This window comes from Gossypium hirsutum, chromosome A01 (genome assembly GCF_007990345.1).
Source record: "Gossypium hirsutum isolate 1008001.06 chromosome A01, Gossypium_hirsutum_v2.1, whole genome shotgun sequence".
Classification (NCBI taxonomy): Eukaryota; Viridiplantae; Streptophyta; class Magnoliopsida; order Malvales; family Malvaceae; genus Gossypium; species Gossypium hirsutum.
This window is the reverse complement of record NC_053424.1, coordinates 115,874,721-115,946,809: the sequence shown is the minus strand read 5'-3', so window position 1 is coordinate 115,946,809 and position 72,089 is coordinate 115,874,721. Positions and strand designations below refer to the sequence as shown.

Sequence of the window (72,089 nt, the reverse complement as noted above, 5' to 3'; positions counted from 1 at the left end):
ACCCAAATAGACTAGGATGAGCATTCAATTAGCAGATAAAACTATAAGATTGCCTAGAGGTATTATTGAAGATGTGCTAGTTAAAATCGATAAATTTATATTTCCCATTGACTTTATTGTTCTAGACATAGAAGAGGATAGCAACACTCCCTTAATTCTAGGAAGGTTCTTTTTAGCAGCTGCTAAAACCATCATTGATGTTGGCATAGGTGAACTCATACTCCAGGTGGGAGACGAAACAGTCACCATTCAAGCTCGCAATTCTAGCAACACATCAAGAATTGAAAGTGATCATTTAAACCATTCTGCTAAAACTAACAATATGGTGCAACCTACTTTTTAGAAAATGAGTTCGAAGGAAGCACACGAGTCGTTCTCAAGCACCAGTAGAGGACCTATTCATGAAAATCAAAGATTACAAATCGAGGAACTCTATCAATGACGGACGCACAAACCAAGAACACCCACCAAACCAAAACTACGCCAAAACGAGCCCGATACCTCTCCAAATCAACTTAAGGTTGGTGATAAGGTCTTATTAGATGCCGCAAATCCCCACATTGTCACTACCACACCGAATGAGGAAATCCCTCTTACGGTACTCAGTATTTTTCCATTCGATACGGTGGAGGTGAGTCATCTCAAGTTCGATACTTTTAAGGTAAACAACACCCGATTAAAACCTTATTTTGATGAGATTGATAGCAGGAATGAGGAGTATAAACTCCTCAAACCACCATGACCATTCACTGGAGAGGTAAGTCGAGCTTAGACTATAAATAAGTACTTCTCGGGAGGCAACCCGCACACTAACAATATTAATTTCTTTAAATTTTGGTATTTAACTCCTAACTTACTAATAGAAATCTTGAATACAGGTGTTTCCACAGAGACGCAGCCAGACACACGGGCGTGCTTAAGGCCGTGTGAAAATAGGGCAAAAGATTTCCCCAACACGGGCTATGATTAAACGCCACGGTCGTGCGATATGGCCGTGGTCGAGCCTGCCAAAACAACAGGGGCGTACGACATGCCTGTGTGGAAGAACCATGGGTGAACCTATTAAAACAACAAGGGCATTCGACATGCCCGTTTGGAAGAACCGTGGTCGAACCTATTAAATTGACACGGGCGTGGGGCTTGCACACACGGGCGTGGGAGAAGTGAACGAAGCTAGACACGGCCGTGTGACACGACCGTGTGAACCCACATGCCCGAGGAACATGGGCATGTACTAAATGTAAGACGCGCCCAAATTTGAAATTCGTGAATCACACGGGCTGAAATTGGGGAACACAGGCGTGCGCCCTGGCCGTATGACCCAAAATCTATAAATGCCCTGCACTATTCACTTTTTTCCCCATTCAAAAACCCTAACCCTAGCCGCTGCAACTCCACATGGCCTCCCTGCCACACTCGTGCGCCGTTTCCAACTTCGGTTTTAACTCTCAATCCCTCTCCCTTAGCGTTTGTTTACTCCTTCCACTTCTATTTTACTTATTACTAATGCTTATTGTTATCATAATCTTCATTGCTTTCGAACTATTTGTCATTTTGCTCATTTGTTATCATTTAGTTTGCATTCTTAGGTTAGTTATTATACATTGTGTGTTAAATCAAGTTATTAGGGAAACCTCATACCTATGACTTTACCATGCTCATTCTCATGATATTTCCATGCCAATGTCTATCATTCAATTTGTATTTTTCAATTATGTTGTTAGAAAAGCCTCATTCTTTTGTCTTACACATGTCATTACTACACATATTTTCATACAATGATAAGGTCACGAAATTATTTGATTAGTTATGATTGGTTGTGGCTAAAATTCTGCTTTTTATTTGAAAATTGTATTCCTTTTACTTTAACCACTCATCAAGATGACTTGATGGTTCTAAACGCAGGTACCATGTCATCTTTACGTGGTAAAAAGGCCACCGTACCTGCCTCGAAGAAGAGGAAGGGAGCGTCATCTTCTGCAGGTCCAACCACGAAAATTTGTCACCCCCTCCTGCAGTTCCCCCGAGGGCCCCAAGAAGAGCTTTTCCAAATACTTCGGGCCTGATCCTTAATTGCGGGTCGCTGAATCGACTAGGCCACCGTAGAACAAGTTCAAATGGCTGATGCAATTCGGGCCCTCTTAACCACCGACCCTTGGGAGCTATTCTTTGGTATTATCGAGCCAACAAACCTTGAGCTCACGATGGAACTATGCTCAACGTTCCATCTTCAGACCGTAATGAAGAACTACGATGATCCCGGCACGGTTCAATTTTTCCTAGGCAGATTAATCTGCCAGCTAAGCGTCCCAGAGTTTGGTGTTGCACTAGGCTTATATACAGAGGAGTTCAAGGAGGAGAATGAACTACATGCTCTCAGCCGCCACATACATTTCTCTCCCTCGAAGTGCTGGCACACTTTGGCCCCTAGCACGGCCTCCTACAATCCTAGCCGCTCCAAGGCATCAGTTCTCCCACCATCTCTGAGGTACTTACACGCTATTTTAGCTCACACGATTACAAGGAGACAAGAGAGCACTGGCGTCGTCAACACCCACGACGTTTACTTCTTATGGTGCATATAGTAAAGGTATGTCATCAATCTTGCCTATTTCACCGCCCTTGCGATTCAGCACCAGACGGAGCGGCATCGGAAAGGGATTATCTCCATCGACCCCTACGTGACTCGACTGGCGAGACACTTCGGGCTCCTCAACACCGAATCATCCCTCACCCTCATCTGCCAGATGTCTCCATAAGGTATCTCGAGCATGCTTAGCATGAGGATGATCGAGAGGCGCCGAGGAACCTACCCTCCCCAGTATCGTCTCGCCCAATCTACCTAGGAGGAGGCCTACGAGGACATTCCTGATGATGTCTCCCCACAGAATGAGGACCCACCGACTCAGCCACCATCACCCTCTCGTCCAGTTCATGCGGCGGCTTCATACGCTGACATCTCTAAGCGCCTCACTCGATTCGAGCAACAGTATTTTTAATGATTTGACAACATTGATGCTACTCTACAGTAATTTGTCAGCACCTCCACATCTCATCGCCAGCCCCACCTCACGAACCATCCAGCGATGAAGATGTTTAAACACATTTATTTATAATTCTATGTTTTTATGTTAATTTTTATTAAAACTACTTTTTATTTTTTTAGCATTTTATTTTTAATTATTAATTTCAGTTTTTTTTTATGAGTAATTATTCTTCCTAATATCCTCTAAATAGTTTCTGATTTTATCACAGATATATCGAGCTCTTAAGCTCATCATCACATAGGAACTAAAACTCCATCGGAAAAGGTTCTCCATGACTGCCATGTCCTGCTCGACCATGACCATAGCTACCACTAGATATAATATTCTTGTGGGGCAGGACTTATGGCCTAACGAACCTCTACAACTGCCGAAGTATCCTACTCCACTCTTGAACCGATTACTCTCCAAAACTCTAGTTCGAGGAATTCATCATACAAGAAGTTTCACTTCTCTCCCTATCTTATTTTTATACTCTAATATCTATCTTCGTATATTAAGGGCAATGTACATATTAAATGTGGGGGGTATTTATTTCATTATTAGAAAAATCCCTGAATGATTGCCTTGTTCTCTTGAAAAGCTTTCATATCATATTTAGGATAAATTTTATTTGATTTATGATTTTGATTGATATATCTTGAATTAAAACTTAGGCATTTATGCATTGATTGTTTAAACTTTAAGACATTAGAGAATCGAGCATGATGAGTTGATGTTTAAGAATTTAAAATTATAGGTTGTTTCCCCAAGTCTAGGTATTACTTTGAATTGGAATTCACGAGTCTAAACATCAAAAAACCATAATTTTTGTGAGATTTTTGAGCCTTTTGAGCATCTATTAATCCTTTCATGCTCACTTTTATTATTGCTTTGAGTGCGTCAGTATTAAACTGTTATTCTAGAACTTGCTTGATTATGCTTATCGAGACCACACCATTTGATTTGACATGTCAAAATGATTAAGGCACTTAGGATTAACCCACTCATGCCATGAAAAGCCTGCCTCCACGATTAACCCCTAGTAAACCCCCTTGAGCCTAACAAGCCATTCATTATATTAACCTCAATATTAACCTTTAACCCATTATTGTTGAAATCCTCTAAATTAATTTGATTCCTATTTTTGACGAGATTTGAGTTGAAGAAATTTCTTAGCTATGTCTTGTTTGTAATAAGTTAGTCTATGATTATTTTAAAAAAAAACTATGTATACATATCTGTAATTTCATATTCTGAGAAGAAGCTTTGTTGCACACAAGTGAAGATTAACTCTTTTTCTAGTTAGGCAATTTTTCAATTCAATCTCGATTCTAACCCTTTCTTTCAGCTTGTGACCACACCCCCTTAACCAACCCTCACTACAACCCTCTAAAGACCTTTTGATTGATGTATCATCTTAAATCATAGTGGTAGAGATTTGATTTTCATGCAAGCCTATGGTAATAACTTTTCATTATTGACTATTGAGTGCTTTATTTATTGTCTTTAAACACCTCGAGTGATTTGAGTGAAACTTTAGTAAGGGTGTGAAACTCTGTGATATTCTGAATCAAAGGTAATTACTTAGATGCGAAGAGACACCTATGTTTGCATGATTAAATACTCCACTTGGACTGTTTGAAAATTTTATGTTCTTTTAGTTGAATTCTCAATGTATCATTACCTATGGATTATTCTGAGATATTATCGATAGAAATTATAAGTTAAGAAGAATTTATTTTGATTAGGAGTTGAGAATTTTGCTTGAGGACAAGCAAATGCTTAAGTGTGGGGGTATTTGATAAACCATAAATTATACATATTTTAATGCTTAAGTGTGGGGGTATTTGATAAACCGTAAATTATATATATTTTTACCCCATGTTTAATGCATTTTATAGATGATTTCTCATTAGAATTGGTGAATTCGATGCTTCTAATGCTTTAAATTCATGTTTTATACTTAGGAGAGCATAGGAGAGTGAAAGGAACGAGAAACAAGCCAAAAACGGAGAAAATGGGCCAAAGTATGAAATCAACACGGCCTGGACCTCCTTACACGGGTAGACACACGGCCGTGTCAATTTGGCAGGCTCGAGCACGGCCTGAAGTAATCAAACACGGGCGTGTGCCACGGGCGTGTCCCTACCGAGCCCAAGTTGAGTCCAATTCGGAAAAGGCCAATTTTGAGGGCTTCTAAGCATTCCAAAGCCTATAAATACACCCTAGAGGAGGAAGAAAAGAGAAACGGAGAATAGGGAGTAAGAAATTACTCCGAGGAAGCCAATTGATCCATCTTAGAAGCCGGATTCATCAACAAGACTAAAGATCTCTCCTCAATTTCCCTTCAAGAGTTTTGGGTTTTTTTTATGTTTTGTATTCTTTATTCTTCTGAGATGTTTTCTTATTTAGTTATGAACTAAAACCCCTAAATACCTAAGGAGAATGAAACCTAAGACGAATCTTGTTATTATTTTCTGAATCGTATGATAAATATTTAACTTGTTCTTAATTATGTGTTCTTAATTCTTGTTTTGATATCCCAGGATACTGATTCAAGATAAGCTCTTACTCAGAAGAGGAATAGACCCTGTTTAAGACTACATTTGTCATAATTAAGCGGAGTTGATTGCGCGCCTAGACATAGGGTGACAAGATTTTGCCGGATTAGGGTGAAACCTAATAGGGGGATCCATAGATCGAGTTAGTGCAACCCTAGAGTGTTAATTAGAGAAAAGTCTCAGTTATTCAATCTAGGGATTAGACGTTATTAGTCTTGAATAGGGATAATAACATAACTTAGGGATCTCTACGGAACAAGTTGAATGAATAAATCGTCCGATTCGGAGCCAGATTAACAAGTAAAGTCTAGGTGGATTTTTCCTTAGGTATTGTCTTAAGTCAATTGATTTTCCCCAAAAGCTATTCCCCAATTCTTTTCTTTATGAGTTTAAATAATTAGTTAATTAAAACAAAACCTCTTTATTATTAGGCTAGATAATAAAAAGACAGTCATTACTAGTACTTTTAGTTCTTTTGGGTTTGACAATCTGGTCTTGCTAAAACTATACTACTGTTCGATAGGTACACTTGCCTACATCGCGATAATAGTTAGTTCAAGAACGATTAATCATAAATATTTAAAACCTATCACGAAATCACACGATCAGGTACCATGTCATCTTCACGTGGTAAAAAGGCTGCTGTCCTTGTTTCCAAGAAATGGAAGGGAGAGTCATCTTCTGCGGGTCCAACCGCGAAAATTCGTCACCCCCTCCTACAGTTTCCCCGTGGGCCTAAGGAAGAACTTGTCCAAATACTTCGGGCCCGACCTTTAATTGCAGGCCGCTGCAGTGACTGGGCTACCGTAGAACAACTTCAAATAGCTGATGCGATTCGGGCCCTCCTAACCACCGACCCTTGGGAGCTGTTCTTTGGGATCATCGAGCCAACATACCTCTAACTCACGATGGAACTATGCTCAACGTTCCATCTTCAGACCGTAATGACGAACTACGATGATCCCGACACAGTGCAATTTCGCCTAGGCGGATTAGTCTGCCAGCTCAGCGTCTCAGAATTCGGTACAGCATTTGGTTTATATACGGAGGAGTTCAAGGAAGAGAATGACTTAGATGCTCTCACTCGCCACATACATTTCCCTCCCTCAAAGTACAGGCACACTCTGGCCCCTGGCGCAGCTTCCTACAATCCTAGCCGCTCCAAGGCATCAGTTCTCCCACCATCCCTGAGGTACCTACATACCATTTTGGCTCACACGATTACAGGGAGGCGAGAGAGCACTAGCGTCGTCAACACTCACGACGCCTACTTTTTATGGTGTATGTCGCACGGACATGTCGTCGACCTTGCCTATTTCATCGATCTTGTGATTCAGCACCAGACGGAGCGGCATCGGAAGGGGGTCATCTCCATTGGCCTCTATGTGACTCGACTGACACGACACTTCATGCTCCTCAACACCGTGGCCCAAGAATCATACTTCACCCTCATCGGCCAAATATCTCCACAAGGCATCTCGAGCATGCTTAGCATGAGGATGATTGAGAGGCACTGAGGAACCTACCCTCCCCAGTATCATCTCGCCCAATCTACCGAGGAGGAGGCCTACGAGGACATTCCTGATGATGTCCCCCCACAACACGAGGACCCACCAACTCAGCCACCACCACCCTTTCGTCCAGTTCATGCGACGGCTTCATATGCTGACATCTCTGAGCGCCTCATTCGATTCGAGCAGCAGTGTTTTCAATGATTTGACAACATTGATGGTACTCTACAGCAGATTTGTCAACACCTCCACATCTTATCGCCAGTCCTACTTTGCGAACCATCCAGCGATGAAGATGTTTAAAAACATATATTTATTACTTTATGTTTTTAATTTTTATTAGAACTACTTTTTATTTTTATTAGATTTTAGAAATTTTATTTTTAATTATTAATTTCGGTTATTTCTTTTTGAGTAATTATTCTCCCTAATATCCCCTAAAAAGTTCTAGATTTTATCACAGTTATATAGAGCTCTCAAGCTCATCATCACATAGGAACTAAAACTCCACCGGGAAAGGTTCTCCACAACTGCCATGTCTTGCTCGCCCACGACCATAGCTACCATTAGAGATAATATCCTTTTGGCGCAGGACTTATGACTTAATGAACCTCTACGACCGCTGGAGTATCCTCCTCCACTCTCGAACCGATTACTCTCCAAAACTCCAGTTCGAGGAATTCATCATACAAGAAGTTTCACTTCTCTCCCTATCTTATTTTTATACTCTAATATCTATCTTTGTACATTGACGGCAATGTATTTTAAGTGTGGGGGGATATTTATTTCATTATCAGAAAAATCCATGAATAACTACCTTGTTCTCTTGAAAAGCTCTCATATCATATTTAGGATAAATTTTGATTGATTTATGATTTTGATTGATATATCTTAAATTAAGACATAGGCATTTATGCATTGATTGTTTAAACCTAAAGACATTAGAGAATCAGGCATGATAAGTTGATTTTTAAGAATTTAAATCTTAGGTTGTTTCCCCAAAGTTTAGGTATTACTTTGAGTTGGATTCACAAGTTTTAAACATCAAAAAGCCATAATTTTTGTGAGATTTTTGAGCCTTTTGAGCATCTATTAATTCTTTCATGCTCACTTTTATTATTGCTTTGAGTGCGCCAGTATTGAACTGTTATTCTAAAACTTGCTTGGTTATGCATGTCGAGACCACACCATTTGATTTGATTTGTCAAAATGATTAAGGCACTTAGCATTAACCCACTCATACCATGAAAAGTCTACCTCCATAATTGACCCCTAGTGAACCCCCTTGAGCCTAACAAGCCATTTCTTGTATTACCCTTAATATTAACCTTCAACCCAATATTGTTGAAATCCCCTAAATTAATTTAAGCCTTATTTTTGTCGAGATTTGAATTGAAATAGTTGCTTAGCTATGTTTTATTCTACTTTGTAATTTAACTTGTTCTTAAAAAAAACATGTATACATATTAGTAGTGATCTTCTGTTTGTAAGCTTCAAAAGTAAAATTCCATAGTCTGAGAAGAAGCTCTGTTGTATGCAAGTGATGATTAAGTCTTTTTCTAGTTAGGTAATTCTTCAATTCAATCTCGATTCTAACCCTTTCTTTCAGCTTGTGACCACACCCCCTAACCAAGCCTCATTACAACCCTTTAAAGACTTTTTGATTGATGTATCATCTTAAATTTAGTGGTGGAGATTTGATTTTCATGCAAGCCTATGGTAATGAATTTTCATTATTGGCTATTAAGTGCTTTATTTATTGTCCTTAAACACTTCGAGTGATTTGAGTGAATCTTTAGTGAGGGTGTGAAACTCTATGATATTCTGAATCAAGGTAATTACTTAAATGAGGGGAGGCACCTATGTTTACATGACTAAATATTCAACCTGGAATGTTTGAAACTTTTATGTGCTTTTAGTTGAATTCTCAATGTATGATTATCTATGGATTATTCTGAGATATTATCGATAGAAATTATAAGTTGAGAAGAATTTATTTTGATTATGAGTTGAGAATTTTGCTTGAGGACAAGAAAATGCTTAAGTATGGGGGTATTTGATAAACCGTAATTTATACATATTTTTACCCTATGTTTAACGCATGTTATGGATGATTTTCCATTAGAATTAGTGAATTCGATGCTCCTAATGCTTTAATTTCATGTTTTACACTTAGGAGAGCGAAAGAAACGAGAAACGGGCCAAAAACAGAGAAAATAGGCCAAAGTACGAAATCTACATGGCCTGGACCTCCTCACACGGGCAGACCACACGGTCGTGTCAATTCGGCAAGCTCGAGCACGGCCTGAATCATCGAACATGGGCGTGTCCCTACCGAGCCCAAGTTGAGTCCAATTCGGAAAAGGCTAATTTTGAGGACTTTTAGGCATTCCAAAGCCTATAAATACACCCTAGAAGAGGAAGAAAAACACACATGGAGTAGGGGTAAGGAATTACTCCAAGAAAGCTGATTGATTCATCTCAGAAGCTGGATTCATCATCAAGACTGAAGATCTCTCCTCAATTCCCCTTTAGGAGTTTTGGGTTTTCTTTATGTTTTGTATTCTTTACTATTCTGAGATGTTTTATTATTTAGTTATGAACTAAATCCCCTAAATACCTAAGGGGAATGAAAACTAAGACGAATCTTGTTATTATTTTCTGAATCGTATGATAAATATTTAACTTGTTCTTAATTATTTGTTCTTAAATCTTGTTTTGATATCCCAGGATACTGATTCAAGATAAGCTATTATTCAGAGGAGGAATAGAGCCTGTCTAAGAGTACATTTGTCATAATTAAGCGGAGTTGATTGCGCACCTAGACATAGGGTGACAAGATTTTTCCGGATTAGGGTGAAATCTAATAAGGGGATCCATAGATCGAGTTAATGCAACCCTAGAGTGTTAATTAGAGAAAATTCTCAGTTATTCAATCTAGGGATTAGACGTTATTAGTCTTGAATAAGGATAATAACATAACTTAGGGATCTCTATGGAACAAGTTAAATGAATAAATCGTCCGATTCGGAGCCAGAATAACAAGTACAGTCTAGGTGGATTTTTCCTTAGATGTTGTCTTCATTCAATCGATTTTGCCAAAAGTAATTCCCCAATTCTATTCTTTGTACGTTCTTAGTTTAGATAATTAGTTAATTAAAACAAAACCTCTTTATTATTAGGCTAGATAATAAAAAGACAGCCATTACTAGTACTTTTAGTTCCTTTGGGTTCGACAATCCACACTTGCTAAAACTATTCTACTATTCGATAGGTACACTTTCCTACATCGTGATAATAGTTAGTTCAAGAACGAATAATTAGAAATATTTAAAACCTATCATGAAATCACGCGATCAATAACCCCAAATATTAAGAATGGATCATCCTTATGGCATTTTCCATTAATGCAAATATCATTCATATACATCTAATTATGAGCATTTGATTTATTCTGATCATATCATCCTAATCATTTGGCATAAGCATAAGCCCATAAAATCGATTCTACAAGTCGTGTTCCCTAGAGAGCGGCATAACAGACCAGTGAAATCACAAATCCTATACCTTTGAAGTTGCAATAAAGCAGATCACAGCAAACTTTATATCCCTAAAGTAGCAGTGGAGCAGGTTGAAGTTAAAGTTTTATCTCCCTGAAGTTGCAGTGGAGCATACTAAATATAGTAGATCTTATCTCTCTGAAGTTGCAATGGAGCAGATCGAAGTCATTATCCTTATCTCTCTGAAGTTGCAGAAGAGCAAGATAAAACTATACAAGTCTTATCTCCTTGAAGTTGCAATAGAGCAGACTGAAGATAACAGATCTTATCTCCTTAAAGTTACAGTGGAATAGATCGAAACTATAAATAAACAGATCTTATCTCCCTGAAGTTACAGTGGAATAGATCGAAGCTATGTTTAAACAGATATTATCTTCCTGAAGTTGCAGTGAAGCAGATTGAAGCCACCAGTCTTATCTCCTTGAAATTACAGTGGAGCAGACTGAAGATAGCGAGTCTTATTTCCCTGAAGTTGCAGTGGAACAGATCGAAACAATAAATAAATAAATCTTATCTTTCTGAAGTTGCAGTAGAGCAGATCATAACAAACCTTATCTCTCTAAAGTTGCAGTGGAGCAGACTGAAGATAGCATATCTTATCTCCCTGAAGTTGCAGTGGAGCAAATCGAAGCCACCATCCTTATCTCACTGAAGTTGCAGTAGAGCAGGATAAAAATACACAAACCTTATCTCCCTGAAGTTGGAGTGAAGTAGGTTGAAATTACCAATTCTTACCTCCTTGAAGTTTCAGCGGAGTAGATCAAAACTACTAATTTTTTCTCTCTGAAATTACATTGGAGTAAAGCGAAGCTACAAGTCTAGTCTCTTTGAAGTTACAGTGGAGTAGATTGAAGCAAAAATTCCTATACCCCTGAAGTTGCAAAGGATTAGAACAAGGCTACTTGGAAAAGAGGAGCACCAAAGAAGTCGAGATTCAGAGACCAGGCAAAATTGGCCCTTTCTGGAGTCTTTGCTCTATTCTCATTACATGATAATGAGCAAAGAGGGATAGCTGTAAGGCCCAATTTTGACCCGGGGCCCAACAACTAAAAATAAAGCAAAATAAAACCCAAAAAAAAGTTCTACAGTCCAAATTACAGCCCAAATCACTTGGCCCAATTTTACAAATGACCCAACAATAGAAATAGGCCCAAAGGGCCCAAAACTGAAAAATTCTCAGCCGATAGGTGAAAACCCTAGCTGCTAGGCACCGTAACCCCTTGTCCTCACCTCTAACGCAGCACCGTACAACCACCAAGCTCCGTACCTTCGTACATGTACACAGATGCAAAAAGGACAACACGACAAAGAGAAAAACAACAGCAAATACATAGAAAAATAGGAAAAATTATATTCTTATTTTAGATTTTTCTATTCGGCTATAAAGCTGTGAATGATGTATTAATTTTTTTTACACAATTATTGAATACGCGCACACATAGCAATCAAAAAACAGAAAAGAAATTGAAAGAGGTGAATTTCGTTTCATATTTGGCTATTGATTTTACTTTCAAGTTTTCATATTTCCCTACTATACGAAAAAGAGAAAAGTTTACCTAAATAAGCCCGTTGGTTTCATCGTCAGAGGATCTCTCTTTGGCACGAAAACCGAATAAAAAGAGGGTCTTGGGCCACGGCGAAGGAGGAGGCGCATCTAGCGCCGATGAAACTCATGAGCCGGCCAAAGAAAGAGGGGGAGTTGAGAGCTTTTGAAGGTTTTTTTTTAAGAGAGTAACAAAACGAATTTTTTTAAAAAAATTTCGTTTTTATAGGATGGTTATACGACGTCGTTTAGGGATGATTGTAATAGTTCCAAAACGGCGTCGTTTTGATCTGGGTCGAGTTGACCCGATTTGGACCCTCAGGATCTGCGTGTTTCTGCAGTGAAGGGCATATTTACGCAAAAGGTCCCTCTACTTTGGCAGCGTATTGCAATGTGGCTTCTTTTCCCTTTTAATTTGGCCTCGTATTATTCCCACTGTTTCAATTTAGTCCTCAAAAGCTTAAGCAGATCCATATTCGGACGACGCCGTTTTGCAGTCCTGGGATAATTTCCCGATGGGTTCCTATTAATCTGCGCGATTTTTTTGGACCCCGATTCATTTTATTCTTATAGTTTCGCACCTTTAATTTTATCTCGACTCTAATTTGGTCCTGATTATTTTTAACTTCAAACATTTTCTTAAAAAAAACTATTTTGTTAGCATTTATATTTACTAACTTAGTTTTTAAGGAAAAAATCAAATGTTTTATTTGCTTATTTTATTTATTTGATATTTCCTCTACTCTGTTTTTGCATTTTATTTATTATTTTATTCTTTAATTATTTTTATTATGCCGCTCTTTATTTATTCACTATTTTCAATATACTTCAAAATTTAGATTTTATTATTATTATTGTTGTTGTTGTTGTTGTGAGTGTTTTATTTTTTTCTATTTTTATATGTTTCATTTCCTTTTTTATTTTTTATTTTTTTATTTTATATTTAAACTATTATTAATTTTTTTTATTACTAATTTACTGTTGTATTGATAAGTAGCTCATCTTTTGTTTATTCATCATATTGTTGGTTGTTGTTCGTGTTGTTATTCCTTATATCATCATTTGCATTGTTAGGCTCATTGTTGTTTATGCATGTTAATTATAATTCGTTAGTATTAAATATGAACAACTATTTTACATTTTAAATGATTTCTTTTAAGTCCAATCAATTATCTTTTAATTAAATCATTAATTTTTTATTCCAAACTCGTAATAAAAGCAAACTTTCGAAAAATAATGTGATATTTCGCGTTTTGAGAACTCGAGAAATTGTATCCTAACTTAAGAGGTCTCGATTTTCTCATTAAACTTAAAATAGCTAAATAACCCTCCAAACATTTTAAACGCATGAATTTTAAACAAAAATTGAGGCAATATTCGGCATTTAGAAACTCGAGAAAGTCATGCCCTAACTTACGGGGTTTTGGTTTTCTTCTTGGGTCTAAATAATCGAATATCCTCTTGGAAACCCAAATACATTTTTTAAAATAAAACGTCTAAAGGCAAGCTTACTTTCGGGGGGGTTTAAATGTCGTGTCCTAACTTACAGGATGTGACATTTTGGTACCTCGAGACGAGAAGGCTTTCAATACTCGTTTTAATTCGCTCAAGTTTTTTAATTGACATTAATAAAAAGGAGAGGATCGTAGTTTAAATTTTTTCGGGTTCAACTTTCGACGTTAAGACATTAATTAATCAATTAGGTACCAATTTTGGGCGTTACGAGGGTGTTAATACTTTCTCGTACGTAACTAACTCCCGAACCCGTTTTCTTGAATTTCGTAGACCAAAATTATTGTTTTAATAAACCATGATGTTTTATTAGAACGATTAATCATAAGGTGACCTGATCACACCTTATAAAAAAGGATTGGTGGCGACTCCCATTTTTTCGTTTCCGTTTTTAAAATAAAATGTCGACCCATTTTCAAAATGAAAAAATGGTTTCGACACCTATAACCAAGTTCGAGCATTGTTTAGACTTGGTTGATGTTCATTGTTGAATAATACCCTTAAGAGGTTTTGTGGAAGAGGTGAAGAACTTGTAACATCCCAAAAGTCTTAAATTTTGATTCCTTATTTTTCTTCAGGATGAGGAGCTTGTTTATGTGGTTTAGTATGTTGATGGGGGGTTGGAGGTCATGTGTTCGAGTCTTGGTTGGAGCAGTTTGGGTTATTTTATTTTATTTTTTTAATAGCCTTGTGAACTGTGTTGTAGTGGAAGTTGGGTTTGAATTAAACTCTCGAAGGTGGTTGGATAAAGAACGGAGATATTTGGTTAGGATTAGATTTTTGTTTTTATTGTTATTTTGTTATTTCTTTTATTTGAAAAAAAAAGATGATATACCCAAAAATCCCTCATCTTTCCTCAAGTTTTCTTTTTGTTTCCCCATAATAATATTTTCCTTTTTCTTTTCTTTACGTGAGTTATTGAAAAGAAGGTAACAAACTGTTCCTTTTTTTATTTCTTGGTTTTTAGTGCCTTACTTTCATTGTTCTTGCTATTTCAATTCGGTAAAGGTGGTCAATTGTATAGTTTGCAACTTGATTGGTGTAAGTTTCATCTCTTTCTCCTGTGTTATGGAATTTTCTTTTTTGGTTTTCGATTATGTTGAGGTGTGGTGGGTAATTAACTTGTATAGATGTTAACCAATTGATTGGTTTTAAGTGAAGTTTACGAAACAAACAATCTACCGGTGAATTAGAAGTTGTATGGGTGTTGTTTACATTCAAAGGTAAGTGTTTCATATCATTTTGGGGTTGTTAATGGTTGAGTAGAGTTTCGGTTAGTGTTGCTCTAATGAATTTTTTGTTTGGGTTGATAAATTTTGGTTAATAACCTGTATGAATTGTCAATCTAGGTACCAGAATACTCAATTGTTGATCCTACATCAGATTTTGCCCAGGTGTGTAACGAGAAACCTAAAAAATAGCGAATGACGAAAGCCAAAATTAGGGTCTGTCGACACTACACGGCCATGTGCCAGGCCATGTGCGATACACGACCGTGTGACAGGCTGTGTGCGACACACGACTGTGATAGGCCATGTGTGACACACGACCATGTGATAGGCTGTGTGTGAAGCCGTGTGTGACACACTGTCTAGGCCATTTTAGGCTGTGTGGGCCACACGGGCGTGTGGGCCCAAAATTCAAAAATTTTCCCTATGGTCGTACATGTCGTCTCAATCGACTGTAAGACTTCTATGGGGTCGATATGTGATTATATATGCTATAGACCATGAAATCTGTTATTCTGTTAGTATGAACTTGACATAATTATGTATATAATATGTATGATCTGTTATATATAAAGCATGTCTATGTCTATTAAACGAGCACGTATGAGATGTAAGTTCTGGTATCTGTTAACTCTGTTTGTACCTGATATGGGGTGGGACATAAATTATGTGGAAGAAGTGTTTTGTGTGATGCGATATCTCGCTATTATACTGGCAACACCGCTGCGATTATTCTGAAAAGTGTCGTAAGGACACTAAGTAGTGTGTAGGGCTAGGTGGGTGTTTTATACCCCCCACATGGTGTGTTGGGATGGTCGGAGCTGGTGTGTAAAGGATGGGGGTAGTATTATATATGTCTGCATTTGTACTACTTTGACATGATTCTGATTTTGTATAAGATGTATGTCTGTATCTGTTCTGTCATGTGATTAAATCTGAAACTCTATTTCCTTACAGGTTACACACTGAGTTATAAAAACTCACTCTCTATTTGTCTGATAATTTCAATTAACCCTCAAACTTAGGCGGGTCAGTGCGACGGGAGCTTGGTTGTGTTAATTCCACCTTAAACTTAATTTTACTTAAATTAAACTTATTTAAAATTTTTTTGTTTGAGAGTTTTGAAAATTTTGGACTCTCTGGACATTTGGGGTTATTTTTTTATTTGGGCTTTATTTTGGGTTTTGGCATCACATTCGATAAAACGATTTTTTGAAAAACAGCTATGTTTCTAAGATCAATGGTTTTTAAGAAAACAAACTCGGTTTTCCAAAATATAATGTCTTAAGAACTTCCGCTGCAAATTATTCGATTTATTTAGAAAATGTAAACAATTAATAGTTTTAACTATTAAGTATGACAAAGCATTTTCAAATAAAATTGGCTTTTAAATAGCAAAGGTTCACAACGTTTTTCAAAAAGCAAAAGTCAAATTTATAACTATTTTACGTAACATTTCCAGATTCGGTCATAACGTCTAAGCTGGGTTTTGGGTGTTACAAAACTTGTTTGTTGAGAGTTCGTGGTGAAGAACTTGTTTGTTAAGAAATCGTGTCAATGTGGAGATTGTTAGAGTTTTATGACCCAAATTCTAAGAGATTGCTTGCAAGTCAAGTTAAACAAAATATATTTTCTTTCTAGAAGATTTAGCTTTTATTAGTATAATATATTTGACATTGATTAGAATTAGGTTTTTTGAACTTATAAATAGATGTAGTCAAAACTCCTCTTGTATCATTCGAATTCGACAATATTAGTAAATTTTTTTCTCCTCTGCCCGTGGTTTTTTCTCAAAAGAGTCTCCACGTAAAATCTGTGTGTTCTATTTTTTTCTTTTTCTTTGCAATCTTTCTACATTATCATTATCGACTTTCAGCTTTTAACACAGAATATTTCTATTAATATCTTATCCCACATTGCTTTGACCTTTTCACCACTAACTTCAACTATCGACTTACTTTTCATCTATTATATAAGTATATATAATCACATATAGAAAATTGGAAATTAGTATTACAAAAAATTCTTAAAATATAAATAATTCATCTTTAAATGTAGTTTGTATATATAAATCATCCCCTACATACTACAATATTATTTACGTCTGCTCATGAATTTCACAAAATATTAAAAAAAATATTTTACAAGTTAAACATTATGTATATGGACATATTCGTTTCAACCAGTGAAGCAAACAAGCAAATTATAAAACTTCGTTTTAGCCCATTTTTAGATGGAGACCAAAGCCATTTACCTCTCACCGAAAAAGTAGAAAAGGAAAAAAAATGCATATCTTGAAGGAACAAAGATAATCAAAATATGTATCTTTGAAGAAGAATGGCAAGTCTCATTGCTACTTCACAAATCAAATTCTATTCAAAGAAAATGAAAGAAGGGAAAGTAGGAACTGCTGCAAAAGTTGAAAGAACCAGAGAAAAGGTGATTTTGGTCGGTGTGTAGTAGTAATATCTTACCGTTTGTGTGTTTTAATAAGGGTGAAAAGATAATTCAACATTCAAAAGTGTTTTTGGTTGTAGAAAAGCTAAAAATTTCTACTTTTACATTTGGCAAAAAAAAAGTGAATTTAAAAAGCTCAAATTCTCTCAAAAAGCATCTTGTTTAACAATATTTTTATCTCAAAAGTGTTTGTTTTCTCCAAAATACTTTTTAAAAACAATGTTAAACTAACACTTAAGCTTTAATAAATTTAAAGATAGTAGTTTAAAGTAATTACTCAAATGTTTTTTACTTGAATTATTTATCTATAAAAAGTGTTTCTTAATATCTCATTAGTCTTTTAAAAAATTAAATATAAGTAAATAATCATTTTAATAGTTAGTTAAATTATTTATATTATTAAATTCACATCACATAATTCACTATAATGCAATTGAACAAATTTGTATGTCAATTGATAAACTAGTTTAATTTTTTTTATTTTAGGGTTTATGTAACATTTGATACTTGAGTTTGGTTTTAATGTTAAATTTGACATTTAAAGTTTTTTTTGTCCCAATTTAAAACTAAAGTTTGGCTCTAATATTCAATTTGATACCCAAACCAAATGGCGTCATGTGGTTCAATGAATGTTTCACCCTTGTGCTTTAGTAGAAAAGCATACATACATAATTGGAAAAAAATAAAATCTTAGAACCAAATTAAATATTGTAGCCAAACTCATGTGCATAATCAAGACAAAATAAAAACTAAGTATCAATTTGGAAAAATTCATGTACCAAATTGAACATTAAAATCAAAATCAAATATCAATTAAGACAAAAAATTTAAACACTAAATTACACATTAAGAAAAACTTAAATACCAAATAAAATATTAACCTTTTATTTCAATAAAAGGGGACAAAAAGTGGGGTAGGGTGACGAAGAGTAGGTAGCGGTCAAGCCTTTACATTTTATCGTCATTTGATAAAATAGAGTAGGCCAACTTTGAATTCAATTATTATTGAAGTTATATTTTAGAATTTAAAATTCAATATTTAATTCAGATTTAGCTGTTCTTTTGACGTTTTTCAATAAGAAAACCATATATTTTAAAAGAGAATTATATAATGTGCACATTTAATTGGTTATCAATTTTAAAATTATTATTTAAATATCATCTCGGTGGAAATATAATTAAGCTTAAATTATAAAAGAGATCAAGAATAATTATGATTGTAAAAAAAAATGAAAGCATTGATTTATCCCTAAAAAAAATTATGTATATTATATTATGATTAAGTAGTTCCCTTTTAGATAAAAGAAAACCTCATCATAATCATATAATTAAAAAAGACTACCTATTATCAAGGAAAAAAATATTTATGCATTTGTGAAATAAAAATAAAACTATTATTTGATGAAGTGAGTTGCTTAAGTACATGTAAAATAAAAATATTTATTTAGTTTCTTTATGAAATGAATATATATCATTTGATTTTGATCTTATACTATTTGTTGTTGAATTTGTGTCCATTATAAAATCTGGCTTATTCAAGTACTTGAATACTTGTAATTTTTTTGTTAATAATAATAAGAAAGACGTATTATATATATTATATACGGATTTGAAATTATATATATGGATAGTAATAGAAATGGTATAAAATGTACTAGGTTGAATTCTTTACTGCCTGTGGTGTTACGTCCAGATCTATTATATGTCAAAGCAAAAGTGATGAATATTGCTGTTTTTGTTGACGATTATTTTAAATGTTAAAAATGGGGAGTAGAATGTTTTGGACGCAACATAATTGTTTATACTGCATATTCTATAAGATATATTATTTTATAATAATGAAAGCATCCAAAGAAGGACAACGCCATTGTTGAATTTTCAAAACATTGTTACACTCCCTAAAGTTTATATAAAGACCAGAAGAACAACCAAGTAGAGCCACAGCAGCGTCCCAAGCATTGCAATCAAAAGAGAAAGCGAAGAGGCGAGGGTCTATTTTCTTGACAACTATAATGAGTTCCGAGTCTTCAATGATCAAGAGGTAACTAAATTCTACGATTCCACAAATTCATATTTTTAGATATTTCAATCCCGGGTTAATTTTGGATTATGTCAATGATTTAACTTTTAAATTTTTGGGTTATTTCGGGTTTGTTAATATAATCATCACGGGTTTAAATCATATCAGGTTAATTATTTATACCATTTTAATTTTGAGTCTTTTCATGTTTGAATAATTTTCATTCAGGGTAATTTTTGTTCTAGATGTTGTTGACATTTTATGAGCAAATTTGATTTGGTCGAGTTATTCAAAAAAAACTTTTAGGTTTGGGTCAAAATTTTGACGGATTTAATTGAATTCAGTAGAAAACATTAAAATTAATATTGTATGAACTTTATGTGATGGTCTGATAGTCAAGAGTGTCCACCGCCCCAAGTGTTGCTTGAGTTCAAGTCATGCTAATCATTGTTCGGACGTTGCCCTATTATTATAATTCACCCGAAAAAAAAACAATAGTGTATTTTTGTCAAGATAAAATAAAATAAAAACCTTGATATGTAAGTCCTATTATAGAAAGTGGATCAAATTAATCCAACTATATTAAATGAATCAAATTAGCCTCTTTATTATAAAAAAGAATCAAATAATAACACATAGATTAAATTGATTTATTTAATAATAGAAGTACTAATTTGATATAGTCGTTTAATAAAGTAACTTACAAGTACTTTCACCTATAGAATAGAATCTAAACCTTGTTTCTGCTTTATTTGATACAGGCTAGATGCTAAGGTGGCACTGATAACTGGTGGTGCCAGTGGCCTAGGAGAGTGTTCAGCTAGGCTATTTGTTAAACAAGGAGCCAAGGTTCTCATTGCTGATATTCAAGACGAATTGGGCCACTCCCTTTGCCAAGAGCTTGGAACTGAAACATCAGCTATGTCCACTGTGATGTAACATGTGAATCCGATGTCGAAAATGCCGTAAACTTAGCGGTATCCAAGTATGGAAAACTCGATATCATGTTCAACAATGCAGGCCTCATTGGTGACGGTGAAGTCAGAGTGACAGACGCCAGCACTGACAACTTCAAGAGAGTGTTCGATATAAATGTCTTGGGTGGTTTCTTGGGAGCCAAGTATGCAGCCAAGGTCATGGTTCCGGCCAAGAAAGGTTGCATTCTCTTCTCATCGAGTATTTCTTCAAAAATCAGCATCGGTCTGCCCCATGCATACAAGGCATCGAAGCATGGCGTCGTAGGGTTGACGAAGAGCTTGGCCGTGGAGTTAGGTGAGCATGGAATTAGAGTTAATTGCATTTCACCTCACGCAACTGTGACCCCATTGTTCCAAACAACATTGGGGCTGTTCGATAAGAAGAAGGGAGAGGAGATGATTGCGACTTCAGCAGTGTTGAAAGGCAACGTTTTGGAGCCTGAAGATTTTGCACATGCAGCGCTGTATTTGGCAAGCGATGAGGCTAAATTTATCAGTGGTGTCAACTTGCCAGTCGATGGAGGGTATAGTCTCAGCAACCAGTCATGGAAGATGGGATTCGCAGCACTTTTTGGGTAAACCAACAAGTCCTCTGCTTTACTCCTTGGACAAAATTTCCTTGAATAAGGAAATAAAAGTTACCCAAAACTACGCTACTTGTAATAAGATTGTATTGTCGATCATCTCATTTAATGCTTTTGATGTGTACTTTCTTTACCAGTACCACTTATATCGTTTTGAAAGATTAAACGATGTCAATTTCATTCCAAAACAGAGAAATTGTTTTAAAAGAGGAAGTGACTAATGTCTTAAACAAATTGGACATAAGCAATAATTAAGCAATCATACCATAGTTGGAAATAATCTGTGGAGGAAAAGAAGGCATGTGCTAATGTGGTTTTTCAAACTCTAGTAGCCTTAAACAAAATCATATGAATTACTTCATCTTCGTCCATCTTTATAACACTCGTGAAGAATTTATAAATATATATATTTTACTAAAATTATTTAAGAATAAAAGCAAATAAAAAACACGTTTTCATACGAATCACTAAAAGGTATTTAGGTCAACAAATCAAATAACCTCAAATTATATTGGCCCAAATTTCAATAAAATACAATTATATAGGCTCAAAAAATCAATTTTCCTTTTAATTTCAATTACATTAGAAATCCTATGAGTGTAAAACCCTAAATTTAAAATAAAAATGTGTATTTAAAAAAATAATATATAATAAATAAAGAAACTTATAATTTATATACAACTGATGGAGGTAATAAAGCGTGCATAATAAAATTTAAAATGTATCAAAATATTAAAACTAAGATTTAGTTGGGTGGTAAATTAAAATTTTTACTAATGCAATTGACATGGGTCTCATGATATGCATATTTTTATTGGTTTTTTTTAAAGTGAAAAGAATAAAATATCATCAAATAATATTACTTATTTTAATTACAAAAGAGCATTCCCATAATTTCCTAACCGAGTTAGATCTAGTTGAAGGTGATACCAACTCAATCAGGGTTTTATTACTAGTACAGATATATATCTGATGGACGTAAGAAAGTGTAATAACCTTTTTTTAGTAGTATTGGAAATGACGGTTTCAGAATCCCATTTCTTATGTTCGAGTCTATAAATATTATTATTTAATACTTATGAGGTTAGTATAAAGTTAATTAAAATTTGGTCCTTTAATTTTGTCAAATGGATAGTTAATTAATGTACAAGGACTAAATTATAAAAATTATAAAAATTTATCACTATAGATTTTTAATTATCCAAAAGACTAATTAAGCAATTGGACCACTATTATATGACCAAACGGTGGTGTATTTTAAGTGTAACCCACTAGGAAACATTAGTTATGTTTAAGGTTAATTAATTAAGTTAATTTTAATTAATTAATAAGCTAATCAAACTATATAAGACAAAGTTAAAAGAAAAAAAATAAAACATTTTAGTTCATCTTCTCCCTTACCAAGCAAAGAAAAGAAAAAGTTAGGGTTTTAAGCTTCCAAACTTTAGGCCCTTGATAAGTATGTTCAATTAAGTCATTTTTTGTAATTTTTATGTTTTTGAGGTCGTGAGAGCTTGATTTTGCTAGCCCATGTACCAATTTGTAAAAATTTAAAATTTCTAAAATTTTCAATTGATGAATGCTTGAAGAAATTTTGACTAAATTGTTAGGTTTTAAGCTTAGGAGTGAAAAAGGACTAGTTTGTAATATTTAATTATTAGTTTTTGAACATAGGGACTAATGTGCATAAATTTCAAAATTGGTGTAAAATTTTTATAATTATGGACAATAGAGAGTCTTAAATGGATGAAATTGAGATCAATTTCAAAATCAAAGCTCAAATTTGAAAGATATTGTAATTTATATTTTAAAGACTAAATTAAATAAAATGCAAAACTTTAGGGGACTCAAATAATGAAATTGAACTGGTACATGCATATAATAGGATGATATAAGGTGTTTGGAATTGATAAATTGAATTGAATTATTGTATAGATTGAGAATTGAACCAAACCAAATGAAATCGGGAAAAAGGCAAAATTGTTGAATAGTTCTTAAAGATTCCATTATTTGTTATTTTGTCAGGTAAGTTTGGTATGATTGTATTTAAATTATTATGTATTTAAATTAAGAAGATATGTTTGTTCGGCTGAAATTTAGATTATTTGTGATTTGGTATAAAAGTTGAGAATTGGACTAATAGTAAATATATATTTGTATATATATGTTGAAAATACTCGAATGAACTTAGTAAAGGTCTTGTGCACACTGATACAAATTGATTATTGATGATTATCGAGATTTAGCATTTTTTGTGGACTCGAAGATACATGTGACACAGGTTTAATTTGGACTGGTACCGCCCGAAAGGGTAACCTGACATGCATATTTTGAACTTGGCCAAGAAAAATGTCTCTACGGAGACTACTTTTAATGTGTGTGTAATGACCAATTTTGGCCCGGGCCAGTGCAAACACAAAACCAAAAAAAATATTATAATAAAAATATTATAACAGTCCATTAAATGTACTTTTACAGGCTTTAACCCAATTACATGACCCGATATCCATTACAAGCCCAAACTAATATTAAAACCCAAAGCAAAGCAAACCCAATAGGCCCATCTCCCCAACAGTTTCAGAAACCCTAGCTCACCCTCTTTCCTTTTGCGCCCCAACAGCAGCCTCCATGCGCCTTCAGCCCCGTACGACCGCCATGCACGCCTCCGTACGCCTCATGCCAAGCGCCAGCACGACCCCCGTACACGCGCCATGCACCCGTACCTGCAAAAAAAAAAACAAACGAGCAACAGCAGCATATATCCAATACGAAAGTAAAGAAAGAATTTGGTATTTTTATTTATTTTTCTATTATTTTCGGCTATAAAGTAAAAGGATTCGCTCATTGTAATTTCTTAGGAATACAGACACTATTCGTATATTGAATACAAAGAAAAAGCAGCCAATATTCAAAGTTGATACCCGTTTTCGACTCATTTTCTTATTTCCTCCGATTTTCCCTCATTTATATTCAAAAAAAGAGAAAAGAAAAAAGGATAATACCTTGCGTTCGGCCATCGTTCCCCTTTCACTTCGCTAAAATCGAAGTTCGAATGGGATCTCCAAGCTAAAAGCCACCCTTTTAGAATCCGAAAGCGCTGGTCGCCATTCGTGGTGGTGCATCGGTGCCTAGGGAAGCCTTTGGGGTTTGGCTGAGCAATAAGAGGGGCTAGGGTTACATTGAGGTTGGCTGAGGAAAAGGAAGCTAGGGTATTGCTGTTAAGTGGCCTGATTTTAGCCCTTTTATAAGACCAAAATACGGTGTCATTTTGAGCCCGTATCAATGGCACTGAGACGATATCGTATAGCAACCATCCGACCCGACCCGATTCTCTACCCTAGGATCCGCGCATTTGTTGTGGGGAGGGAATATTTGCGCGATGCGTCCTTCTCTTTTACATGGGCATTTAATCGCATACTATTTATTTTACTTCATTTTTGAATTTTGGCCCTGTAATTTGAGATTAGGGGTATTTCCCCATTTGGTCCCTGCGAATTTGCGTGTATGACGCGCTAGCCCCTTTATTTTTATGCCCTACTTTCTTTGTAAATTATCCTTTTTATTTTAATGTGATTTCAATTAGGCCCTTTTCTTTATGTGATTTCAATTAGGTTTTTTAGATTCACTTCATGTTTTATTTTATTTTATTTTATTTGTGTTTATTTAGTTGTATTTATCGTCTTATTTGTATCATTTACTTATTGTAATTTGGGTAACTGTACTTTCACATTTTGTATACTACTTCATGTAAATGTTTTTTTTACACTATTATACATATATATTTATACTTTATATTAAAGTTAATTTTATTTCATATATATTGTTAACCTTATATTATTTTATACATATGTTTTCTTTTAAATTTATTATTGTGTTTTATTATATAGTCCTACATAATATATCTTTTAAATTATTATTATATAAATATTTTTATTGACACCTATGTTTGATCTATATATATATATATATATATATATTATTAAATTTATGTATTTTATACACATAGTTTTCTTTATATGTGTATATATCTATATATAAGCACGTTCTTAAAACTATTATATAATTTATTATAAAATTAACTTAATGTCGTATGTATTTCTATATTTTTTACAAATGATTATTTTCAAAGTTATCTATGTACATATATTTTGTAAATCTATTTTGTGTATTATATCTCATCATGTATTTTATTATACTTTCATATTATATATTATTTAAGTTATATTGTACTTTATCAATTTTCAAATGAATTTGTTTTTTAAAAATATCTTACATGTAGCTTGATTCAATTTTTTATTCTATAATATATGTTTCAAAATTATATATCCCAAGTTTCGATATAAGTTTGTCAACCTATATATTATGGGTCCATTTATTCGTTATTATTTTAAAATCGTTATGGCACATTAGCTTCTAATTGCTATGTTCTTCTTTTTTACGTCTTGCATTGACCATTTTATATCATGCTATGTATTATGTGTATTGTTTTGGTTGTATTGGATTGTTATATTGTCATTTTCGTCATTGCATTATTATATCAATTATTTCCTATGCATGATCGTAGTCGGGTTATGTTTTTTGTTAGTTATACTTAATTTTTAGTTCGTTAATTGATTGTATCTCATGTGCATATAATCCCATATCGTAGTTTTCCACTTGGTTTACGAAATGTGGTTTTATGAGGTCCAAATCTTCAAAATTAGTTTTGTTTTATCTCAAGTAAAATTAACACGTTTTAAGCTAATTTTATACCTATTCATTTAAAAATTCTTTAAAACAAAGGCGATATTCGATGTTTGGCAATTCGAGAATCGTGCCCTATCGTGATGGGTTGCGATTTCTCGTTTGTTCAAAACAATCGAATATTCCTTTAGAATTTCGCTCATGTCTTTAAAAATTCTTTAAAACGAATGCGATATCCGATGTTTGACAATTTGAGAATCGTGCCCTATCGTGCTGGGTTGCGATTTCCCGTTTGTTCAAAACAATCGAATATTCCTTTAGAATTTCACTCATATCTTTAAAAACTCTTTGAAACGAAGGTAATACTCGATGTTTGGAAATTCGGGGAATCGTGCCCTATCGTGCTGGGTTGTGATTTTTTGTTTGTTCAAAATAATCGAATATTCCTTTAGAATTTCACTCATGATTCTCTAAATTCAAAAATAAGGCACTGTCCAATATCTGGAAATTCGAGGAGTCATGCCCTACTGTGCTGGGTTTCGATTTTCTCGTTGGACTAAATATTTGGACATCCTTTTGCGGTATTCAACTTATAAACTTTTGGAAGTCAGAATTTATCGTGTTTTCGAGGGTATAAAGGATCGTGTCCTATCGTGCTGGATGTGATGCTATATTCCTTTGAAACAAGAAGATTTTAACGACCAACTCGGGTTATTCAAATGTTATTAAAAGGAACCACATTTCAAAGACATTTTTAAATTTTAGACATAAGGACAGTATCTAATTGATTTAGTACCAATTTTGGGCGTAATGAGGGTGCTAATCCTTCCTCATACGTAACTCACTCCCGAACCCGTTTTCTCATATTTTCGTAAGACCAAAATTGTTGTTTTAGTAAAAAGAAATATTTTATTAAAATAACCAAATTTCTAGGTGATCCGATCACACCTAAACAAAAAGGATTGGTGGTGACTCCACGTTTTATTTTTAAAAAAAAGTCGATTCCCCATTTTTTTTAAATCTAAAATTTTTGAAAAAAATGGTTTCGACAGCTTGGCGACTCCACTGGGGATGAAATCAAGAGAGTCTAGCCATGAAATTGATTTTTTGTTGTCCTTTTGTTGAAAACCGAAAATTTGTTTTGAAAATCATAATTGCATTGGTCTGTGTGGTTGTTATGGTTCGAGCTTTTAGAATAATACTACATTTCATTGCATGACCTCTGTGGTCACACCTTCTAAGTGGAAGTAAGAAACTATGCTTTCGTGAGGTTTTCACCTCCGCATGGGCAAATGGATTGCTTCCGGGGTACATCTGTACCTATGATTTCGTAAGATTTTCATCTCCGCATGGTCATAGGGAGATGTATCCCCCCGAACCGAACTCAATCTATATAAACCTATAATAGGTGAGGATTGAGGAATTTACTAGTTCGGGTACCTTATCTCTAGAACCGAACCACATATAGTGAACCTTAGGAGCTATCATTTGGTGGAGCCGCGTCAATCTTTGGGTGAGGATTGAGGAATCTGCGAGATTTGGTTTTAACGCATCCAGATGAAAGAAAGAGGGTTGATATCTTCACCTTAAGTATCTACGGCTTGGTAATTCTTCCTAAGGCTTTGAGGCACGTGGACGAGGCAGTCATTGACTTATTCGATCGTCTTGAGAAGGGAATCACACCTGTACCGACAATATTGGCTGAGACGTTCAGATCCCTGAGCACATGCCGGAAGACGGGTGAGGGGCAGTTTATTGGATGTGCAAAATTATTGATGGCATGGTTTCGTGGGCACTTTTGGAAGGTGGACAAGGTTTCTTATCGGGTCTTTTCCGAAGGTTATTCCCCGTTAAAAAAGGAGGCAGCCATACAAAGGAGAGAGGATGTCTCAGAGGAGAAGTGGATGGAAACTTTTCAAAACCTCAAGGAGGGGGATATAAAGTGGAGAGTTTATTGGATGGTTCATGGTGAGATCATGTATCGATGTGGTAACTTTGATTGGGTGCCATTGTTAGGAATTTGGGGAGCTACCGGGTATACTCCATTGCTTGCGTTGAGGCAATATAAATCGAGGCAGTTTGTACTCATGACCTACGGACTTGCTCAGTGTGAATTCTCCTTTAAAGGCACCCACTATAAGAAGAAAGTTCGGGAGCTATCGGATGCTTGGAAGCAAACTCGTTGAATGAAGAGGTTGGCCGTCGGCTCCATGGTGACGCCTGAGTATGACGTATGGTTTAGGAATAGGGTTAATGATAATGTTCCTAGGCCAAGCTTGGAAGATACCTGACCTATGGCAGAACAATTACAAGTCGCCCAGTCAGAGCTGGAAATTATAAAGCAAGATTTTGAGAAGAAGAGTTCAGAGCTTGGAAAAAAGATCGAAATTGGAGGAAGAAAAGATGCACCTGAGTTTAGACACTGATGTCCAGAGGTCAGAGGCTGAGAAGTGGAGAAAAGGGAAAACTAAGGCTGAAGAAGATCTAGACAGCTTGAAGACTGATTATAAAAAGCTACGTCTGTCTATGAAGACTACGGGGTTAGGTAAGACTTTCAAAAAATGGCGCCACGAAATTTGAGAAGAAAAGACCAAAGCCGACTGATGGGAAAGGACATTCCGAGAAGCTTAGGCACGAAATGAAGATTTAAAGAAGAGTCTGTCAGAAAACAGAAATGAGCGAGATGAATTAAAGACTAGAGTGGCAGAACTCGAGAAGTCTCTTCATCAGTACCGAAATTGCAACACCGCAATGGAATTGAGGGTAAGCTTGAGCAAGATAGAGGAAATAAAAGGAAAAATAAAGGAATTAGAAGCGTCACTGCAAAACTGTGAGATACGGATTAGTTTTTCGAGGCAAATGAGGACCGTTGGAAAGAGCAACTTCACCATGCGCAAGACCAAGTTAGAAACAGAGATTACCTTATGGGGGAAGCCATAACCTAGATTCGGGAGGTAGCTGACTACTTACAAGTTTTAGCGGTACAGGCAGACACACTGAGCGTAAAGTACGAGTTGGAGTCAGATCGCGGGCAGGAGCTGGCCTCGTTGCTTAGGAAAATTAAGATTTTGAGCATTAGAGCGAAATTTTATCTGTAACTCAACTTTATGTAAAAGAATTTTATTTTCTAATGAATTTTTCTAAAGGGAATTGAATCAAAATTGATGCCTCCTTTGCATTCATGCATTTGCATTGCATTACATCATTATGCATTAAAGGCCATAAAAAGTTTCTAATTAATTAAAAATCATTTTAGTAACCTGGAAACCAACGAAAACCTACCAACTACTCACCCCTACGGTACAAGGAAAAAGTCAATAGATAAAAAACTTGAGAAATTGGAGCAAATGCAAAAGGACATGCAGGAACAAATGCAGTCTCAGATGCAATAGCAGCTAGCCAATATTCAGCGAGAGATAAAGGAGCAAATGATGGAATCCCAAAGAGAGATGATAAGTCAGTTATCCCAATTGCTGATGGGAAGAACTGATAAAGGAAAATGCCCCATGGACAAGGTTGAGGAAACTAATGAAGATCTTCAATACCCCCCGGCTTCACTTCGACACATGCACCGATGAAGTCCGAGATTAATCTACAAAGTCCATCTGCTACGATCATGCCTCAGCAGATTCAGTCTGGAGCTTCAATACCAATGAATTTCCAAGCCGGCTTAGGCTCTAACCTTGTTAATAACCAGAATTATCTGCCTGTCCCCGATTTAAATGAAGTGGCAGAAGAAGAAAAGTTGAGAATGGAATCACAGAAGCAATTAGAGGAACGTTGTAAATGGCTAAATGAAAAATTCAGAGCTATGGAAAGTACAGATAATCATTAAGGGATTGATGCTAAGGACCTGAGTTTGGTCCCAGATTTGGTATTCCCCCCTCCCCCTAAATTCAAAATGCTTGAATTCAAGAAATACAATGGAACGAGCTGCCCTGAAGCTCACATCACTATATTTTGTAGGCGAATGACAGGATACGTTAACAATGACCAGTTATTAATTCACTGTTTTCAAGATAGTCTGGTTGGGGTGGCATCTAAGTGGTATAACCAATTGACCTGGCTCAGGCCTTTATGAAACAATATAATCACGTGACAGACATGACTCCTGACAGGATCACTCTCCAGAATATGGAAAAGAAATCAAATGAAAGTTTCAGGCAGTATGTGCAAAGATGGAGAGAAGTTACAATACAAGTTCAGCCGCCGCTTCTAGAAAAGTAAACCACGATGCTCTTTATCAACACCTTGAAGGCCCCTTTTATCACTCATATGTTGGGAAGCGCTACCAAAAGCTTCTCAGACATAGTGATGACGGGGGAAATGATTGAAAATGCTGTGAGGAGTGGTAAAATAGAAGCAGGAGAAAGTACAAGAAAGTCGACCCCGAGGAAAAAAGATAATGAAGTGAACAACACGAGCACATTCAGTAAGGGTCAGTCCAAGTCACTCACCATAAATCAACCAAAGATGGTGACCACTAATCAATATAGCACTGTGAGACAAGAATCCAACGCGAGGGAGAACACAAAAAGGCCACTGTTCACCCTTATACCCATGACGTATAGGGAGCTGTACCAGAACCTATTCAATGCTCATGTAGTGTCCCCTTTTTACCTGAAGCCACTGCAGCCTCCGTATTCCAAATGGTATGACACAAACACCCAATGTGAATACCACGCGGGAATCACCGGGCACTCGATTGAAAAATGCACTGCATTCAAGAAAGTAGTCAAAAGATTCATTAAAATGGGGATTGTGAGGTTTGACGACCCAGTCGTACCCAATGTAGCAGGAAACCTGCTCCCCAAACATACCGACCAAGGAGTGAACGGGATAAGTGAAGGCAGGAACAAGAAGATCAAATGTGAGGTTACAGAAGTCAGGACCCCATTGAGACGAGTGTGGAAGGAGATGGTTAAGAGAGGGTTGATCGTGTTGGATTCAAGAGAAGAATCTGAAGAAGGGAGGAACTATTACGAGTATCACAATGAGGTGGGGCATGAAATCCAAGAGTGTGTGGAGTTCAGGGACCTAGTACAAAACATGATAAATAATAAAGAAATGGAATTTTATGAAAAAACCAAAAACCTCGGAGATGGAGATATATGTGCATCGGAGGGAGAATCGATGGCACAGAACCAAACAGTTAACTATCCCGTGGTCATCATATCGAGACCCAAAAATAATAAAGCTGGAGTGCAAATACCACCGAGGGTCATAATCTAGAGACCTGTAGTCTTTCCCTACAAAGACAGCAAAAGGGTCCCATAGAATTATAATTGTAACGTGACGATTCTAGGAAAGGAAAACCTGGTTGTCGCTTCAAAAGAGGACCAAGATAGGGGCTCCTATACACGTAGTGGGAGACATTACGATACAGCAAGCGAAAAGGCACAACCCGCAAAAGGAAAAGCCCCAATGGTCGAAGAGATGAAGGAAAAAGTGACCAAATCTGAACTTTCTGTTAATGAGCCAGTTAACGAGGTGGAGGCTAAAGAGTTTTTAAAATTCCTAAAGCACAGCGAATACAATGTGGTGGAACAGCTACGTAAACAACCAGCTCGTATCTCGGTGCTGGTCTTACTCCTGAGTTCGGAGGTCCACCGCAGCACGCTGATGAAGGTCCTGAATGAAACATATGTTGCCAATGATATCTCCGTCAACAAGTTGGACCGCTTGGTTAGCAACATAAGTTCCGACAACTATATCTTCTTCAATGACGACGAGATACCACCTGGTGGCATGGGGTCGACCAAAGCTTTTCACATTACCACGCGCTGTAAGGGGTATACGGTGCCAGACGTACTGATTGACAATGGGTTAGCCTTGAACGTCCTGCCATTGACTATGTTAAACAGATTACCTATAGACAGCTCTCACATGAAGGAGTGCCAGAACATAGTGAAAGCATTCGATGGCACGGAAAGAAGGGTGATGGACAGAATCGAGGTATCTCTTCAGATCGGGCCAAACACATATGAGGTGGATTTCCTAGTGATGGATATGAAGCCCTCATACAATTGCTTATTAGGGAGGCCCTGGATACATTCAGCTGGGCAGTGCCTTCATCATTGCATCAAAAGTTGAACCTGGTATCAAAGGGGCGATTGATAACGATTAATGCTAAAGAGGATATCATTGCAACTGTAAGCAGTAATGCGCCCTATTTGGAGACAGATGACGAAGCAATCGAATGCTCATTTCGGTCTTTGGAATTTGTTAATGTGACATTCATCGCTGATAGAAGTAAAATTATGATACCAAAATTGTCCAAACCTACGAGGATAAGTCTACAGTTGATGGTTGGAAAAGGGGCCCTACCCGGAAGAGGACTTAGAAGACATCTTCAAGGAAGGATTGAAACTTCAGTATTGAAGGACAAGAGAGATCGCTTCGGTTTAAGATTTAAGCCAGATGCAAGACAAAGGAGAAAGGAACTTGAAAAGAAGCAAGAAAGAAGAAGAGCACGGTTGAAGGGGGAGGAAATCAAATGGGAGCCAATAATATTCCCCCACATATCAAAAACTTTCGTGTCCGGAGGGATCATTCATTTCGAGAAAGGCACGCCAAGAAAAGAACCCACAGAAGAAAGGTTGGAAAGCTTGGACATCAACGCCACATACGAAAAAGAGACTGGAGGGGAAAATTTTTCGAGCATTTGCCCCTACATACCTGGAAGTGTTCTGGATAACTGGACTGTGGAAGAGATTCTTGTAGTTTCTAGAACTGACTCAGAGTAATGTCCAAAACACACTTATTACTCTAGGCCTAGGAGTAATAAGAATCTTTTGTGAAATAGGCTTATGTTTAAAAACGTTACTTAAATGAAATGCACAGTTGTTATCATTTTGAGCAGATGTTCTTTCATTCTTTCAATTTCATTCATAATCATATTATACAAACGATTACTTTCGGATTCTTTTGTTCTTCGAACATTCTTCTAAATATTCTTTCATTCTTCATTCATAATCATACCATACAGATAAGTGTTCTTGAATTCTTTTAATTCTTTGTATCTTCCTCCATCCTCATAACAGGTCCCTAGATATCAATGATATGAGTGACACTGCTAGTGGCTCAGAGTCTCCTTTTGAGCGAGATATATGTATGGAGGATTCTCAAGATTTTGAAGATGACCAAGGTTGTAACCTATCTCCTGATTTGTTGAGGATGGTAGAACAAGACAAGAAACAAATCCTACCTTACAAAGAATCAGTAGAAATTGTGAGCTTAGGAGAGGTACAAGAGGTGAAGATCAGAACTTGTATCACCATGGAGATGAAGCGAGACCTTTTTAAATTACTTCAAGAATTTAAAGATGTCTTCGCATGGTCATACCAAGATATGCCTGGGTTGGACACTAATATCGTGGTGCACCGACTCCCCATAAAGGAAGAATGTAAGCCAGTTCAGGAAGAATGAGGTCCGACATCTTGCTAAAAATAAAAGAAGAGGTTCAAAAGTAGTTTGACGCTGGATTTCTAAAGGTGGTAAAATACTCAGAATAGGTAGCCAACATCATCCCCGTCCCTAAGAAATATGGAAAGGTGCGAATGTGTGTGGACTACAGAGATTTGAACAAAGCCAGCCCGAAAGATAATTTCCCACTGCCTCATATTGACACCCTAGTGGACAACACGGCAGGACATTCACTGTTTTCATTCATGGACGGTTTCTCCGAATATAACTAGATCAAGATGCATCCTGAAGACATGGAGAATACCACATTTGTGCACATTCTGCTACAAAGTGATGCCGTTTGGATTGAAGAATGCGGGGGCAACATATCAAAGGGCCATGAAAACCCTTTTTCACGACATGATGCATAAAGAAATCGATGTTTATGTTGATGATATGATCACAAAGTCCCGAACAGAGAAGGAACACATACAAGTCCTGAGAAAGTTGCTCTTAAGGTTGAAGAAGTTTTATCTAAAACTCAATCCAGCCAAATGTACCTTCGGAGCCAAGTCTAGAAAGCTTCTCAGATTCGTGGTCAGTGAGAAAGGGATTTAGATCGATCCAGACAAAGTCAAAGCCAAACAAGAGCTATCTCCGCCGCGTACCGAGAAAGAGGTTCAAGGCTTTCTAGGAAGATTAAATTAATCGGTTCATTTCACAACTAACCGAGAAATGTGACCCTGTCTTTCACCTTCTCAAGAAACACAACCCAGATGTATGGAATAAAGAATGCCAAAAGGCTTTCGACAAGGTCAAACAATACTTATCCAACGCTCCGGTGCTGATGCCATTTAATCCCGATAGGCCATTGATACTGTATTTGGCAGTATTTGAGAATTCCATGGGATGCGTACTGGGTCAGCATGATGAGTCAGGAAGGAAAGAAAAAGCCATTTACTACCTTAGTAAAAAGTTCACTGAATGTGAGACAAGATATCCACCGATAGAAAAGTTATGTTGTGCCCTGGTTTGGACAACCCGAAGGTTAAGACAATATATGTTGTATCACACTACTTGGCTCATCTCAAAACTGGACCTTTTGAAGTACATGATGAAGTCAACAGCTTTGAATGGAAGGATGGTCCGATGGTAAATTCTGCTCTCCGAATTAGTCTATGTGAACCAAAAAATAGTAAAAGGGAGTGCAATAGCTGATTTTCTAGCCAGTAGAGCTTTGGAAGACTACGAGCCTTTAAACTTTGATTTCCCGAATGAAGACCTAATGTGTATTGCGACCACTGAAAAAGGTACTTCGGAAGAACTTCCCTGGAAACTAAACTTCGATGGGGCATCAAATGCCGTGGGTAATAGAATCGAAGCAATTTTGGTATCCCAAACGGAGATCATTATCCATTCACTAGTAAATTGGATTTTGATTGTACGAATAACATGGCAGAATACGAAGCGTGCATCATGGGAATCCATGCAGCCATAGAACGCAAGATTAAAGTACCAGAGGTGTATGAAGATTCTGCGCTAGTGATTTATCAACTCAAGGGAGAATGGGAGACCAGAGATCCCAAGTTGGTCGATTATCGAAAATTGGTCCTTGAATTGGTTAAAGAGTTCGATGACATTACCTTCTGCTACCTTCTACAGGATGAAAATTAGATGGCCGATGTTTTGGCCACCTTAGCCTCCATGATCAAGGTGAACACACAAGAAGATGTAAAACTCATCCGGATGAGCATTTATGAAACTCCGGCCCACTGTTATAATATCGAAGAAAAAGAAGAAAAAGATGATCACCCTTTGTATCACAATATATTGCAATACGTGAAGAATCGTGAGTACCCAGACCAGGCAAGCGAGAATGACAAAAGGACGCTAAGAAGATTGGCCATCGACTACGTCTTAGATGGGGAGATCCTAAACAAAAGAAGAAAGGATCAAGTGCTATTAAGATGTGTAGACGCTGTAGAGGCTAAGAAAATCTTGGAAGAAGTCCATGAAGGCGTCTGTAGGACACACGCTAATGGCTTTATAATGGCCAGGCAAATTATGAGCTTCGGGTGTTATTGGTCCACTATGGAAGGAGATTGTGTCAATTACGCCAAGAGATGTCACAAATGCCAAATCTATGGAGACTAAATTCATGTGCCTCCTTTGCCGCTGTATATCATGACTTCTCCGTTGCCTTTTTCTATGTGGGGTATGGATGTGATTAGACCAATATCATCGAAAGCTTCCAATGGGCATCAGTTTATTTTTGTGGTTATCGACTATTTCACCAAATGGGTAAAAGCTGCTTCATATGCCAATGTTACAAAGTCAGTAGTGAGCAAATTCCTGAAAAAAGAAATCATATGTCGATATAGAATGCCGGAGAGGATCATATCTGACAATGCATTAAACTTGTACAATAGTACGATAGCAGAAGTCTGCAGCCAATTCAAGATCAGACACTACAACTCGTCACCGTACACCCGAAAATGAATGGGGCAGTGGAAGCAGCCAATAAAAACATTAAGAAGATTGTGGGGAAGATGACTGAGACCTACAAAGATTGGCATGAGAAATTACCATTTGCCCTCTTTGCTTATCGAACATCAATCAGAACCCCAACTGGGGCAACGCCTTTCTCTTTGGTCTACGGAATGGAAGTGGTTTTGCCAATCGAAGTCGAGATCCCGTCCCTTCGAGTATTGTTGGAACTAAAGTTGGATGAAGCAGAGTGGATCCAGTCTTGATATGATCAATTGAACTTGATTGAGGAAAAGAGGCTAAGAGCTATCCGTCATGGTCAGATGTACCAAAAACGAATGATGGGGGCTTATGACAAAAAAGTTCACCCTAGGGAATTCCATGAAGGAGACTTGGTTTTGAAAAAGATTCTTCCATACAGAAGGATTTTAGAGAAAAATGGATGCCTAATTGGGAGGGGCCCTACGTGGTGAAGAAAGCTTTCTCCAGAGGAGCATTGATTCTAGCCGAGATGGATGGTAAAAACTTACCCAATCCTATAAATTCGGGTTCCGTCAAGAAGTATTTTACCTAAAGAGGGAGAGGCCAAGGTGAAAACCTGCAAAGGGCACTTGAGACCCCCCCAAAAAAGGGAGAGGCCAAAGCGAAAACCTGCAAAGGGCGCTTTGAGACCAAAGTGGTTTTTGAGTTGAAAACCCGAAAACGGGCAACTCACATTTTGAACATAGGGCATGTGGTAGTCTTCTCCTCCCAAAATTAACAAGAGGGAAGAACACCTTGAAGCATCAACAAAATACGCAGGATCTCCTGAACACACATTTAGTTCGAATGAGCCTTTGAGAAATTGGAATAGTGAAGCTCGTGCTGCGATATCTGGGGCACCTTTTTTTTTCTCATTTTATTTTGTGCCTTAGCAGACTTGCTATCCTGTTTAATGTATTCACTTCGAGTTTTACTCAATAAAATTCCATCTTGTCCATTACGATAATCTTTTTCGAGCATTTTTGTTGAAATCACGATTTTTGGACTTATAATATTCATACAAAAGAAGTTATGCATATTACTCTAGAAGGTTTCTAAATAGTACAAGGACCTGAAACAAGGCCAGTAGTCAGAACTAACCAGGCTCAAAAGTGGGAAACATTGAAAAAATAGTCCAAATTGTGACTATTTCTTCAAATTTTCTGTCAAATATAATGGCTAAGCAGGAAGACGCGATAGCGCATCAATGATAGAACTATGAGCAATGATACCTTAAGCGTTTAAAAAGGAATTACTCTCATAACATTTCTACATTCATGATCATTCATTTAGTTAGAAGCACTTGATTCATTTCGATCATAGCATTTTAATTATTTGACATAAGCACCACATTTAGTTAGAAGCACTTGATTCATTTCGATCATAGCATTCTAATTATTTGACATAAGCACCACATCTAGTTAAGAACACTTGATTCATTTCAATCATAGCATCCTAATTATTTGACATACGCATAGGCCTATGAAACCGATTCTACAGATCTTGTCTCCCTGAAGTTGCAGCGGAGCAGATCGAAGATAGCGAATCTAGTCTTCCTGAAGCTGCAGTGAAGTAGATTTAAGTCACAATCCTAGCTCCCTAAAGTTGTAGTGGAGTAGGCTGAAGATTGTAGATCTTGTTTCCCTGAAGTTGCAGTAGAGCAGATCAAAGACGGCGAATCTTGTCTTCCTGAAGTTACAGTGAAGCAGATTTAAGCCACCATCCTATCTCCCTAAAGTTGTAATGGAGTAGGCTGAAGATTGTAGATCTTGTTCCCCTGAAGCTGTAGTGGAGCAGATCGAAAACGGCGAATCTTGTATTCTTGAAGTTGCAGTGAAGCAGATTTAAGCCACCATCCTATCTCCCTAAAGTTGTAGTAGAGTAGGCTAAAAATTGCGGATCTCGTCTCCAATAGAGTAGATCGAAGTCACAATCCTTAACTCTCTGAAGCTGCAGTAAAGCAGGATGAAAATACACGAACCATACCTCTCTGATGTTGCGGTGAAGCACATTGAAGATACTTGAAGGAAAGAAGCATCAAGAAGAGCCGAAACTCAGCCAGCCCAGACCAAAATTGGCCTTTTTTATAGTCTTTGCTCCATTCTCATTACACAACAATGAGCAAAGAGGGGCAGCTGTAATGACCAATTTTGGCCCGGGCCCGTGCAAACACAAAACCAAAAAAATTATTATAATAAAATTATTATAACAGTCCATTAAATGTACTTTTACAGGCTTTGACCCAATTACATGACGCAATATCCATTACAAGCCCAAACTAATATTAAAACCTAAATCAGAACAAACCCAATAGGCCCATCTCCCCAACAGTTCCAGAAACCCTAGCTCAACCCCTTCCTTTTGCGCCGCAACAGCAGCCTCCATGCGCCTTCAGCCCCGTACGACCACCACGTACGCCTCCGTACGCCTCACGCCAAGCCTCAGCACCACCCCCGTACACGCGCCATGCACTCGTACCTGCAAAAAAAAAACAAACGAGCAACAGCATCATATATCCAATACGAAAGAAAAGAAAGAATTTGGTATTTTTATTTATTTTTCTATCATTTTCGGCTATAAAACAAAAGGATTTGTTCATTGTAATTTTTTAGGCAATACAGACACTATTCACATATTGAATACAAAGAAAAAGCAGCCAAAATTCAAAGGTGATCCCCGTTTCCGACTCATTTTCTTATTTCCTCCGATTTTCCCTTATTTATATTCAAAAAAAGAAAATAAAAAAGGATAATGCCTTGTGTTTGGCCATCGTTCCCCTTTCACTTCGCTGAAATCGAAGTTCGAATAGGATCTCTAGGCTAAAAGCCACCCTTTTAGAATCCGAAAGTGTTGGTCGTCGTTCGTTGTGGCGCATCGGTGCCTAGGGAAGCCTTTGGGGTTTGGCTGAGCAATAAGATGGGCTAGGGTTACATTGAAGTCGGCTGAGGAAAAGGAAGCTAGGGTATTGCTGTTAAGTGGCCTAATTTTAGCCCTTTTATAGGACCAAAATACGGTGCCGTTCTGAGCCCGTATCAATGGCACCGAAATGGTGTCGTACAGTAACCATCCGACTCGACCCGATCCTCTACCCTAGGATGTTGTGGGGAGGGAATATTTGCGCGATGCGTCCTTCTCTTTTACATGGGCATTTAATCTCATACTATTTATTTTACTTCATTTTTGAATTTTGGCCCTGTAATTTGAGTATGTTTGCATTCTAGTTTGTGCTTAAGTGTGACATTTTGAGATTAGGGCTATTCCCCTATTTGGTCCCTACGAATTTGCGTGTATGACGCGCTAGCCCCTTTATTTTTATGCTCTACTTTCTTTGTAAATTATCCTTTTTATTTTAATGTGATTTCAATTAGGCCCTTTTCTTTATGTGATTTCAATTAGGTTTTTTAGATTCACTTCATGTTTTATTTTATTTTATTTGTGTTTATTTAGTTGTATTTATCGTCTTATTTGTATCATTTACTTATTGTAATTTGGGTAACTATACTTTCACATTTTGTATACTACTTCATGTAAATGTTTTTTTTTTACACTATTATACATATATATTTATACTTTATATTAAAAATTTTATTTCATATATATTGTTAACCTTATATTATTTTATACATATGTTTTCTTTTAAATTTATTATTGTGTTTTATTATATAGTCCTACATAATATATCTTTTAAATTATTATTATATATATTTTTATTGACACCTATGTTTGATCTATATATATTATTAAATTTATGTATTTTATACACATAGTTTTCTTTATATATATATATAAAAGTACGTTCTTAAAACTATTATATAATTTATTATAAAATTAACTTAATGTCTTATGTATTTCTATATTTTTTACAAATGATTATTTTCAAAGTTATCTATGTATATATATTTTGTAAATCTATTTTGTGTATTATATCTCATCATGTATTTTATTATCCTTTCATATTATATATTATTTAAGTTATCTTGTACTTTATCAATTTTCAAATGAATTTGTTTTTTAAAAATATCTTACATGTAGCTTGATTCAATTTTTTATTCTATAATATATGTTTCAAAATTATATATCCCAAGTTTCGATACAAATTTTCAACCTATATATTATGGGTCCATTTATTCGTTATTATTTTAAAATTGTTATGGCACATTAGCTTCTAATTGCTATGTTCTTCTTTTTTACGTCTTGCATTGACCATTTTATATCATGCTATGTACTATGTGTATTGTTTTGGTTCATGCTATGTATTATGTGTATTGTTTTGGTTGTATTGAATTGTTATATTGTCATTTTCGTCATTGCATTATTATATCAATTATTTCCTATGCATGATCGTAGTCGGGTTATGTTTTTTTGTTAGTTATACTTAATTTTTAGTTCGTTAATTGATTGTATCTCATGTGCATATAATCCCATATTGTAGTTTTCCACTTGGTTTACGAAATGTGGTTTTATGAGGTCCCAATCTTTAAAATTAGTTTCGTTTTATCTCAAGTAAAATTGACACGTTTTAAGCTAATTTTATACCTATTCATTTAAAAATTCTTTAAAACAAAGGCGATATTCAATGTTTGGCAATTCGGGAATCGTGCCTTATCGTGCTGGGTTGCGATTTCTCGTTTGTTCAAAACAATCGAATATTCCTTTGGAATTTCGCTCATGTCTTTAAAAATTCTTTAAAACGAAGGCCATATCTGATGTTTGGCAATTCGGGAATCGTGCCCTATCGTGCTAGGTTGCGATTTCTCGTTTGTTCAAAACAATCGAATATTCCTTTAGAATTTTACTCGTCTTTAAAAATTCTTTAAAATGAAGGCGATATCCGATGTTTGGCAATTCGGGAATCGTGCGCTATCGTGCTGGGTTGCGATTTCTCGTTTGTTCAAAACAATCGAATATTCCTTTAGAATTTCGCTCATGTCTTTAAAAATTCTTTAAAACGAAGGCAGTACCCGATGTTTGTCAATTCGGGAATCGTGCCCTATCGTGCTGGGTTGCGATTTCCCGTTTGTTCAAAACAATCGAATATTCCTTTGGAATTTCACTCATATCTTTAAAAACTCTTCGAAACGAAGGTAATACTCGATGTTTGGCAATTCAGGGAATCGTGCCTTATCGTGCTGGGTTGCGATTTTCTGTTTTTTCAAAATAATCAAATATTCCTTTAGAATTTCACTCATGATTCTCTAAATTCAAAAATAAGGCAATGTCCGATATCTGGAAATTCGAGGAGTCATGCCCTACTGTGCTGGGTTTCGATTTTCTCGTTAGACTAAATATTTGGACATCCTTTTGCGGTTTCCAACTTATAAACTTTTGAAAGTCAGAATTTATCGTGTTTTCGAGGGTATAAAGGACCGTGTCCTATCGTGCTGGATGTGATGCTATATTCCTTTGAAACAAGAAGATTTTGACGACCAACTCGGGTTATTCAAATGTTATTAAAAGGAACCACATTTCAAAGACATTTTTAAATTTTAGACATAAGGACAGTATCTAATCGATTTGGTACCAATTTTGGGCGTAATGAGGGTGCTAATCCTTCCTCATACGTAACTGACTCCCAAACCCGTTTTCTCATATTTTCATAAAACCAAAATCGTTGTCTTGGTAAAAAGAAATATTTTATTAAAATAACCAAATTTCTAGGTGATCCGATCACACCTAAACAAAAAAGGATTGGTGACGACTCCACGTTTTATTTTCAAAAAAAAAATCGATCCCCTGTTTTTTTTAAATCTAAAATTTTTGAAAAAATGGTTTCGACAGTGTGTCTCACACATTCGTGTGTTATTTACATTTTAGGTGCATGTGTAATACCCTAAACCCGGTCTAGACGTCCAGAACAAGTTCAGAGAGTTATATCACCAATACTAAAGTTACTACTATCATAACGCAGTCAAAACGAACCATTCATCACATAATATCCTTCACAACAATTAATTAAACACATAATCTTCACAAATACCATAACATCATAGAATACTGAAATGCCAAATAGTAATGCTTAAAAGAAAAATAAAAGCTTGACCGAGCTCTCGCGGCACCGACCCAATCAAGACTGGGAACTATAACGGCCTAATTTTCAGTGGTGTCGGAAATGGTGATTTGAGATCACTAAATCTGACAAGTGAGATTTAACAAAATAGTAATTAAATATTTATGAGTCAAGTAAGAATTTAGAAGAATTTGTGAATTGGTGAATTTGGTGAATTAAAAGAATTTATTAGGTCAAACGGGTCAAAAATGAGGTATCGAGACCTCATATTTGAAAATTGAGCTATAGATATTTTTATAAATATTTATGAAGTGTCATTTAGCTGTATTAAAGTTTGGTTGAGAAATTTTAACGTTTGGATAGTCAATTAAATAAAAAGGACTAAATTGTAACAAATGCAAAATTTGCTAGAAGAATTAAATAGCTCAAGTGTTAAAATAAAGAGGATTTAAAGGGAAATTAAGCCTAAAAGTGAATAGTCTGGACAGAAAGGGCAAGAAAATCAGCAGAAAAATAAGGGAAATAAGGGCAAAATTGGAAATTTCACAATTTTAACATATAAAATAAGGACAAAATTGAAAAATCTAGAGATCTCTTCATATTTTCTCAGCCAAAACGCCATAGAAGGTCTGGAGGAAGCTGGTTTTTCATATTTTTACATAATGTGAGTTTAATTCATGCTTTTTCTTGATATTTTTATGTTTTTATGACTTTTACAATTAGGTCAACTTATAGAATTCATTAGTTTTTGATTTTATGGGTGGAATTGGAAGTTACCTGGATGGGTAAGGGAATTTTATGATGACTTATTATGAAATTTAAGTTCTAATTTCATATTAAGGTGGTTTTATTAAGTGATTTTGATAGAAAATTGTATTTAGGACCTAATTGTGAAAAAGTTGTGAATTGAAGGTTAGTGTTGAAATTCAGAATGTCAAAGGTTTTGAAATAGTTTATAATGATAAAATAAAGTGTTAATTGAGAAAAATTGGTTCAATTGATGGGTGAATTGAGTAAGGACTAAATTGTAAAAACTAAAAATTTTGGGGTAAAAGTGAAATTTTGAAAGTTGAAGAGTATAAATTGTGAAGAGAAATAGAAATCAAATAAATGCTAATGAGTGGAAATATTTTATATTATAGATCAAGAATCCAAAGGAGAACGAGGAAAAGAAAAAGTTGCGGAATAGTCCCTAAATTTTAATATCTCCTACAAATTAGCCGGGTAAGTTCATATGGTTGAATTTAGATGTTTATTTGTGAATGATTGAATGATATAATGTGCTATTATATATGAATTTGTTGTGGGATTGTGAAAATTTTGTTAATGAAAGAATAAATATGGAAAATGCAAATTAGGAAAAACGGAGGAATTGAGTACGTTCGTAACGAGACATGTGATGAATTGATGGATAAGACTATGATTTTTCCATGGAAAAGTGTGAAATGTACGTATGGTATCATCCATACTGAGTTGTGAAATGTAGGTATGGTATTATCAAATCCATACTGAGTTAAGAAATGTAGGTATGGCATTTCCCATACCGAGTTGTAAAATGTAGGTATGGTATTTCAATGAGGAAAACCATACTGAGTTTATGAATCGTGACACTGAACAACGACATACTCAATTTCATAAGCCGTTTCCTAATTTGATAATAAGAAATACAAGAGAAGTGAACCAAATGAAAGAGATTGAGTAGTTGTTAATGTTGAGCTCAACTATGTGAAGTATTATAACAGTGGTTGTGAACGGTAGGAAACTTTAGTAAATGTTTTGGTATTGTTTGGAAATATTATGTTTGATAAGCATTACTTTTAAACCTATGAACTTACTAAGCTTCAATAAGCTTACTTGTGTGTGTTTGATATTTTTATGTAGATTGAATTGAAGAGAAGTTGGTAGATCGGATCAACACAACAAAGCACACTATCCAGATCAATTCTGGTAGTTTTTGTTTTATGTTTAAAGATTTATATGGCATGTATAGAGTTTAAATGAATTGAAGTAAAGATGTTATAAACTAGTTAACAATATTTTGTACTAAAATAGTTTTTGGTTAGTAGCAGTAGTTTGACTTTGAAAATTCACCATAAATTATGAAAATCTAATTAGAGGTTGAATAAAATATGAAATTAAATCTTATTGAATCTAGTTTCACATAGAAGAAACGGTGTAAGCAAAAGACTTTCATATCAGGAGATATTTGAATTTTTGTGAGATAAGGTCAGAGTGATTTTGAGCTCCCCTTTTCTGATTTGTAAAAATAATTAGGAGTCATAATATATATGTATGGATTCCTTATTGAGTCTATTTTTAAGAGAAACAAACGGCATGATTATTTGAATTCTGTACAGGGAGAAATTTGATTTGTAGTGCACAGGGGTCAGAGTAGCCGAACCCTAAAGCAGGGGAGACTTTAACTAATAAACTGTACTAATTGGCCCAACCAAAAATTCTAGAAAAAAAATTAGTAAGTAGATATATGAGTATAGATTCGGGGAAAATTTACGTATTTGGATTTCGAGTTTTGTAACTCAAGATATGATTTTTTTAGCGACCGTGATGCAGTTGGACAACTTGTCTAGAAAGTATGATATAAATTGTCTGAATTTGTTTAAGTGCTCAAATAAGTTTAGTAATGCCTCGTGCTCGACTCGGTGACGGTCTCGGTAAGGGGGCGTTACAGGAACCACCTAAAATTCAATCAATAATAAAATGAGTTGTGAACTCAGTTGCGACGATTCGACATCATCTTTAGCTACATTTTATAATTCAATAATAAGAACAATATCGGATTACATCCAAAACACATTAAAATACATAGCTAACATATTTTCCATTTTACTCAATTTAATCTCTATATTCGAGCTACTCATATTTTTCAATATCTAACATTGAATCAAAATCCAATTTCACATTCTTTCATTAGGGACCTTATACTTTTCATCTATATCATAATTTCATGACAATTTTCAATTTATTAAATTTAGTTCCTAATCTTACAAAGTTATCTAAAAAGTTTAATTTAGTTTCTAATTTAGTTCTTATCAAAATCTAAGCTTATTAACCATCAATTTCTTCAAATTAAGCTCAAAACCATCAATTTCACTATAATGGTAACTTGCTAAATATCAATTAATTGAATAAATTGATACATGGACTAGCTAATTGAAGCTGTCATGATCAAGAATCTATAAAAATTTCAAGAAAATAGTTTTGTTACCTTTCAAAATTAATAGCTCAACGTATGTGAAAGTTTGAAGCTTTCTTTCTTTCAATGGTAGACGGTGGAGGAAGATGATGCTTTCATTTTTTATTCCACTTAGTTTAATATATATAGTATAATTAGTAGCTTAATTAGTTTAATTAAGTATGACTAATTAATTACTAAGGCATATTTATATTTAATTTAATTATAATTCATTCTAATCAGAATTCATCTTCATATTCCACTATCAATATGAAAAACAATGGTATAATAATCATTTCTGTCTTTGGATAATTGCTATCTAGGTCCTCAAGCATTTTATAAATTAAAACTCAATAGTGATTGGTACTTTACAATTTAGTCCTTAAACTTTAATTAATTATTTTCTCGGTTAAATTACTTAACTGTTCTTTAATATATTTTTATACTAACTTTGTAATTGTTCCTATTTTACCTTTACAGACTCGATTTACAGAAATGAGGTCCCGAAATAGCATTTTTTGACATTGCATAAAATCAGGTCGTTACAATTCCACCATATGATATTTTTATTGGTTTTTTTTAAATGAAAAAACTAAAATACCCTCAAATAATATTACTTATTTTAATTATAAAATGGCAGTCTCATAATTTCTTAATTGAGTTAGTGACCTGGTTGAGGGTGACACCAACTCAATCATGGTTTTATTAATAGCATAGATACATAACTGATGGAGGTAATAAAACATGCATAATAAAATTAAAATGTATAAAAATATTAAAATAAAACTTTAGTTGAATGATAAATTAAATATTTTATTAATGCAATTTACATGAGTTCAAATTCCACATATGCATAATTTTATTAATTTTTTAAATGAAAAGACTAAAATATTCTCAAATAATATTACTTATTTTAATTACGAAAGGACATTCTTATAGTTTCCGAACCGAGTTGGTGGGTTGTATTAATAGTTAGATACCTTTTACATATGTAATTTTTAAGCCCGATACAACATGTCTTAAGCCCAAAGCTTAAGCCTTGCAGGATGGTCCATTGGCAACATACTAGTAGATTTCTCCATGGGTCGAGTAGTCTACTCGATTTGAAATCAATTTAAATAGTAAAAAATATTTAAAAAATTTAAATTTAATTATAAAAATATAGAATAGTAATATAAAAATATTTTTATATTTTATTAAATTTTAAATAGTGAAATGAGTTTTTTAGACAAGTTAAGTTGGCTAAAAATGAGTCTAGGCTTGAATTTTATTTTTGGAACAGGACCGTATCCCAGCTCAACCCATGGACAAGTCTACATACAAGCAATGAGTAATCATCATTTTAACAATAATACCCTTCAACAAATGGCATGAAAATACAATCCTTCTAAAATAAGAAGTTAAAAAGGTATACAATAAAGTGTACAAATAAAACTATTATTTTCATCAAACTCTTTAGACATCAAATCTTTTTACCTTAATTTTTATTAAAGTTGCGAGTAGCATTAATAGTTGTAGCTCGCACTAATATGATTTTTAAATTTATATCCATAATATATTTAGAAAAATAGGATGTCAAAGTTCAGCTTAAAAAATCAAAACGTAACAACTTGTATGGAGAAAAAAATTTCTGTGCCATTCTCCTTAGTATTTTTTTTTTTTAAAAATACCTAACAGGGAAGATAGGAATTTAAACATTAATATCTACATGAAAAAGAAGAAATAAAGGGTATAAAATCTAAGCATTAAGGGAATTCATCCTTTTATATAGAGGGAATTGATGGAATATAAATATTGGGTTCCAAATATTTAACTATCAACATAACATTATTTATTGATTTTATTCATATGACCCACTAATTTATAATTTCAAACTACACTTCAGAGAAATAAAAGAGAGTTGGTGACCTTACCATAATGTGCAAATCCATTTGTTACACCTTTATATTTAATCTCTACCACTTTCAGCATTGGCTTGAAAGCCCTAATATTTAAATTTTGAAAAAATAATAATAATCTTTACGAATTAAATGGATCTTTGCCAAAAGAAAGAAAAATCGTAAAACATTATGATTTTTAAATGATGATACTAAAATTATATGGTTTAGATTTATAAAAAATTTCTCCACAAAATATCAGTATATTTATATTGCCATAATATAATTATATTATAGTTTGGGTTTTCGTCCTTTTTACAAATTTATAATCGACAAAATAAAAGAATATATATAATTATTCATAGTCTTACTCCAACCCTTAAATAGGAGGATAATGCGCTTCAACACACTCGAACTAATATTCTACGGCACTGACAATAATACCGATGTGAATCGAGTTAAAATTCAACGGGGTAATAATGAGTTCGACAAACTTATTGTTGCAACTTTTAATAAACAATTTTATTAAGATTGTACTTTTAGATGGTTGAATTTATAGTTTCAGCGTGATTTTCTTCAAATCCATTAATGCCTGAGTATTTATTTTTATTTTACCCAAAATTAAATGCGTGATGAATACCAACACCTTATCCAATATTTAGAATATCATACAACTAACAATTCTGTTGATTTTAACCTTAAATTTACCTCAAAAAGCTTTTGAAGTTGTAAGGAATAAATATCCAACAAATCTTTGTATAGGTGAATTAATTCAGTTATTCTGGATTGGTAAGGAAAGTTAATAAATTATTGAAGTTTTTAAAATACCAGAGAATAATAAATTCACAGACAAAATCATTAAAACCGTACGAGATAAAAAAATAAATTTACCGTTGATTGAAGATCCCCTTTAATGTTTAACATTTGAGTTGTATTTACTTTTTCACCAAAAAAATAATTAATATTAATATTAACTGAATAATTATTGTTAATAATTTCCATTGTTTCAAATTAAATAAGATGATTTAATTTTTATAATATTCAAAAGTGAGTAAATAAAAATAATTGAAAACACCATTAATATTTATAAAAGTTGATGTAATGAGAAAAAGTAAATAAATGTAATTGTGAAAACATCTATACACGTGCCATTCTCGATTGGGTGAATTTTAAAAATTCAAAAAAAAAAAACAAATTATACAATGTTCTAAAAATTATAAAACTTCGGGTATGTGTTTTAAAGTTCATTAGTATTTCCAGATTTTTTTTAAAAAATTTAAAATGTTTAAAAAATTCTCTAAAGAAAGCTTTTTGAAATATTTTTAATATTTTTAATAGAATGTTTTTAGATTTATTTTCGAAATTTTGGTAATAATTATATTTTATATTTTTTGCATTTTATAATATTTAATAATTTTATTAATAATATATGATTTTTTTTTACAATTTTTAATTTTTGAGGTTTTTTAGAAAAATCCAATCAATTGTGCACTTACTCGTGGCTATGTTTTTCACCAGCTACATTTATCCTTTCTTGCCATATTATCGTTTATTAACAAAAAGACAACGTTGCTTTAGTTTTCCTCATTTGCTGAATGTTATATGGAATAAATAAACATGGATTGAATTGTTTCTCACTCTATAGTTTATTAACGAAAATAATTATTTTTTTGTCATCAATTATGTTTATTTACTCACTTTTTCTACAAAACAAGTATTATACTCTTACCCTGATTAGGGTGTGTGGCAGCACAAGAGCTAACCAAAGAGATCCAAGAACAATGCTATGCCTTATATCATCCGATGTCTAACCACCCGTGTAATTCATTCCCTTATCGGAGGGACTATCCATCCTTAACTACTCGATTGAACTCTCTATTAGACTACTTGATATTAATGGATGCATTCTGAGGGATTTTCTCTAATTTCCTCTCAATAAATCCAAAGAGGCTAATCCATCATCCCTCTCATCTTCTCTCCATTCACCTCAACACTCTTCAACCTTTTCAACTCTCGGCCCCAACGTGGATGAACTGATCATCCTTGCACCAGTCCTCTTCTCCCTTGTAGATATCGTGCATCAACAATAGGAACTAAATTATCAATTTATTTTGAGAGATCCTTACGCTATAAGGTTAGAAACAATTAAATTCCTCTTAAAATAAATGAAGTAGTTTAATCCATGTACTATTATAACTTAAGAAAACAAGGGTGATTAATGATGGCTTTACATATTTTTGCGAATAAATTATTATGCTAATAGTAATTTGATCCCTTTCAAATTAAACGAAATAATTTAAATCTTTATATTATTAAAACATGATCAGATAAGAACAATTGAATATGACAACTAATATTTACATTTGTAAACACTGATGCGGTGGAAAGAGCAAAAGATAAATACAAAGTCTATTCTCAATTGGTTGACTTAAAAATTTTAAATATTGTTCTAAAAATTATTTTTAGAATTTTTAAAATTTGGAATTAATTATAAATACTTATTGAGTTTTTAAAATATCTTATAATTTTATCAACATTATATATTTTATATATTTTATAATTCAACCAATGGTCTACTAAGACATGGCCATATTTTTCGTAGCTTTGTTTTCCCTTTTCACCACATTATTGTTTATTCACGAAAATTATAGTTGCTTAAGTTGATTTTATGTGTTCAATTTCAAATACTATAAATTAAATTGCTTATTTTATTTCGATAGGTATTAAATGTATTTGATAATTATAGTAATTTTTTATTTAATACAAAATTTTCAGCAAAAAGAAATATTGAATAATATAAGTATGTTATTATATATATATATATATTTAAAATAAATTATATATTTTTAAAATGAGATATTCAAATTATTATATTCAATTAAGAACTCTTCGCTTTCCTTGGTTTTGTGCAATTTTTCATTTCATTTCTTTTAATTATATTTATTCAAATATAAGCTTAACTTTTCTCTAAAACTATCTATTTATTTAAAAAAATTATTTTTAAAAATTAAGATTTATTTGTATGAAATAATATAATTATATTTAATATACTAAATAATTTTCTAATAAATTTAATACTAAAATTCAACATATTTTTAATTTGCCAACCAACAACAAAGTCACATTGGAATAGTTGGAAAATATAATGAAAAGGTAGCTTAAAATAGAAAGCAAAAGAATGAAGAAGTTGGATTTGTATTTTATTGACCTTTGGTGACCCTCATAAAAGCCCTTTGTTAATACACCATTATTACTATTAATTGGATTAACCAAAGTTCTTGAGAAATTTAAAATATCCATATTTAGCCAAAGTATTTGTTTGGTTAATAGTAAAAGGAATTTATTCCTTAGGAGGATTATCCCTTCTAGAACACAAAATTTCATATTATTCCTATTCATGGAAGCAAAAGACAATTAAGCAACCAATTTCTTGTTTTAACTTCAAATTCAAACCTTCTGAATTAATACAATATCTAAACAAACTATATATTCAAACTCGTGTAAAAAATACTAATTATTTAATATACAAACATATAAAAAGTTTTATTCAATAAGTAAATTGAAATTTTATCACATATTTTATTTACTTTTTAACCTTTTAAGTATAATTTAAGAATATATGTAAAAAGCTTAATCCCATAAATATAAAAAAAAATATGTTTGTAGTTTGTGTCAGAAAAATAACTAGAAAACATTGAACACCTTTGTTTTGGTTTTATGATCATTTGGGACCATTTGTTGATTAACAAACTCAACCCTCCATTGTCACCAACAAAATCTATAATGGTTCCCTTTATTTATTTATTTAATTTCCTTCAAACAAGTTTTTTTTTTTAACTTTAATATTTGCAAGGTATTTGTAAGTTTTAAATATTAGCTACTATATTTTTAATTTTGATTTTGAGATATTGTTTTTTTGTAATTCTTTATTTAAAAATTTTGATATTCTTGTCTCATAATAAAATTATAAATAAATTAAATAAATTTTTAACCTTCAATGTTTACTATTATTGTTAATTTGTTTTTTACTTTTTAAAAATGCATAAAAATATTTTTAAAAATTTTTATATTTTCAATAACAAAGTCCCTTAAAAAGTATAATATTTTTAAAAAATCATTTAATAATTCAAAATTTTATAAAAATATAACTAATTTCAAAATTTTAAAAAAATGTTATTTACTTCTTTTATAGTAATTAGGTAAATTTGAGCTATTTGTTTAGTATAAATAAATCGAATTTCAATATAATTTTCTAATTAAATTATTTTAAAAAATACTTGTTCAATTCTGATTTTAACAGGTATTGAATGAATAGCTCAAACTTTGAAGAGATCTTATTACTAACTGACTTGGTCAAAGAGTTATTGTCCACGAGCTAGCCCGACTCTAATTTAAATAAAGTTTTTTCAATTTTTAAAATATAATTATAAAAATAGATTGTATATTTGAGCTTCTTAAAAGCAATACTAAACATATTTTATGTTAATTTATATGAATGTCTTCTCTGAAAGTTGTAAGTGCTTTTAAATCTCGTTCGGCCGATGATCAGGAAACGATAAAAGTCAGGTTTAAAGAAGACAGTGGGGTTAAGGATGTTGAAATGCTAGAGGATTTGGACACACCGTCAAAGGGCTCAGATTCGCCAGCAAAGATCTCTTGGAAGCAGATGTTTATTGGAAAAAGGGAACAAAATCAAAATGAAAATCTTAAATCTCTTGGTAAGAATTGTGATGAAGATCTTGAATTTCTGGAAGGTGATGTTAAAAAGTCTATGGTTAACGGTATCCTGACTATTGAATTTTCAGAATGTATTCAACAAATCCTATTCAAGGGTATGGAGACTACAGTAGTGCCGAAATTATTGGGTCGGAATATTGGTTACGCAACCTTATTCAATCGAATTAGTAGTCTATGGCGCCCAACCAAACTATTCCATCTAATAGATATAAAGAATGACTATTTTTTGGCTAAACTTCAATGCATTGAGGATTATAACAAAGCTCTTTCGCAAGGGCCTTGGATTATATACGGACAATATCTCATTGTTCAGCCATGGAAAAAGTACTTCAGTCCCATGAAATCTTACCCAAGTATGGTTTTAGCATGGATTAGGTTACCAGGTCTACTAGGATTCATGTATAAAAGGAGAATTCTAGAAGAAGTTGGAGGCTTGGTGGATAAGGTGGTCAAGTTTGACCTTAATACTGATAGAAAAACAATAGGTTGTTTTGCTAGAATGGTGTGTTCGTTGATCTTGATAAACCTCTTATTTCCCGAGTTATGGTGAACAGAGAGATGCAAAAGGTCAACTGTAAAGCCTTACCGACTATTTGTTTTTCATATGAGAAACATGGCCATTTTAAGGATTAGTGTACTTTATTGGCAGTAAAAAAAAACACCGTGACCAGGGAAGTCAATAGAAAAATGGATGTGGTAGATTTGATGATTGGGGGCGAGGGACCGATGTTCAGACTGTGGATGGCGGTGGAGCAGAAATCTCGGAGGGTCTAGAGGGATTTGCGAAATCAAAAGGGAGAAAATCAAGAAAATGTTAGATTGGGGTCGAGATTTTTGGTCTTGAATATGAAAAAGAATCTGGTTTTATGGGAAGATAGGATTTCAAGAGGAGTTGCTAAGGAAACTAATAATAATGAAGGGATAGTGGTGCGTTTACTGGGGAAAGAAAAGGTAGGTGAGGCAGTCTTACCGGTGGACTATACCAAAGAAGGGATTGTTCCTTTTGTTAATAAAAATAGGGCTGGTGAGGCATCTGGGCTTATAAATGGATCTGTGGGTCATGTTTTATAGGAGGAAGGCCCGAATTTTAATGTTATTAATACAGGCCATAAGGATTCTTTAGTGGATTTGAAAATTCAAGCTAAGAAAATTAAGACGACTAAGCTGAATTTAAAAGATGGTGACGATTTGGGCTTGCAGTCTGTGGGGAAAGTTGCTAAGGAATTAGATTTTGAGCAATTCAGAATATTGGTTCGTATTTGGGTGTTCTTCTCTTTCATAATAAGGGTTACTATTAGTTCTCTTAAATTCATGGTGGAAAAAGTCAAGTCGAGGCTACATAGATGGGATGCAAGGCAGTTATCTCTAGCTAGTAGAGTTACACTAGCTTAATTGGTTTTGCTCTCTATTCCTAGCTACTTTATGCAATCTTTAAGGATCTCGAAAGGAATTTGTGATGAGATTGAGAGCATTGTCAGACAATTTATATGGGGATCTTCTGGAGGGAGTAAAAAAATAGCCCTTGTTAATTGGAGCTCAGTTTGTCAAGTTAAGGCTTGTGGTAGGCTTGGGATTTGTCAACAAATAGATCAAAATTCCTTTCTTTTTTTTTGAAGTTGGAATTTAATATTCTAACGAATCCAGAAGCTTTATGGATGCTGGTTTTGCGAGCGAAGTATGGTGTTCAGAAAGGTATTCCACTCAGTATACATCATAGAAATGGCTTTTTCTATGGAGAGTTCTTTCTAAGATATGGCCCCTGCTCAGAGAAAACATTTCTGGTCTGTGGGAGATAGTTACACAGTTAGATGTTGGGAGGATAGTTGGATTCCGGAGATTGGTCCTTAGTGAATTTAATCCCAGCTAATGCTCGCTTTGCTACAGAATGTTGTGTTATCTTAAGGATATGATAACTAAAAAGGGATTTTAGAATCTTAATCTCTTTCGTGTATAGTTATTGGAAGATTTAATTAGACGTATTTCTAGCATTCAGCCTCTACATCCTTTAGTAGGTCTAGATAAAATCGCTTGGATGGAAACTTCATCTGGTTGTTTCTCTATTAAAAGCACTTATCATAAGGTTAAAGAAAGTTCATGGAATTCTGTGGAGGAAGATTGGAAATTACCTTGGAAGGTTGAGGTGCCTCAAAGAGTCCGGGTTTTCCTTTGGTTGGTTCTCAAACAAATATTGCTTACTCAAGTAGAGAGGCTAAGGCATGGTGTGATTAATGATGCAAGATGCTCAATTTGTGGTCATGGATATGAAGATGTGCTTCATGCTATTAGGGATTGCAACGCAGTGAAAAAGGTATGGTTTTGAATCATTCCCTCTAATAAACTAAATGCTTTCTTTTCAAGTAATTTGCAGGAATGGCTTAAGTTTAATTTGGAGAATCATATTAATATCGATTGGGGAAAAGTTGATTGGCCATGCTTATTTGGCCTTTTTACTTGGAGAATTTGGAAGAACCATAATATAGTCACCTTCCAAAGATTGCCGTGGAATATAGAAGAGGTTGTTAAAGACGCTTACAATTGGGTCAACAATACAATTCTACTCGCAGGGGAGGGAGGTCTAGTAGCCATGCATCGAAGGATGACTTTGTGGGAATAGACAAGTGGATTCACACTAGGGTTGATAGAGCTGTTAAAATTAACACAGGTTCCACCTTGACAGGTAGAGTTCTAAGAGACCATAATGGAGATTGGGTTGCTGGTTTTAATCGCAAAATAGGAATTTATTCTATTTTTGAAGTTGAATTATGGGGTATTCTTAATAGTGTAACTTAGGCGCAAGGAAGATGTCATGACAGAATTTTGATACAGAGTGACAACAGAAAGTTATTAGGAGCATTAGGAGTCCTTTTTGAAGGGGACAAATTATGCTTTAATAAGGCACACTAATCAACTTTTAATGAAGGAGGTTAAATGGGCCATTGATTATGTTCCTAGAGAAGATAACATGAAAGTTGATCAAATTACTAAGTTGACTTTTGATAGAGAGTAAGGATTACAGTTATATGGGTCTCAACTTTACTTGGTTTGTAGACACCTTTACTTGTTACGATTCAGTGAATTTTCTTTTTCTTTTCTTTTTTTTTTTTTGAAATCTTGAAACATTTTATATTTTTTTTATAATTTTATGAGTTTTTCTAAATGTTTTTTAAAATTTTTTTATTTTTAATTTTAAAGAGTTTTTAAATTTTTAATTTTTTTAAAAAATTATACTTTTTAAAACTTTTTTAGGATTTTTTTATTAAAGATATAAAAAATTATTTTTTAATAATTTTTTGTACTTTTAAAGTGTAATAACCAAATTGAATAAACTAAAAACATTGAAAGCTAAAAAGTTATTCTATCCTTTTTATAATTGTAAATTGGACGTAAGAATCAAGATTTTTAAATTAAAAAAAAAAGGGACTCAATGTTAAAGCAAAAAGGATGGATTTTTAAATTTCAAATGATTGTAAGGATCTCTAACATGTTTAAACCTTTATATTCTATATATATAGAAGGAAGAAAATTAATGTTCGAATATAAATGTTCAAATTGATGTTCGAATTCCCCTGAAAAGAAGGAAGAAAATTAAGATTTCCGAGGCAAAGTTTACTTATGAAAAATTTAAGTACGAAAGATTAACTTTATTTTGCTTTTTATGTGGATGTCTTGGTCATGGCGATAGTTTCTGTCCGAGGAGGTTACAATTTGGAATGCAGGAAGTAGAGATGGGCTGGGATTTATCTTTGAAAGCTCAAGGGAAGAGGGCTTCCATTGCTAACAGTATCTGGTGGCAGGGGGAGAAAGACAATAGTTTTTTTGGAAAGCCCCGTTTTGGGCAATATTCTAGCCAGCAATTTAGTCATAATCAAAGCAGTGAATCAAGAGCTAATTTTATTTCCCCTCTGGGAATTAATTTGGAAGGCTCCAAATTTCCTGCTGTTGTGAATGATTACCCGCAAGGAAATAATTTTAAAAATAATGGAGATAAGGATTTGGATCTTGGAAAAGGTCAAATTTTGGGGCCTTCATTTCCTAGTGACGTTCAAAAGAAAGCACCAGGTGGTGTGGGCTAGCCAAATGGGCTGGAAGTGATTAATATGGATTGTGAATTAGAGGAAGAGCCTTTTATTAATGAAGAAGGAAAAAAAAAGGCAGAGATTTAACGCTTTGATCTCTAATGTTTCTTTTGGCCAAGATTCACTGGAGGTTGCGGAGGAGAATTCTTCTTAGGCTAAACAGATATCGGCGGCTGCCATTGGGTGAGCCGGCTGGATGCAATGAAAATATCATGTTGGAATGTTTGCGGATTGGGGAGTCTGCAAGCTGTTAAAAGACTTCAGTATATGCTGAAGATCTATCATCCCCAAATTGGCTTTTTTATGGAGACAAAATTAAGTGTTAATAAAATGGAGGTAGTGAAGAGACGGTGCAGATTTTTTGATGGAATTGATGTTTCAGAGGAAAGGCCCCAAGGGGGCTTAAGTCTTGGGTGGAATGGAAGTGGTCTAGTAATTTTGCAGAGTTTCTCAAAAAATCATATCGATGTGAAAATTCAAGAAGATGAAGCCACTTCTCGATGGCGGTTTACTAGGTTTTATGGGGCTCCGGAGGTTAGAAATAAAGTGGAAACTTGGGAGTTACTTCGAAGATTAGGGAGAAATAATTCGCTTCCTTGGTTAGTGGGGGCGATTTCAATGATATTCTTTTTGCTCATGAAAAACAGGGAGGCTTACCACGGGAGGAGGCTAGGATGAAGGTTTTCTGAAGAACTTTGGATGCTTGTCAATTGGAGGATATTGGTTTTTCAGGAGCTTGGTTCACGTGGGAAAGAGGCAAAACGTTGGATCGGAACATTAGGGAAAGAATTGATAGAGTGGTGGCCAATGATGCTTGGCTTCATTTTTTCCCTAATTATTCTTTGAGGCATCTTCCACATTCTTTCTCGAACCATTGTCCTTTATTATTTGAAACGGTGAATGATAGGATGGTTCGAAGATCTACTAGATTTCATTTTGAAGCCTGGTGGGTTTTGGAGGAGCCGTGTGAGGATCAGATTAGGTGATGCGTCGTTGAGAGCACCAAAAATATCCTATTACCTGTAAAATAATAAAAAAGAACAGTAAAGGGGAAGTAGGGTCGAATCCTCAGGGATCGGATTATACGAATACTTTTTCTCGAAATCCTGGGCAAAATCGTGTCCAAGAAAACCTACGTGACAGAAAAAAATAAAAATAACAGAATTAAAGATTTGATTTGGAAAAAAATGAAAAACAGAATCTAAAGTTGACTGAAATTGTGATTATGAAAATAATAAAAATAATAAAGAGAGTTAAAGGAAAAGAAATTCTTATTGGTAGATTCCAGCCTCCAGTTGTCTCATTCCGCCTTGGGTTCGATCATTGGCTTTTAAATAACCCTTCTCAACTCAAATAAGCCAGTTATAGTGGAAGAGGACGCCTACGACCACCAGCTCTAAAGATTAGACTTACGATTTTTAGGGAACCTGACTCTAGCCAGTAATCTATGCTAGATCAACGCTTCTCAATGGCGAATCCCACGCCATTTTCTCTTTGGCTCGCCAACCTCTGACGTAGTAAGTTAACGAACCGACTATGCAATCCTTCCAAAACATACAAAGCGGCCGCCTTTGCATATGCTGAAAAGCTTACTTCTTAAGGGCCATGGACTGAAGCGTCAGCCCATAGTGCGGAGAAACGATGAATACTTGGCGAGAAGGCTAAGTACGGATTCTAGGCCTCAAGAACCCTTTTTGGGGAATATTAACAACTTTCAGCTAGATAGGTTTTAGTGGCTCATGATAATGGTTGAAAAAGAAAATAAATATAAAAAATAGAAAAGGGAATTTTACTGAAAGAAAATATGAAGAAACAAAAGCCTAGACTTTCAGGGGGAGAGTGTTTACAGAAAAAGATGATCCCTAATAGAGTCACTTCACCCCCTATTTATAGTGCTAGGGAGATAGTCTAATTTAACTAAATTCTAAAAAGATAAATACATTTAATTAAAGATAAATAGAGATAATTAAAATAAAATCCTAAAATTTAAATAATCCTAATAATTATCCTAATATAAATTATCCTAATATAAATAAAATGGAGTCTTATAGAATAAAATCTCTTCTTTTTGCGTTTTTAGTCTTGTGTCTTCCATGCTTGCACTTTTGGCACAATCTTTTTCCTGTGTCGCATATCAGCCCATTATGTCTCCAAATTCGCACTTTTGTCCATTAATTTTGCTTTTGCCTCCAAATCAGTCCCTAAAAGATAAAAAGACATAAATAGCTCAAATTAGTAGGATCAAGCTCAGAATAAACACATGATTAATACATAAAAATACGTTATTCTAGAGCATTATCATTAGGAAGTTATGGGAGGGTAGTTCTAGATCTTTTCTTTCTCGCATGACAAATCTTGCTAATGGATTGAAAGTTTGGGGGAACAAAATTAAAAGTAAAATAGGGCGGGAAGTGAAGTGTTTGAATAGGCGATTGGAGAAGCTGAATAATGATGAGAATTCTGAGGAAAATTTGGGCAATATTGTTGAGGTCAAACTTCACTTGAATATGGAATTGGACAAGGAGAAGAAATATTGGAAGCAAAGGGCAAAAGTTAATTGGTTGAAAATAGGGGACAAGAATACTTCATTTTTTCATAGATTTGCTTCCCAAAGAAGACGAGTGAATCGTATACGAGGTTTGCAACGAAGGGATGGATCTCTTGCTACAGATGGATGAGAGGTGGAGAGCATTGCCCGTGGGTACTTTTCTGACCTCTTTGACTCTAGAGGAATTGGTGATTTGGAGCACATTCTTTCCGGGGTCTATTCATGTGTCCCTGACAACATGAATCAAAGCTTGACGACAACTTTCAAGGAGGTTGAAATTATTGAGGCATTAGAAAGTATGGGGCCTATAAAAGCCTCGGGTGCTGATGGTTTTCCAACAATTTTTTACCAAAAATTCTGGCACATTATTGGTAAGGATGTGAGTGGTTTTTGCTTAGATATTCTTAATAAAGGAAAACCTTTAGAGGATATTAACAAAACCCAATTGGTGCTGATTCCCAAAACGGCTATTCCTATAAATTTGATGAATTTTCGCCCTATTAGTTTATACATAGTTATTTATAAGATTATTGCAAAAATTGTTGCTAATAGGCTTCAAAATGCTTTACATGAGTGTATTGATGATTCGCAGAGTGCTTTTGTTCCAGGGACACTCATTACAGACAATGTACTTTTGGCTTATGAAGTACTTCACTCGTTTAAGAACAGAAGACATGGGAGAAAGGGTCTCACGGCTTTAAAACTTGATATGAGTAAGGCCTATGACAGAGTGGAGTGGCCTTTCATAAAAGGAATAATGTTAAAAATGGGTTTTGATGGGCGTTTCATTGATTTGATTTTACGCTGTGTGAGTTCTGCCCAATATTCCATCTTGATTAATTGGGAAGAAAGGAATTGTTTTAAGCCTTCTAGGGGTTTGCGCCAAGGGGATCCCTTAAGTCCTTATCTCTTTTTGTTTTATTGTGAAGGACTTTCTGCACTAATGAGATTGGCTCGTCTGGACAAGAAAATTGTGAGGCTAAAGTTTGCAAGTCTGCCCCACCTATCACCCATCTGATGTTTGCAGATGATTACATCTTGTTCGGAGAGGTATCGAATCAGGGTATCAATACGCTGAAGGACATTCTTGCGGAGTATGAGGCTTGTTCAGGACAGTGTGTAAATTTTGAGAAATCCACGATTTTTTTCCAGTACTAATGTGAAGGATCATGACAAGAATATGGTTTTTCGGGCTCTTAATGTTCGTTGCTCTACAGATATGGAGAGATATCTTGGGCTTCCAAATTTGGTGGGTCGTAAAAAGAAATTAGCTTTTCAAAATTTGAAAGATTGCATGAAGCAGAAAATCAACAATTGGAGTATAAGACATATTTCTTAAAGAGGTAAAGATGTAACACCCCTTACCCGTGTTTGACGTCGAAACAGGGAACGAGGCATTACCGGACTTAATCACTAATCATCGTATAAAAACCGATTCATAATTTTACTCTAATTTAAAACTTTTTCAAACACATTCAAGCCGTTCCTTAAAAAGAGCTTACAAGGCCCATATCATCCTTTATTTCAATCACACACATAGGCAAGCATGCACATTCATAAATTGCATCATTTAATTAATAACATAGTCAAGACTATCTACATTAAATGACTTTATACAATTGAGACCTTCAAATAACATAGGTCAGTATTTTAAGCCAATTCCTAGCAACTTAATAACAATTAAACGAGTCTCCATGCATCCCAAAGACTTAAAATACTTTAAAATCTTTATATATCGATCAATAGTTTGATAGTGTAATTTAACCTCCGGTGACCTCCAACTCGAGCTAACATTTGCGACACTATAGTAAAAAGGAAAGGAAGGGAGTAAACATTATAGCTTAGTAAGCAAGTATGTAAATATTAATAAACAATACATTATCATACTTTAAACAAAGTCACAATATGTTCCCGGAATATTACCATCACAAACGCACATACTTTCACTATTACAATCATAAACAGGTTCAAAATAAGCTGTCTAGCAGAGTACCAGCAGCTAAATTATTTATTTCTGTAGCTACAGAACTCCAAATTACAAATCGTTAATTTTCCTTGAAATAAGATTCACATATATTCAGAATTTTTTGGTCTAGATAATTAGTACAGTTTATTCATTGAAGTTACCCCTGTTTCACTGCTCAACTGTTCTGACCACTCTTCACTACGAATCAATTTTCTCCTCGTACAGAATTCAAAGGATGTTCTCGTTTATTTCATTTGAAACTAGACTCATTAAGGATTTCAAGAATATAAATTATATCCCCTAATTATTTTTTAAAAATTTTTAATTATTTTTCCAAGTCAGAACAAGGGATCACGTAGTCATTCTGAACCAGTCTCTCAAAAACTTAAATATCTCATAATATAGAATTCCTTTGCTTGCTCTATTTCTGTTATATGAAAATAGACTCATTAAGCTCTAATTTTATATCTCATTCATTCTCTGATTCAATTTCTACTATTTTTGGTAAATTTTTAGATTCACATCACTGCAACTATCCAGAACAATTTTATTGTCAATTTTGATCTTTCACACTTCAATTGTATTCATCACTTTCCCATAACAATCTTTCCAATTTCCAATCACATATCAAGCATATTACTCATAAGTTACACACGTATATGCTTACACTTATCGTCACAAAGTCATACACAATTTCATTTAATCAATTTCCCAGTTGAACGCTTCAAAATAATAACAGATACGCGATGGTATCGCACACAGCCCACCTTTAAAATCGAAGCTCTCTTATACACATAGTGGCCTTCATTTAGCACCACTCATGTGACCTAGCTCGATTGTACACAATTTTGGCTCTCTTGTACACATGATGAACACTTAGTACCACCCATGTGACCTAGCCAGTTTATCTCGTAGCTCTTTTGTCTACATGGTGTCCTTCACCTGGAACCATGCATGCGACCTAACTACATATATCCCGTAGCTCTCTTCTCTACATGGTGTACACATAGTATCACCCATTCAACCTAGCTACATCATAATGTCTCGTACCTCTCTTGTACACATGATGTGCACTCAGCACCATACATGTGACCTAGCTACATACCATATGTATCATCCAATATTTCCGAAAGTTCAACCGAGATTTCTCTCTCTTTCTAATACTTGATTCCGTACTTCCAATAGTCAATTATGATTCAAAAATCAGCTACAATACATAAAATATGCTGAAATACAAAAACATAATAAAGATAATGTATTATTTACATACAAACTTACATACTTTCTCATTTCCATGTCGAATTAATATTGAACATTTAAATCATCATAACTTATACTTACTTTCAACACCTCGGCAATCATAGTAAATATATCAATTTTACATTAAAACATGCATAAATTAATGCTTATTATACATATGAACTTACTTCGATACTAAAACAGTCATTTTATCAACTTTCCCGATTTTCAATTTTTCTCCCATTCTAAATTCAAATCTCATTTTTCGAAATCTAAAACATCATATTTTACTTATTTAATTAATTTAATATTCAAAAAAATCCTTAACTTAAACTTTAACAAAATTACAATTTTACCCCTAAACTTTTACATATTTACACTTTTACCCCTAGACTCGGGAATTATAATTCATCCCTTATTCTTATGTTTTATGACATGCTGATTACTTTTCCCTTTTATGACAACATCAAATTCTCACTCTAACACATAGTTATGAACAATAATAATTTTTACCGATTAAGCCATTTTACTCATTTTTGCTTAAAACCGCTTAACAAAAGTTGTTTAACATAACTTTATCCTTGAAATTCTACCATAAAAATCAAAATAAACACATTCCACCTACAAGTATTTTTCCAAATATAAACCCTAGCTTAAAATAAGCTTAATCAAGTTACCGAGTTTTCGAAATCGTAAAGAACTTGAAAAACAGAGCTAGAATGGACTTACTGTTGAGCTTGGAAAGCTTGAAAACCCTATCCATGTCTTCCCCCATGCTAATTTCGATCTCCATGAAAAAGATGAGTCAATTTTAGCTTTATTTTTCCTTTTTATTTCTTTTAATTACCAAATGACTAAAATGTCCTTAAGGCCCTTCTTTAAAATTTTATCCTATTCATGCTCATTTTTGTCCAAACAAAATATAATGCTAAAATTACCATTTAAAGACCTCCTCTTTAAACCCCAATTTCAATCAATTACTTATAAATTAGAACACATATTTTACAACTTTTACAATTTAGTCCTAAAAGTCCAATTAAGCACTTTATTAGTAAAATTACTTAACGATATTTTTACACAATATTTTAATCAATAAATAAACCTTAAAACTTAATTGGAATAAATTTTTCAACTTCGAATTCGTAGTTCTAAAACCATCATTCCATTTAGGCCCTAAATCAGACTGTTACAACAACTACAAATAAGCCCTAATAGGCAAATTAAACATGCAATCTATAAAATTTCTTATTAATACACACATGCATCTAATCACTTGATAAATCATAAAAATTAATCGAAATAAACTTTTCTATATCAAATCACAACCACTATACTATTTAGGACCTATTTCAAAATGTTACAAAAGAGGTTTTTATTGAAGCTATTTTACAAGCTCTGCCCACTTATACGGTCTTGTTTTCTTTTACCAAAAACTCTTTGTTTAGAGTTGGAAAATATAATGGGTTCATTTTGGTGGAGGAATAATCATGGCAAGAGAAGGACGCATTGGTGTGATTGGAGGTCTTTATGTACGTTGGAGGAAGGAGGCATGGGTTTTCATCATTTGAGTTCTTTTAATATAGCTTTATTGGCCAACAGGAATGGCGACGATACCTTAATTCCTTACTAGCGCATACTTTAAAAGCCAAATACTTTTAAGGATTCCGATTTCTTAAACGCTAGATTGGGAAATTTACCTTCTTTTACCTGGAAACGTCTATGGGCCACAAGGGGGCTAGTTTTGAAGGGAATGGCATGGAAGATCGGGGATGGTCGGAAAGTTTCTATCTGGGAAGATGTTTGGATCCCTAAAAATGAAGAGGTCAGAGTCCAAAACATGAATAGTAATCCTAGAATTAATAAAGTGGCAAATCTGATTCATGCTAATTCTAGATAATTGAATTTTGAGTTGATTCATAGTACCTTCTCTATGCCGGTTGCAAAAAGAATTCTTTGCATTCCTCTTCCTTTGTTTGAGCAAGAAAATTCTCTCATCTGGAGGCGTGGGTTGTCTGGGGAGTACTCGGTTCGTATTGGTCACAAAATCGTTTTACATGAAGGACGAAACCAAATACAAGCAGATTACATACAACTTTACAAGAAACTATGGAAACTGGACCTACCCCTAAAATTAAAATTACAGTTTGGAGACTTTTGTGTAACTATGTACCTACTTTCAGTAATCTACACTATCGAAGAATGTTGGATTCTCCTACGTGTCGGTGGTGTTAATCTGGAGCGGAGACAAAGGAGCATCTGTTTCGTGAATGCCCTTCTACAAAGGAAACATGGGAGCAGTGAAGTATTTTTTGGCCTATTTCCTATAAAACCTTAAATTTCAGAGACTGGATAAAAAGTAGTTTTGAGTCCAGATCTATGGCTAACTGTAGAATGATAGCATGTGTTTTATGGGCGATTTGGACTTTTCGAAATAGATTTATTCATGAGGGGGAGATTAAATCAAGTGCTCAAATTGTTATTTTTGTGAACAACTATTTAAAGGAACTTGATGGTTTGCATTGTTGTGTACCTGAAAGAAGGGTGTATGTGGACAGATGGGTTGTACCGATGGGATCGAGGCTGAAAATAAACTTTGGCGCAGCTTTCAACAACCATAAAAAAAAGAATCATGCTCAAGATTAGTGGTGCGTAATAAGGAAGCTAGGATCATATGTTCAAAAACTGTAATGAACACAAACATACCCTCTGTATTTGCAGCAGAAGCGGTTGCGTGTGTTCAGGCTCTGAATCTTGGGGTACAACTTGGTTTGAGAGAGGTGGAGGTTGAGGGAGACTCTCAGTCGGTAATCCGGAAGCTGCAAAAAAAGATGAATGATAGTTCTGAGATCTCAGTTTATATCAATGAGGCTTTGAAGCTGAGTTTAAGTTTCAGTTTATGTGTATTTCTCTTTACTAACAGGGAGGCTAACAAGGTAGCCCATTTTCTAGCATCTGAAGGAATTAAGAAAGGAGATTCTACTTATCTGTTGAATCTAGTCCCTTCTGGTGTTGCGGAGATGGTGGCTGAAGATAAGCGGTGGACGGAGGAGGCGAGAGAGTCAAGAAGGAGGGGAAATGAAGAGTTAGGTGGGAGTGTTTTCTGAAGAAATTGTTTTGCTGTGAGTTTCAAATTCAACAGGGTGTTATCTCCAAAGTGCTTTGGGGAAATGGGAAGATTTTTCGGATGGTGTAGATTGATGGACGTTTAAAGCTTCTGATTTGTTGGCCCTCCCCATGCATTTTTTTGTTGCTTTCAAGAGGGGTTTTCTTTTAATGGATTACAGCTGGAGTGCCGAAGACTCTAGAGCTCCCATTGTCGTTTTGCTGGATTGTTTTATTTTTCGGGTCATAGTGTTTTATTTTTGGTTTTTCTACTGTTTTTCTGTTTGGGCTTCGGTTTCTTTTTGGGTTTCCTTTGTATTTGGTTTTTTGACTTTTGTTCTATTTGCTTTTGGTGTGGTTGTTAGGCCTGCTTTGAATAATATTCCAGTGAATATTTGTTTCAAAAAAAAAAGATTATAGAAAGGAATTGGAATTGTTAAAATTAGAATTTTGAATATTTTACTTAAAAAATATTATATAAACCAACATAACTAAAATTATAATATAAATTTATAATTATATAGATAAATTAAATCTTTAAATTGGTTTTTTTTAAAATTTATAAGCCTTGCAAGTTAAAGCTTGATTAGAAAAATGTTGGATAAAATCATAATATTGTCATAATCTCACCAAATCAATGATATAACTTAAAAATATTTGTTGGATTTTTTATTTTTTATTTTGTTGCTGCACTTAAATTTTCTTTTTCCCCTTTTAGTTGAAGAAAGCAAAAGTTGACCATGATGCATGTGGATTTTATCTACCAATTATTCTTAAATGAAAATTATATTTAGGCATTTCAAATGCACTCCTAATGTATAGTTCAAATTAACTATTCAACCTTTACTACATCAAAATTTGTAATATTTGAATCTACATTTTCCTTTTTAAAAGTTTAATATATAAATTATTGTACCTAACATTTATTAATTATACATCTTTAATTTAAAGTAAACTCATGATCCACATAATAACATATAAATACAACAAATAATTAAATATAAATCATATAAAACTTCTAAAATAAAATTTATATTTGCGATTGATTTACACATCTTTAACATGAATAAATCATGGTTGATTCATGCACACCACAATAATACTATCCTTATGATTCGAATCGATGATGTGGATATTTAGTATAAACATACAAACCATTAAGTCAAGAACGAGGTTTTTTTTTTTTTTAAATTTCACTTAGATAAATTCTGACATATATACATAAAATTTTCTTTTAAAAAAATTAAATACATGTTTGAAAAATCATTCACTAATTAGATTTAGATTTTTTTAAGTGTGCATCCAATACTTACTCAAATTCCTATAGGATGTTCCTCACGGAAATAGGAGTTAGAAAATTGGAGAATTACATACGTAATTAACCATGATAACTTTCCCCCGGGGGGGGGTTATTTTTTAATTAATAAGCTTCAATGGAGTGTAACAACATTCTGCCCAATAAATTGTTTAGAGAATGAGAATTTTTTAAAAGTAGAAGTATTATGGAGGTTATTATATTAAGAGTTAAATTATAATTTATTTTTTTATTATAAAAAAGAAAAAGTAGTCTATTGGTCATTCTATTAAAATTTCATCCACTTCTACCGTTAAAAGTTGGTCTTTGTATATCAACATCAAGTATACATAGCACATCACATGTAACTATCTGGTTATTTTGTCAACTACACCGGTTTTTAATAGTAGAAATAGATAGAATTTTTAACAAAAATGACTAATTTGCTATTTAATCTAACATACAGTGATTAATTTATTTATTTTTTAAGTAAATAAAAAAATATAATCTGAATTTTAGTACAAAGACCTCCACAGTACTTTTATCCAAAATTATTTTCTCTTTATAATGAATTCATGCTGAAATTAGCCGCTTGAGATTGATGAATTCCATAATTTGGGGGGGGGGGGTTCAATAATACGAACTTGAAGCCAATTTCTATATATGGAAGGAAGATTATTTCATATTTTTTATTATTTATTTAATTTAAAAAAAAGTCATTTGAGTTAAAAAAATAAATGTCACTTATATTAATCGTTAAATCCCATTGAATGAAATGTTAATTGGATACATTAATGAATGAATTAATTTTAATTAAGAATGTTTATGGTTTTTTCCTAAATTTAATGGCAAGAAGAGGCTCCATTTCCCTCCCTTGTTAAGCTAACAAAAGGAATTCCCCTACTTCCAAACTTAAATACTAAAAATAAATAAATTATATTAAATGTGTATTAATTATAATAAATATTTAACGAAATGAATAAATATTTTGGATATACTATAAAAATTTTAAACAATTTAATCCCTATTAAATTAAATCGATGAATTTAGATAAAATTCAATTTTTTTTCTAAATTAATATTTTAATTCAAACCCCTTTTAACATATTATAGCAATGTTGATATTTGAAGGATAATTCAAACATTTATACAAATCTAAGACTGCGTGTGAGGTTGAAAATCTAGTTGCCTACTTATTTAGCATTTAGTCAAATCAGAAGCACAGAATTTCAATGAAAGCCACAAATTCAAATTAGATTATATCTTAATGCTTCAATAAATATAGACATTATTAGAATATACTGAATTTATTTTTGGTTGAGGGAATTTAACTGATTATATGAGAGAAAATTTTCTGGCTTACCAACCAAATGCCAGATGGAACAACACACTAAAATGTGGGCAATCCAATCCAATTAATATGATACTGAAATGGCCGTTTCTAAAAGTACACTTTATCAAAATCATATATACAATTTTCTTAATATATAAAATCTTTTTCATTAATTGTTAAAAAGAATTTTCATTAAAAATTTAACAAAAAAATATTGTGTGTTTTATCTTTTATATTTATTTTTTCGATTTATATTTAAAATTATTATTTGACCCTCTCAATAATGTTATTTTTAGAATTCGAATCTATATCCTTTCTTTTAAGAGAGGACTAAGCCAAAAAATTAGTTTATGGAGCTAGATAGGGGCAAAGCTAGAGGGGCAACAGAGGTGAGCCTAGTTTCAAAATATATTTTAAGCTAGGGCCTATTTTTAGGTTGAATTGGGCCGTCCAATAAGTCCGTTTTACTATTTAAAATTAATAAAATATTAAAAATATATATTTTAAATTTTTTAAATTGAAATCGGGCCCGGGAAGAATCTACCCAAAATGTAAAAATCTTTATCTAAGCACGACCCAAGTTAAGTTGTGCCTACCAAGTTGGACGGGCTACTCGGCCCTTGGACAGGTCTAAGGGGCAAGCAAGGCCCTAAACCTCCAATATTAAAAATTGCTCCTTTAATCTCTTGAGTGTTTGTAAAATTTTAAGTTAATTTAATGGTAAAATTGTATTCTGGTCCCTCCTAAATTTTAAAATTTAATTACACCTTCTCCGAAAACAAAAAAAAGTTTATAGTTTAATCTATTGAAAATTATAAAAGTTTACATCAATACAACGACAAAATTACTTTTTTAGACCTCTAAAAAATTTATAATCCAAATTCAGCCCCTCCAAAAAGAATTTTGAGTTCGCCTCTAGGGTCAAAGGTGAATAATAAATTATTGGGAGTTAAATTGGAATTTTACCATTATATTAATATGTAATTTCATAAAAAATAAAGGGGTTAGATGGTAATATAACTATTTTTTAGGGGAAGGCCACTGCCTGCTCCTTTATATCTGTTCCTGCTATGAAAATGTAATGTATGTTAACATTATCCATAAACAAGGGATGAGTATGTTTGTTATGAAATCGTCATTAATATCATTGTGGGTGCATGGTGTTCCTTTTTTTTTTTTTTATAATTATCTGGTTTCTGTTGAACAATTAAATTGGGTTTTAACTGCTATACTCTCTTTTCATTAAATTTCTTGGTGTTTGATATTAAATTCTTAGGTGGCCATTGTGTTGGGTTATTTTCCTTTACTAATCTGGGGTTTTTGCTATAACAGCTGTAGGCGTTTCTTCCCTCAGTTGTATTCTACATTATACTCCAATTTATTTATTTTATATATTAAATTTAAAAATAAATAAAATTGTTAATTATTATATTTAATACAGTGTTAGTACCCTAAATAGTATGTTAACTAATCTCAAGCAATGAAGTAAAGACCATTATTAGCAAAAAAACAGTGACTGAAAAAGGCTTTTTCTTCCCTGCAAATTTTGTTATAATGTTTACTGCCATTTTTTTATTTTCTTTTTAAATTTTCCAGCCATTAATAATTTCTCTCTAATTTACAGCTCCACCTCTCCCCACCATAATTTAATTAATTAAGCTTTAAATAAAAACCATCCTTTTTCTCCCTTTATATATTTTGCCCTTTCTTCTTCAAATTCCAATCCACTCATCCAAGCCTTCTCCATCTTTCTTGAAGAACAAAGTGTTCAAGGTTCCTTCAAAGGTAACTAAGATTTGTTTAATACAATTCAAGTTCTTACATAAAAATTGGACTAACTTTGTTTTGTTGTTTCATGTTAGGTTAAGTTAATTTATATTAAAGATCATGAGTGGAAGAAGAAATGGTCCCAAGCTTGAGTTGAAGTTGAACCTATCACCACCAAGGCGTAATCCAAGAATGGAACCATCACCAAGCCGGTCGGCTACTGTGTCGCCGACATCCCCGCCGAGCTCGTGCGTGTCATCGGAGATGAATCATGACGTTGACATGATGATGATGAGCAGCCCTGAAACCACAACAACAGCAACCTCAATGGTTCTGGTCGGATGTCCAAGGTGTTTGATGTACGTGATGCTTTCAGAAGATGAACCTAAATGTCCCAAATGCAAGAGCACTGTTTTGCTTGATTTTCTTCATGATACTGCTACCACCACCAAGGCAAGGAAGAGCTAAAACCATATAATTAGCATATAAATCTAATCATAAATTTAATGTTGGCTATTAGGGTATAATTAGGACTTCACCCTTATTAGTTTTTTTGTCTTTTAATTTTACCCTTTGTTATCCTCGGATTGTGCTATTTGCTCTCCAATTTTTTTTCATTTTCAAGTGATGAGCAAGTCGGAGGACAAATAGCACTGATATAATATTTTCTTTTAGTTTTAAATTTAATCACAGAAGAAAGAAATATGGGCTTTTATGGTAGTGAGTATCCCATGTTTTCTCTAGTTTCTAGATAATTTGATATATTGGTAGCATAGGTTTTTTAAGTTGACAAATGAAATTAAAAAATTGATGTCTCCTCGAATAAGAGTTTTATCTTTTGCACTCTGCCGAAGATGAATGTAGTGTTAAGTGGTAGCATGATGAATCCAATTCATTAGAACTACTAGCACCTCGGTTGATGGACCTCAGTGTATTTCAATATTTTTAGTTTTTTTTTTTATAAGATGGGTTTATATAATATTAGAAAATGCCGCATCAGCTGCTGATGGGGCACTGACGCAATACTTACTTCAAGTGATTACCCCAAACAAATTGATAAAAACTTATTTGAATGATTTAATATATATTTCATTTGATACAAAAATGGTGAGTGGTAGGGTAGAAGGGGTATGAAAATAGAATTTTTCATTGAATTTGGCCCACCATGACATGATAGTTTCTCAGCTGTGTCTGCAAATTCTTATTTTTCACAAAACAACCTATGTTGCAAAATTAATGTAGGAATAGGGGCCTAATTAAATCTAATCATCCACAAAATTAAGAGATTGCATGAAACCTACGGCAATCAATCATAAACAACTTGCCAAAATCCACATTGGGTTAGGTTTAGAGAGAGATTTATAAATTGATATCAAATATAAATCAACTCCAATTATTGTTTATTTCTAAAAAAGAACATATATAAAGATTAGAATTGAACTTGATTCAATTCATGAAGAGAAGGAGAGTTTGGTGGGTTAGTTAGAGCATTGAAAACAAAGGGAACTAAATTAGATTGAAAGACCATTAAAACACATAAATGCAAGAGTAATTGAGACGGTTGAGAATAAATATAAGGAAAGGGAGTGGGGTGTATTACATCAATTATGATAAATACAAATTTAATTCCTCTTTACTTTTCCTTTATTATCAAATATTGAAAAGTCTAGGGCATAAAGCATTACAGCTCAATTTCGAATTTAATCCATACTCAATGTAGTTATTAAATATCCAAGTGTTTCTGATGATAAAAAAAAAATAATAATACATATTTGCATAAATTGGAATTCCTGTAACTATATTATAATAGTTAAATTTTGTTATTAATATTTAAATATGATGCGATAAAATATATTATCATATATATAATTTTATGTTAATTTATTATATTTACATATTATTTACTAAAAGTTTAGTTAATACTGTTATTTATATTAAAATTGAAATAATATAAAATTAGTGATTAAATTTAACCAAATAAATTTAATTGATGTTGTTTGGGTTAGTACTAAATTTTTAATTTTTAAAAAATACTACTTTCATAAATTTTATTAAATTTTATTAATCCGCCACTTATATTCTGCTCTAATTTCAATCTAATCCGACGTACGAAGGATTTAAATTTGAGGTGATTCAATTCTATTTTCCATAATTGCTCTCACCCCCCCCCCCATTCCCAATCCTCTAGAAGTGAATACCAATAGCATAGGGAATATAAAAACAGGGACATAATTTCACTGTGAAATCATAATTTCAAAGTTGCAGAAAAAGAAGGGTAGAATGGCATCAATTTCATAGGAAGAGAAATAACAATCAGATTTTAAGATCATAGGGGGAAATGTGCAGCATAGCAGGTCATAAATGGGCAGGAATGACACCAATCAGGATAATAGAAACATTGATAGTAACAGTATCAGACTATGATTAAATCTTTCCAACACAATATCAGTAGTTGAACCGATAAGAATATTGGTTTTCAGTTTATTTAGTCTGACCGATTCAATTGTTAATTCAATTTATTTATATTAGTTTTTAAATTATTTTATTTTTTATTTTAAATTGATGTATTGAATAATTTTTTATTTAATTAGTCTAATTAATCAATTTAATTTTAAAAATATTGAAATAAATATTTCCATTAAATAAATAAAAAATATTTTTTAGAAAAATTAAATACAAGTAAATTACTATAGGAAACAATAAGGGAAAATAATAAGAATAGGGTAATCTCTTAAATTTTATTAATAGACCTCAAGCTATATATATATATACACAATAGTAATTACGTAGGAATCGGATTACAAAAGATAATTTACCATAATAATATCCTGTAATATCCTATTAGGAATCAAATTGCTAAAAGATAATATTCCATAGTAATATCTTATAATATCCCATAGGAATCAAATTGCTAAAAGATAATATCTCAACACCCCCTCAAGTTGGAGCATGCAGATCATAAATACCCAACTTGCTGAGAAGATATTCAAATTACGATTTACCAAACGCCTTTGTTTAGTACGCATTCAACCCATCCTGGATTGCATTCTTAACAAAGTGACAATCCACTTCAATATGTTTAGTACACTCATAAATACGGGATTCTATGCAATGCGCAGCGCAAATTGACTATCACAAAATAAAAGGATTGCTTTAGGAAGATAAACACCTAAGCTCAATAATAAGGCCTTCAGCCATTTGAGCTCACAAGTGATGGAAGCCATAAACCTATACTCAGCATCAGCAGAAGAACAAGAAACAGTATGTTGTTTCTTAGTTTTCCAGGAAATAGGAGATTGTCCTAGAAAAACAAGTCAGGCAATAAACAAACGCCGAGTTAACGGAAAAGCAACCCATTCAAAATCACACCACCCTT

The 72,089-nt window shown here is 33.8% G+C and overlaps 2 protein-coding genes and 2 long non-coding RNA genes across 5 annotated transcripts; 2 read left to right on the top strand and 2 right to left on the bottom strand.

Annotated features, from left to right (window-relative positions):
• Window positions 1-19,337: 19,337 nt before the first annotated feature.
• Window positions 19,338-21,168, top strand: LOC107925589 (momilactone A synthase). The gene is given in 3 exon segments (XM_016856303.2): window positions 19,338-19,440; window positions 20,181-20,329; window positions 20,332-21,168. Coding segments are annotated over 3 exon segments (822 nt in total). The 5' UTR covers window positions 19,338-19,411; the 3' UTR covers window positions 20,976-21,168.
• A 2,243-nt stretch (window positions 21,169-23,411) lies between these two features.
• On the bottom strand, window positions 23,412-24,613 carry LOC121229826 (uncharacterized). Its single transcript, XR_005927787.1, has 2 exons — window positions 23,983-24,613; window positions 23,412-23,703 (listed from the first exon to the last, which is right to left on the bottom strand). It is a non-coding gene; the product is annotated as an uncharacterized lncRNA (long non-coding RNA).
• A 32,621-nt stretch (window positions 24,614-57,234) lies between these two features.
• On the bottom strand, window positions 57,235-63,986 carry LOC121229800 (uncharacterized). Of its 2 annotated transcripts, none has more exons than XM_041114671.1 (4): window positions 63,749-63,986; window positions 63,142-63,230; window positions 62,916-63,026; window positions 57,235-57,666 (listed from the first exon to the last, which is right to left on the bottom strand). In XM_041114671.1, exons 1-4 carry the CDS (start codon window positions 63,847-63,849, stop codon window positions 57,608-57,610), a joined length of 360 nt encoding a protein of 119 aa, XP_040970605.1. In that variant the 5' UTR covers window positions 63,850-63,986; the 3' UTR covers window positions 57,235-57,607. The 2 variants fall into 2 exon arrangements, with proteins under 2 accessions (XP_040970605.1, XP_040970604.1); XM_041114670.1 differs by lacking the exon at window positions 57,235-57,666 and adding an exon at window positions 59,554-59,815.
• A 4,427-nt stretch (window positions 63,987-68,413) lies between these two features.
• Window positions 68,414-69,433, top strand: LOC107925532 (uncharacterized). The gene is made up of 2 exons (XR_005927751.1): window positions 68,414-68,731; window positions 68,809-69,433. It is a non-coding gene; the product is annotated as an uncharacterized lncRNA (long non-coding RNA).
• The last annotated feature ends 2,656 nt before the right edge of the window (window positions 69,434-72,089 follow it).

Excerpts from the sequence above, each read along its gene's own strand:
- LOC121229800 (XM_041114670.1), bottom strand. The coding sequence starts at position 63,849 with ATGATTCTTTTTTTTATGGTTGTTGAAAGCTGCGCCAAAGTTTATTTT. Across the intron at positions 63,027-63,141 it reads TTGCAACCGGCATAGAGAAG|GGATCCAAACATCTTCCCAG; the intron begins GTACTATGAATC and ends CTTCATTTTTAG. Across the intron at positions 59,816-62,915 it reads ACGTTTCCAGGTAAAAGAAG|TGTCGCAAATGTTAGCTCGA; the intron begins GTAAATTTCCCA and ends TTTTTACTATAG.